The sequence below is a fragment of the Sinohyriopsis cumingii genome, chromosome 14 (assembly GCF_028554795.1).
Source record: "Sinohyriopsis cumingii isolate HCF-2022 chromosome 14, ASM2855479v2, whole genome shotgun sequence".
Taxonomy (NCBI): domain Eukaryota; kingdom Metazoa; phylum Mollusca; class Bivalvia; order Unionida; family Unionidae; genus Sinohyriopsis; species Sinohyriopsis cumingii.
The window spans coordinates 123,060,607-123,132,695 of record NC_142974.1 but is presented as its reverse complement, the minus strand read 5'-3'; the positions used below and the strand labels follow the sequence as shown (position 1 = coordinate 123,132,695).

Genomic DNA, 72,089 nt, shown 5'->3' with positions numbered 1-72,089 from the left:
TTAAACTAAATGGATCTGTTCATGAATGACAAGCTGCAAATATTACAAACTTCACCGACCATATAGTAAACATATTTTTTTTTTTACTTTTCCGTGGACATGGTATATACAAATGTCGAAAGTTGTCATGATGGCAGTAGTAACAGTTGCCCCTATAGGACTGCTTTTAATGTAAATGTTAAAATGGGTCAAATCAAAACAACTGCAGTTTGAAACACTTCTCGTTTGTCTTTATCTTCCATCAGTGTGGCTGTTTTTCGTCTTGGTGAATGTGCGTTCCCTTTTTTGATCGTCTTGAAATGTCTCTGAATAGGTTGACCTTTCTCCTCTGAATCTGTTCCTCCTTACTGCATTTACTGTGTCCGTCCGTTAATTTCCTTTACTGTCACCGTCCGTTAATTTCCTTTACTGTGACCGTCCGTTAATTTTCTTTACTGTATCCGTCCGCTAATTTCGAATAAGCATATCATTTAGACAAGTTTCCTGCTAGATGTTTGCTACAATTTCATGCAAATCAGAAGTAGTTGTGATGTAATTTTGTGAAGTATCGCAAACTTTGGGCTTATCAAATATTTTCATTTTTGCCATTATCACCTCTTTTATGGCGAAATACTAAAAAGTGCGCACGCGACTAGAAAAGACAAAAAGGTAAACCTACACTCTTAAGAACCTCTAGAAAGCATAAAAGTACTTTATTTTGTGGACAACAAACTTTAAAGATAAATATAATCACTTTAATAATTACTTTACAAATAGTTTCCTCCAGATTAAAAACAATAATGTAAAGAGACATTTCATCCAAACTTGGCTTAATTCGGTCTACTTCTTTTTCAAGCATTGTCCTTTTGATCTGCTGACTACATTAGATAGTTCATAATGACTAGAACTACCGTATTTAACGATATTTTTTCCAAACAGTCTGTAGGTCAAATGTCAATTTGCAGTTAAAAGATCCAAGCTGATTGAACTGAAACTATGGTCTAAGCTTTAATGACCCGCTGAAGATACGTTTGTTGTGTATGGTCTAACATATTAAACACAACTCTGTAGAACAGAATAAATACGGCAGTCTTCTAAAGTTTCCATTCAAATGATACACCTTCTGGTAGATATATAGATGGATAATAAACTAAACCAGTAGACACAAAGATGTTATGATGAGTTGATGCCTATCTACCTGCATACATACATACATACATACATACATACATACATACATACATACATACATGCATACATACATACATACATACATGCATACATGCATGCATACATACATACATACATACATACATACAAACATACATATGTGTGTGTGTTATATTAATATACACTAAAACTTTTAGCCTTAAGAATGTACAAATTTAGACACAGCTGAATGGATGTATAATTATAGTTTGCATTATTTCATAGAGCACATTCTGTGTACACCGTTTCTTTGTGGATTCCAAAAATATTCAAAATAAATCTTGTCACTGCTTTTAAATTACTGTGTTCATTTTCATTTGATACATATGAGTGGTTCTTGAATTAAAATTATTTGTATAGTCTTTTTGATTTTTCTGTTGGCGACTTGATTGGCAATTTTGTTTTATTTCTAGATACACGTACATTGTACGAAACATACATTTTAGCGACATTGAAATAGCCGTGTGTGTGTGTGATTTGGATTTTTAAATGTAGCTTTAATAATTGTTTTAGTGATATCGCTCAAATATCTCCAATGTGGCAGTTTATAGTCATGTCGAGTACAAGGTGATTCCTGCCGGAGGCTTGTAGCATTTTGTCCATTGCAGTCACATGATCCTGACACAAGTCGTAACACTAACCTGTTAATGATGAGCGCCTATAGAAGCAGCTATTAGAACCAGTTTTGAAAGTCTTTTGTATGTCTCGACCTGAGTTCGAAACCGCGACCTGGTAATCCTAATCGGACGCTCTAACTACATAGGCCACCGGAGCGGTCCCCATATAGGTATGTATTCCCCATAACAGTTGGATATAACGGACGTAGTACTGTAGTAGAAGCAGTCGTATTAGTTGCAATATAAATATTGGAATACAGTAATGTGCACGTAGAAAATTATTAGCTATACTGTAATCATACGCGTATTATATTATATAAATTATGAGTATTATTGAAGTTTTGTCTGCATATCTACTGCATACAGGATACTTTTAAAAATCGACTATATGTAATTTACGTAGTGACTCTAAAATTCGCAATCAACCTAGTTAAATCATCCGGTGTGTCTTTAAAAATTGCATATCTGGCACTGTGGTATGTTGTGCATGCGTGATTTAAGGTGATATTATATCAACTAGGAATCTGAAGAAGTCGGATTTCATTCCTCAACACCATTGGGCTAATACTGAATGGTTACTGTAATTTATGCAAAAAACAACGAGGTTTTAACATTTTATTTGTCTTAAGCAAATTACTCCATCGTTTGAAGGCCTATTTGTTCATACGTGCATTCATGTACAAACCTGAACTCCTTACAGTATATATGTCTTAAAAGCACTCTGAAACTGGAGCCTAAGGAAAGAACTTGAGAGTGCACTGGTCATTAATTTCTTTCGGTTTTGGCACTTCATCAGCATGTAATTTACAACCCAATTACTGGTTAATACTTAAACATTGGTCGTTCTTTTGTTTGATTGCACCAATTTATATTCAATCTTTAGTGAATCCCATATTTAGATGAATTTGACAGACAATCAAGTGTGACTACAGTTTTTTTAACTATGGCCTATATTTATCTAAAATTAGAAAATCGAACAAATGTTTCATCTTTACAAGATAGTAGGTTCAGTCCTTGGCATGTAGTAGTTTGATATGTTTCAGTAGTTTTCATCTCGTATTATTTTACGACCAAACAACATTCTAAATGTGAAACTTTGAACCTTTTTTTTTTTAAATTAATCAATTTACCTGTCAAGCTCCTTCTCACAACGATTGGAAATAAAATCGAGCTTATCGTGCTAATTTAAGTAACGGGTCACGATCGACGTCTATAAGGCTTATGCATAAATTACTCCGGTACTATTGTCTTTGATTATAAGGCTAAAACAAATGTGATGGATTCAATGATAGGATGTCCGATAATGCGTTTATCGAACAATTTATTTTAAAAAATACATTTTTAATATTTCCAAATAAATTTACAGCGACTTTGTAATTTAGCATAATATTCGATAAATTGCTAGATGAAGTATGATTTTGACAGAATTTGCCGTATTACTTCCAGTTCGTGCTTTAGCACAACCAGATGATGCAAGCAGGTAAGAAATTGATCTAAAGATCACCATCCATATACGATAATGATTTAATGGTTACTTGCTAAGTTAACTTGTAGATAGAGATACTACTAAAATGATTCAAGCAATCTCTCAAATGCCGATTGAAATGTAAAATATGAACGCATTCTAGTAGTTTGTACGTGGAACTAAGGGTTTCTTTACATATTTCCTTAATTTTGTTTGACTTTTTGACTGTGTCCTGGTATTCTAGTATAATCCAATTTGTTGCACTGTATCTATGTCTTAATCTTGGCATCAAAAATAAGGCTGTTCAATAACTCAGATGTTATTCATCATATATCAATATTTTTAAATTATAAGGTCCTTTTTTCATGCAGTATGTTTTTAGAAAGACAAACGTTTTTAGATACACTTGTCTGCTTTTACCAGATGTAATGATCAATATCTTGTTACATCGAATCAAATCTTAAGGTTGCAGTTTAATTTCCTGTTTGAGTCGGTTTCGTGAATAAAAGCATGTCATTTCGAGTGTAAGACCATTTATCCTAGGAATGATTTCTGTTTAGATAACGAAACCGTATGTCGCCTCATGGAGCATGAAACTTGCACACAAATACATTACTGACTATCAATAACTCTCTCTTTAGCCCTGGCATAATTTACTCCAATCTAGTACCCAGAGTAACTCAATGATTCAGTCATCTGCAAGTCTCATTTTCTCCCATCAATGGCCAGATCTCAGGATGCATATACCTCAGAAGGTCTTGGTAAGGCGTACAGTAGGAGAGTACGTGTTTAACATTGCCCGTCGTAAGAAGATTCATACCAAAAAATTTACCATATTCATAAAACTGATTTTAAAACTATTGTGCGTGCTTTTTCTTTTGTGAAATAATGTGTGTTTGTGCGTATTTGTTTATGTGTGTCTGTGCGTTTCCTTGAGTCTTTTCACCGAACTATTAAAATAAATGTCTAAACCTCTGAAGGTCCTGGTGCATGTTGGACAATTAATTATATATTATACATGTTGTGGAACATAGGCAAGATTAGCAACAAACCAGTGGGTCTACGCTATTGCAGGAGCATTGAGAACGATACCGTGATTGGCTATATTTGTAATGATGTATTTCATAATAAGTTATCTTATGTCAATGTGAACACTCAAAGATAAAATAAAAATCAAATTTATTAGTTAAAGCAAATTTTGCAAGTTTTATTGACTTTGTTCTCTAATTTGGGGAGATTAGTGATTTATCAGCTATCAAGATAATTGTTGTACTGTTCGGTCTATTAAAATATTAAATAAAAGATCACATTAAATACTAACTTCAGTTAATTGTTGTAATTTGGATATTTTATTTCATCGCTTGGGCGGCGTAAGTGGTTAAAGCGTCCGCCTCGAAAAGAGGAGGTCGCAGGTTCGAAGCCCGGCAGACTCATGCCAAATACTTTTGTAAAAATGGTACTATCATCTGTCCCGTTTTGCGCTCAGCATTAGGAAGTTAATGCAAGGACTGGTCGGCCCGGAGTCAGGATAATGTGGTTGGGTGGGACATAAAGCCACTTGTCTGCGGCATCTGTATGATGCCCCAGTGTTAATCATAAAAAACTGCCACATTGCAGACATCGTAGCGATATCACTTGAAATTTTTAAAGCTACACTAAAAGTAAACAATCACACATACACACAAACACACTCGTACTAAATTAAAGCTTTGAATTTTAAAAAAAATATTCATATGTTTTCCCTTTTTGTATATTTAGTGATTAATTGTGGAAATTGCCACACTTGTCAACAAGACAATTTTTCCAAAGGGCACATGTAAACATTAAGTTTTTAACAGACCTAGATAAGTCATTTAAGGACAAAATTCAATAAAGACATACACTTCCAGACAAGCATGCAGATAAATACATATATCATATTAATAACGAAAATATATTTTCCTTCAAAACTTAATTTTTCGAATGCATGTTTTGTCAAGTAAACTAATTATGCTTGAAGCTTGATTTATAATACAATGTCTTCTAAACATTACGCGTGTCTGGCCCTCGTTTGTGCTTCTCCATCCTGAGCTAAGTGTAGCGGTCATTAAAATAATGTTTTTGGTTTATTTATTTTCATATTTTCCACTGTTCGTCCTTGCTTGTTCAAACTACTCCATCCTTTCGAACTCCCATTCGTTCAGACGTCCGTTCATGAACAAACCTGAACTCCCTACAGGGTCCGAAAAGTATGTTTGTTCTATTTGTCAAAACGCCTGTATAGCTGCAGCCCAAGGTAGGAAATAGGGTGCACTGACCTTTCATTTCTTAAAATTATGGCTTTTCAACAATATCAAATCGACAATAAATTGTTTTGTGAAGTTTTAAACATTGGCTGCTATTTTATTGTTTGATTGCAGCCAAATCGATCATGGCTTAAGCGGATCATATAATTGGATAAATTCGATAATCAATCATGACCATGTTTTTGCAATAATACCCATTATTTCTCTAAAATCAGGCAATCGAACGGCGTGTTTGCAATCAGGCATTCTGATGCTGCTTCCTCCAGAGTTTCATCTTTTCAATATGGTAGATTCACTCATTGGCATAGCATGACCATTTTCGAGTTTGCATCCTCGAATTTCATGCAACCTAACATATTTCAGACGCTGTAAGTTCTAACCTTTTCTCATTTTAAATTTAATCAAATTATCTGTAAATCTCCTTGTTGAAAATAAATTCGAGTTTAGCGTGCTTTCTTAAGTAAATTATCTGGATCGATGTATAACGGGCTTATGCATAAATTATTTTGGCCGTACCATTTTTATTATAATAGTAAAATATCATGATGATTCAGTAAAAGGATGTAGAATAAATGTGATTATTGTCAATTTTTGTCATTTTATACAAATATATTGACTATAATAGATCTAAGATACGCCAATGGCTTCTGGATATTTAAAAAAAAATATTTGCAAACAAATTTACATTAAATATGCAATGTAAATACATAATGGCTACATTTCTAGATGAAGTACGATTTTGACATATTTCGCCGAGTTACTGCCAGCTGTTGTCTTCGCACACCCAGATGATGTAAGCTGTTAACATATTAACCTAGATGGCACCATCTAAATAGTCCGATGCTTTAAAGACTGGTAACTAATTTAACGTTTAGATGAAGATACAACATATACAGTTAGGCTACTGGCGTTTTCATATCAACAATGGGAAAATATTCAAGCAATCTCGCAAATGTTAAGTGAAATTTAAAATATGAATTTATCCTAGTAGTTTGTACTTCGACTGTATCATTTATTTATTTATGTTGTTTATTTTGTTTGACTGTCATTGTGTTCTAGTACAATCGAACTATTGTACTGCATTATCACTTAATCTCAGCCTGTTCGATGAACGCACAGAAAATGCTGCTCTTCAATAACAAATTCATTTAACATATTTCCCGCTTTTTAAGTTACACGGTTTTGTTTTGTCTCTACATTATGCTTTTATAATCAAATTTGTGTAGAGACACTTGTATGCTACTACCAAATGACCGGCACTGGTCAACATCTTATCACATCGAATCAAATCTTAAGGTCTGCAGTTTTCTTTCCTGTTTGAGAAGGTTTCGTGAATAAACTTATGGCAAGTCGAGTGTAAGACAATATGTTAAACGGATGCTGGCTGTTTAGATAACGAAACAGTGTTTTTCCTCACTGTGCAGGAAACTTGGATACACAAAATATATCACGGACAAAACTATGACATTCTGTGTAGCCCATACAAGTTATAATACCAATGCCATATATTGTCATTAACTGTATTTCACCACAGTCAAGATGAGTGCAATAATACTGTACAAGCAGTGACAGACAGATAGACACAGACAGACACACAGACAGGCATATAGCAAAAAATCAAACTATTATATTCATTATATTACTTGTAAAATAAAGATTGTTAGGTAAAAAAAGAAGTACCTCGGCTCGAAAGAAAAGTTCCCCCCCCCCCTCCCGCGCGTAAATTGAACAGTCGATCACCGTTTTTAACTAGAGAGCAAAGTCGCAAAATATTTCTCTATCTTTCTGAATCAGTTTAGGCTTAAGTCGGGCATTGCTTTTTCAAAACACAGTGTTTGCTAAATGTAACTTATGAACAGTTTATGACATAGACATTTTAAAACTATTACGCGTACTTTAACGTATGTGAAATAAATAGGTTGTATGTGTCTGTGTGTCCTTGAGTCATTTTTCTGAACTATTAAAATCAGTGTCAAAACCCCAGAAGGCCGTTCTGCATATTTCCAATGAATTATAGATATTGTATGTTATCGAAACTCATATGAACACATTTGGAATAATAACAAACCAATAGGTCTGCATACACTGTTTCATGAGCATTGAGAAAAATAAGGTGATAGGTTATACTTCCTGTTTATTTTTGCATAACTGTAAGATTTACTATATGCCAGATTTGATCCTTGTGGTAAATTCCAGACCATTTCATACTATTGTCTTTATTCTCATTAGTTATCATTATTATTGACTTCCACTCATCATGTCTTTTATTCATAGCACGGCATACATGCTCCAATAAATGAACATCATTTTGCTATAAAAATTTGTTTGAATGCTTTACATATTAATACCTGAGTTTGACCTGTTTGCCATTTAATTTGCTTCCTCATTTAATTTGTTATTTTGTCCGCAGAAGCACGACGACTTTATTAGCTACTTCATGCTGACAAAACAAATTTAAATTTGCAAAGTGACTGATCTCCAAAATGTACTAATGTTGACTAAAACCATTAAATAGATCGATTTCGTTAAAAATAAACATATCCCATACTAAACCACATAGGCTCTAACAAAGAAAAAGGCTGTCACGGCTCCTGAAAACGTCCCTAAACGCTTAACCTGGAATTCATTAACTCGGGATAATTGTCTCCGAAAATACCGCATTGTCAGTTTGAAAACATTACCCACAAGACATTGTGTGCTTCAATACTGCTTTCGCACAAACACAAGAAGACTGTAGTGTACACAATGTGATACTCGTGCTAAACTGTGCCTTACACTATGTGATCTACATTGTTCTTTTCATGTCAATGTTTAAAAAAAAAGCACTCAAAGATAACATATCAACGAGATTTAGTAGTTAACACAAATCAATGGTTGTTTTATAGACTTTGTCCTCTAACCTGCGAAGAAAAGTGATTACTCAACGATGAAGATAATTGCTTCATTTGTCGCGCTAAATTGTAACATGCTCTCTGTGACCTACTTTGCCTCGCTCAGATCAATTGGCACAAAAATATACTCAAAGATACAAATAAACCAGATTTATTAATTCTCGCAACTATGGACTTATTTTATATACCTTCAATCTTTTAACGATGAATGATTTAATGGTCATGAAGGTAATTGTTTTCTTGTTCGGTCTAGTAAAAATAGTTAATCAAAGTCCACATTAAACTGTAACCTTATTTCATTGTTGAAATTTACATATTTAATTTACATTTTCTGGTTTCAGTAAAAGTATAATATCCACTTTGTGAAATGGCACAGTATGGTCCATTTGCAACCTCATTTGTATTCTCATTCGTGTGTAATTTCATATATTTCGCAATTCTTCTATTTAATCTATCTTTTGTTACATGCATTATAAATGCACCTACCTCTATTTGTTCATCCGTTTAATTGCGCATTGTAATCAATTTATTTTAAAATGGGCCAATGGAATTGCAAACTAAATAATTTATATTTTTAATGGCAGTCTTAATAATAATGAATTTGAAGAAATAAGTCTTCAGGAAAATCATAAGGCTCATAGTTTGATATAAATATATACAATTCTTAGGATATTTGGTACATTATTTTTTCTTTCTAAAAATCAATAAGTGCGATTAAATTCTTGTCCCGCATTGACTTTTTCAGACATCAAAAAGATTGTATACGTCAAAGTTGGTGTGAAAAAAGTCCAATCAGTCAACAAAATGTGTAACTTCAGTTCTGGCAATAACGAACTATTAGTTCATGACAAACACTAATCATTTTTGAAAACAATTTAACAAGATATTATAGAAAATCAGTGATAAGATTAACGTCGGTGTGCCATTCCATCTTAATAATATTCAATAACTTTAATTCATCTTAGATTCCTCAGTTTACTAGATAAAAACTGAACATAAGAGGAATAGTACGAGACGTGCATTGGACTCCAGTGTATAGCATTGGACTCCACTTTAGTGAACTTTTCTGCAAGTATTTTAGGACGGTAGCCTAAATCACTGAAATAAAGAAGATACATTTGCTTCCATTTCCACTAGTAGGGAAGTGTCACTTTAATTACCCTTTATGTTACATAACTGAGTGACTTTCTCTAAGGCTGAATGGTAATGTCGCACCGGGAACATTGTCTTCTACGGAAGCCCGTTAGCGACAGGTGAAAACAAAAATAAAATTTGCGTTTTCATGAGACTGTATTGCGTTATATCGCGATAATATTTCTTTTCATGAGGCGTTAAGAAGCATCCGTAGTCTTCAGTTAACTGTCACTATTTAAATTTAGTGTCCATGTTACGAAGTTCGTATGCATGGTTTAAAACAAAGGCCACCCTTGTGAGGGTCTACTATGTTCGACCTGAAGTCATTACGAGTGGCGTCCCATCCGCCATAACTTAACATTGTAAGTTGTGATGAGTCAATACGTAACCTGCCTTTTGGATGTCAAGGTGGATTTGTTAGTAGTGTTGTTGTTGTTGATATTGTTGCGCAATGAAAAGACCTTTCTCTGTGCAAGACACCAAGTTAGAGAAAGATTGCTATACATTTGGCCTAAAGCGTCATTATACATTCACTGGTCTCCTTTTGAAACTGTCTCTGTGAAAATAAAACCAAGCAAAACTTATTGTTTCACCTGAATACAAGGCCAAACGTTTGGTCTTCAATACAGGACTGGGTTAATGGTAGTGACAATATTCACAGACGTTTCATTTTCAACAAGAGTTCTCTCTCTCTCTACTTTTTCTTCCTATTGCTGAGATTGCAACCGCTGCGGGAACCACTCCGGAATCTTAGTGGTTAGAGCGTCAGATGAAGGAGGTCACAGGTCCGAACACCAGCCGAGTCATACCAGAAATGTATTTGAACTCACAAAAAATGCCTGCTCTGATTGGACACTTTCATTTCCCCGAGATAAACAAAGATAAGCATACGTTTTATTCAACATTTTATATCTTCGGTTATTAATTCATTGCACTTTCAGAAGTTGGCATTGTCTAATCTTGCATACTTTGTTTTCCCCATTTTAATAACTTCTAAAGTTTGTAAACTTGAGACTAATTTTGAGCACAATGGAACAACATTTTGGTCAGCTGTTTTGTTAAATGATGCATAATTTCCAAAAGTTCAATATCCAAAGGCAATGCAGCCACAGTCTGTGAATGTAACATATAGGTGTGACAACGTTCTATCTATTGTGCATGGTGCGATGGTAACCAGTTTCACATTACACGTGTCGCTTTCTCAGAATCTCATATTATATGAAAAGCGCCTCCATAAACAACACATAGGCATTATTATCGCATGAATTAAATCTGGTTGCATAGATGAAACAATAAAGTTGCAATCCTTAAAACAGTCTCTTGAATAATTCCTTCGTTTTTCGTACAAGACAGTATTTATCAACAGCAATGATGCTCACAATAAACCTCTTCCACCGCCTCCACCCCCATGATGAAAAGTGAGCTATTTGAAACAAAATGCCCATTATATTCTCTCAACATAGCAACCATTGTTACGCTAAAAGACAGGAACATGAAACTTGAAACAATTATTACTGAGATATCACTAATAAATCCTACAGTTTGGAAAGGGATAGAACAGATGAGGTTTATGAAGGTTTAAGATCAAAGATTAAAATATTTGCTAATTTTTCTAACACTAAATAATGGAAGATGTGCCCTTTATTTCTACTTTAATTAATAATGAATGAAAAGAACATTTTCACTATATATTTCCTTTCACTTAATGCAGAAATTTGAAATATAAGCTGATTTTATTGCTGTGTTCTAAATCATCTACGTTTCCCATTATTAAAGTCTTATCAAACACAATACTTCTGCGATGCCACTCAAAGTTAATATCCTGTGTACTCGTGTCACTTAATGCTAATTTCATCTGTTCTCCAGAATCCTGACTGTGTCCTTATATTCCTGGTTTATACAAAGAATAACTGAATTAATTGGAGTTAAAAAAAAAGAAAAAATGCTTCCATTTATCTGAATATTATAATTAATTGTTCTTCCCAAAGTTATTTATAACTGTATAAAAGGAGTACTGATAAACATACATGTTACATGTGTAATTGGTGCCATTTTCGTTTAAGAGCAGAAAGGCAATGTGGTGAATGTGAGTGTAATGTTTGACGGCCATGCATGCACCAACAAGACCATGGGGAAATGCGTGTGTTTCAGGTTTCATTGGCAATTACTAGACCATCAAGACCAAGGAGTAAATGTGTGTGTGTGTGTGTGTGTGTGTGTGTGTGTGTGTGTGCATGTGTGTGAAAGTTCATGTCAATTCGTATACCAATAAGATCATGGGGTGACTATTTGCATGTAAACTTTTCATTGCAACCTTTAAACCAAAACGACGGATTACTTATATCTTTTATAACGTATTAGTAAATAAAGATATAATTTTATATAAAAGTAATCATTAATTTTCATTCTATTCAAATCTCTCTGCAATTATTTTCAAACAGGCGAATGTTATTTTTAATATGTTCATTTGCAATTTAAAGAAAGACGAAATCAAGTGAAACATTGTAATATAGAATTAAAAAATAATACATTTTAGCATTTATCCAATCACAGATCTAACATATTGAGAAGAATGTTACTGTAGTTTTCAAACGGAAACTCATATCACAAATATTAAAATATCGAAATTGACAAATCTTCTTCATTTAGACCGTGTTACTAACTAGGGAATTAAATCCTTTCTGTGCAGACATCGTGCAAAATAACATGATTTCGATTTGAAAAAATGAGCCGTTCCTGCAGACACTACATGTTTGTATGCATGCATGTATGTATGTGTGTGTGTGTCTATGCATGCATGTATGAATGTATGTGTGTGTATGTATGTATGTATGTATGTATGTATGTATGTTCGTATGTATGTATGTATGTATGTATGTATGCATGTATATATGTATGTATGTATGATGTATGTATGTATGTATGTATGTATGTATGTATGCATGTATGTATGTATGTATGTATGCATGTATGTATGTATGTATGTATGTATGTATGTATGTATGTATGCATGTATGTATGTATGTACGTATGCATGTATGTACGTAGGTGTGTGTGTGTGTGTGCGTGTCTGTATGCATGTATGTATGTATGTATGCATGCATGCATGCATGCATTCATGCATGTATGTATGTATGTATGTATGTATGTATGTATGTGTGTGTGTATGCATGTATGTATGTATGTACGTATGTATGTGTGTGTGTGTGTGCGTGTCTGTATGTATGTATGTACAGTAAACGTGAGATACTTAGTATTCAAAATACCTTTATTATCATTTTAGACCGTTATTAGGATTTTTTTACAATTGTTCGTCAATGGAATTGTTCAGACTATGACCAGTGATCTCTTGGTTTTATACCAAATATCATAGAGAGGCATACTCATGGCAAGGGCTATCGCATATCTATCAGATACGTACCATTTTATACGTGAAAATACTCATTTAGAATGAAAACTGCAACTGAAGGTCTTGGTATAAAGGTAAGGGCCCCAGATCAACTCAAGGGTTCATGTATAAAGAGTGTACGTAATGGCCCAAAACGTAAACGTACGATATAATTTTACGGCATGGGTTCTGCTCGACTACCTTTATTTAGTCGCGAGTTCCTCGAAATCGGCTCCATCAAATTTCTTTAATCGTTTTCTTCTGTTAGAAATGGACCTTATTTCGATACTTTATAAGAGGTGTTGAATGGTTACATAATGGTTAGATGAGTGCAAACTATTGATTCAATTTATTAACATTTGCGTGTTTGACGTAGCCTGTACCTCCTAAGGCGCCCCTGATTTCATTGTTTCGTCTCTACGAACGTCATCAGGATATCCTTCGTAGGTGGACTCTGCCTCATAGAGATCAATTATCAATGAAGGGTTCATGTATAAAGATTGGAAGTAATGGCCCAAATATAAGTGTACGATATAATCTTACGGAACGTCTTATGTTCGCCTTCCTTTATTTAGTCGCGAGTTTCTAGAAATGATCCGACGAATCTTCTTTAGATTAGAAAGGGTCTTTATTTCCATAAAACATCTAAGTAACGGTTCCGTGAGAACAAACTATATACAGTTTACTAAGATTTGCGTGTTTTTCATATCCGGTACCCCATAAGGCGCACCTTATTTCGCTGTTTCGTCTCCACGAAATTCGTCAGAAGTTCTTTCGCAGCTGCACTCTTATCTCCTAAAGATAATATATCATAATGTTCCGAAGTGTGTTTTGCTCGACTTGCCTTGTTTAGTTTCTCGAAATCGGCTCCAAGAATTTTCTTCAACCTTTTCTGCTGTTGGAAACGGGCTTTTTCAATACTGTATAAGAGGCGCTGAAATCTAGATATAAGTAACGGTTCCATCAGTACAAGCTATTGATACAGTTTATCAAGATATGCGTGTTTTTCATAGCCGGCAACCCCTAAGGCGCCCCTTATTTCGCTGTTTCTTCCCCACGAAATTCTCCAGGACTTTATTTGTAGTTGCACTCTATATATTAGAGGTAAAATATCAATCAAGTGTTAATGTATAAAGAGTAGACGTAATGGCCCAAATGTATACGTACAATATATTCTTAGGACATTGAAATCAAAATCGTTTAAGTAATGGTTCCATGTGTATCACATTTTGACACATCTTATTCACATTTGTGTGTTTGTGTGTTTCTCATAGCCGGTACCAACTAAGGCTCATCACTTGTTTCGTTTTTTCGTTTCCACGAAATTCGTCAGGACTTCCTTCGTATATGCACTCTATCTCCTAGAGATAAGATATCAATCAACGGTTCATGTATAAAAAGTGGTCGCAATGGCCCAAATATAAGCATATGATCTAATATTACCGCACGTGTTCTGTTCGACTTCTTTTATTTAGTCGCGAGTATCTCATATTTTGGTACACCAATTTCCTATAAACTTTTTCTGCTGTTAAAAAGGGTCCATTTTTCGATACTGTATAAGAGGCGTGGAAATCAAAATCACCGTAGTAGGGGTTACATTAGTACTAAATATTGATACAGTTTATTAACATTTGCGTATTTTTCATAGCCGGTAACATCTTAAGCGCCCCTTATTTCCCAGTTTCGTCTCAACAAAATTAGTCAGGACTTCCTTTGGAGGTGGACTCTATCTCCTAGAGATAAAATATATATCAATGGTTCATGTATATAGAGTGGACGTAACGGCCCAAATGTAAACGTACGATATGATCTTACGGCATGTATTCTGTTCGACTTTATTAAGTCGCGAGTTTCTCGAAATCGGCTCAACGAATTTTCTTGAAGCTTGTTATGGTGTTAGAAAGGGGCCTCATTCTGATACTGTATAAGATGCGTTAAAATCAATGCCCTCTAAGTAAGCGTTCCATGAGTACAAACTATTGATACAGTTTATTAATATTTGCGTGTTTTCATAGCCGGTACCCCCTAAGACGCCCATTGTTTCGCAGTTTACACCAACACTTCACAAGGACATGATTTCTCCTTGTATCATTTCCCTAACGTAGCGGTAGTATTTCAAGCCTTGAAAATATACAACTCAAACACGAAATGCAGGGAACTATTTTACCTGTGCTACCTCAGGCCAGTCAAATTATGCTTTTATACCTAATTTCGCCTGTAACCTTGAACCATATATATCATCATGGAAATAACACAAGCCATCTCTGGACAACGGAACCATCCCTTCTTAATTACTATGTTGTACAATTTACCAGTAACCAATCACGAATACTGTAAATGGACTCAAATAATCGTTCCATAATGTTTGTTTTTAATAGAGACTACTCAGCTCAGGTACGCGGATGGGATTCTGACCTGAACTCAATGTAAAATTAAACCATGGCATCCTGGAATCTCAACAACACTGCAATCTGTGATGTTTGCTCCTAGCAATTATTTAAATAGTATGTCGGAAGACACCGACTTCCCAATATGAAACAAGTGATCACAAAAATCTATGAAATCTTGATAATAGAGAGCTATGTGCAAATGGCGGATACTTGAAACTTTATTACAATACCAAAGATGGGTCTATTAAAAACTGTACACAAATGTAAACGTAATATAAAGTCTTACGTCGTGTGTTGTGCTCTCCTAACTTTATCTGGCCGAGAATTTCTCGAAATTGGTTCGAAGTGTTAGCTTCCCCTTTTTCCTACTGTTATTTAGGTAATATCCAAGAGGTATTGTAATCGAAATCCTTTTAGTAGAGGTTCAATTACAGCACAATTTTGATAGAATCCATCAACATTTTAGTGTTGTTTATACCCGGTACCCATCGTTATACTTATCGACGATGTTCGTCAGGACTTCCTTCGTGGTTGGACTCTATCACACAGAGATAAAATATCAGAGAAGGTCCATTATCATGACTCTTTACAAAGCATAGAAACCCATTTATATACGGAAGGTGTAATCTTTTGATCATATGTGTTGTACCCGACCTCTTTCATCTAACCGCGAATTCGTCTAAATCGTCTCGACGAATATTCTTATAAGGTTTTCTACTGTTGGGATCAGTCACTCATTTAGGACTTTCAAACATGGGATGAAATCAAAATTCTCTGAGTTAGGTTTCAGACATGGCAAAGTGGCTGCAATCTGTTTTCCACATGCATTAGACAAACACCATCAGAAATGATTTTGGGAGTCAAATACATCACTGTTTAGAAGATCTTGTACACTAACCAATGTCAAAATCATTTTAGGGGTGAACTGTAAGGATCCAGATGTGGACTGAAGATGTAATCTGCTAATGGACTTTGTTACAACTATCATATATTAATCTCCGGATTCCAAATAATCTGGTCTACTGATATTCTTTAAACTTTTCCTACAGTTTAAAGACATTCCTAACTAGATATTATCCAAGAGGCCTTGCAATCACCATCGTCTGGTTAAGGGCTCAATAATTACAATCTTTTCAATCGGTCCAAATTGTGCATCTTTTTCATACCCGGTGCTGGTAGTTCGCCCCTTTTCTCTCTGATTCCTCTCGATGAGATTCGTCAGAACTTCCTTCATGGCTAGACACTATCCCCTAGAGATAAAATGTCAGAGAAAGATCCATGTCAAAACTGGTTAAAAAGGGGAAGCATTGGGCCACCAGTATAAGTAAGATATAATCTTAGTGCGATAGGTGTTGTACTCTCACCTCCTCCCTTTATGTATCCCCAATTTCCGGAAATCGGTTAAACGAATTGTTTTGATGACTTTGGCTTCTCTTGGAACAGATTCCTGAATAGAATCTGTCCGTCAGACGTTGCAATCAACATATTTTAAGTACGAGTTTAATTCGTACTAACTTTTGCTAGATTTGATCCACACTGAGTGTGCTTCATGCACATACCCGTATGCTTGTTTATCCAGTTCCAAGGACTTCAAGACAACAATGTCAACTGAAGGCTTCTTAAACCCGTAGATACATGAAATACTTGAAGTAATTCTTCTTTGAGCACATTATGACCACAAAAGAGAAATCTCCAGTTTCACACTTGTATGTTTTTGTGGTTTCACTTCACGTTTACTTGAGTCATAAGTAAGCTATACAAATCAGAATATAAATAGTTCGCGCCATGCAGAGTAGGACACGACCCAAACACATAGCACAACTAATTAATCCTGTCTCAAATTACGAATTATATATACCCACCAATATCCTTACCCCTTCCTACACCTAATCCAGGAGTTTTCTCTAATCAGCTTTATATAGCTGGCACCAAGGAAGACTCTTATTTCTCTAACTGGCTTGTTATAACACTAATGCATGCCCAGAAGGGCTTTTAATCTTCGATAAGTAAGTCATACCCAATTACTTATTGAACTATTAATAAAGAATGAATAGCCAACTGGATGCTAATAAGGAATATCCTAACCCCTTCCTACACATAGTCCTGGATTTGCCTCTAGTCAGTTTTATATAGTTAGCACCAAAGAACAATTGTATTTGTTTAGCTGACTTAAAATAACACCAATACATGGAGTATACTGTACTTACAGATCTTATAGGTCATATTCATGAGGTAATGATTTCCCATATTAAAGTAAGTAGGGAAGTATTCAAGAGCCCTTTTTATCTAATTTGGTTGGCTGAAATGCGGTTGTAGCCGATGAGTACCCGGATCGGTTAACACGGGATAAGTTTCTTTTTAACTAAACTAATCTGTCTAATACCATTTCTAAACAATAGTATATCCCGCAAACCAGACACCATGCACATTTAAATGTGTCTAGTTATCATGAAGTAACTAATACATTAGTTGTGGTTCAATGGACACAATAAAATGAAAGGGTCGTTTACGGAGGAAATGAGAAAACAAAAAACAAAAAAAATCAAGCAATACAATATCAAGCATTCAAACACAATTGTTATAGCAAAATAAAAGAAAGTCAATAGAGCATGCATATATTGTTGGAAAAAATAAGAAATGATAAATAAAAGTCAATGAAAATATAACGAATTAGAATAAAGTAAATTTTATGACCGGGTCTAGAATTTTGTTAAAAGGATCACATCTGGCTTATAGTAAATTGTACAATTATGAATACATCAGTTGCAGCTATTTCCATATCTTTATCAATGTTCCTGCAACAGTGTAGACCCATTGGTTTGCTGTTTTTCCAGCCAATGTTTATACGTTTCGATCGCATGCATGATATGTAATTCATTCGCACAACGTCCTGGGATTCTGACGCTGATTGTAATAGTTTGGATGAATAACTCAAGGCCACACATATTTATTTTGCACGTGAATAAGCACGTACAATAGATTCAGAACTCTTGAAAGCATGGCACTATTCATACTTTACATTAGCAAATACAGTGTTTTGAAAAACTAATGCCGGATCTACACTGATTCATAAAGATAGAGTGAATACAGTTTGCGACTTTGAGCTCTAGTGAACATAGGGAATTGACTGCTTAATTAACGCATCGAGTGGAGTTTGAACTTTTCGTTTGAGCCGAGATATTTATTTATTTTATCGTACAGTCTTTATTTTACCACCAAAATAAGGGATATATCTAGCTTTTGTCCTTTGAATCATTTTACGACAAGCAACTTACTGTACACCTAGTGGATATCTTCGGAGGTATATGCGGCCTGGGAATAAGAATCCTCTGACCATTAATAAGGGAAATGGAAACATGCATACAACAGCACCACTGAGCTAATATGGGCACCAGAATGGCGTGAATGGAATCGGGTTTTAAGGATAGAAGGTCTTTAATCTCAACTGGTCTTCCAATATATGTCTGTCTATATGTCTGTATGTTCGTCTATATGTCTGCTGTCCTTCAGTCTGTCTGTCTAGCTCTTCTTATGCAACATTCTGACAATGCTCTTGAATGTCGTGATATACAGTTAATGACACTATATAAAATTGGTAACAAAACTTGTATGGGATAAAGAGAAAGTCATAGATAAGACAGCAGTGTGTGTGTGTGTGTGTGTGTGTGTGTGTCTGCGTGTGTGTGTGAGTGAGTGCACGTTTTGTGCTCCATGAGGCGACATGCTGTTTTGTTATGTTAATAGCCAGCATCCGTTTAACTAATTGTGCTACACTCGAGTTTCCATACTTATATTCACGAAACCCACTCAAACAGGATACGAAATTGCAACCCATAAGATTTGATTATATGCGATAAGATGTTGATCATTACAGATCATCGGGTTGTAGCAGATAAGAGTCTATACAAAAGTTTGTTTTTAAAGGCATAATACATGGAAAAAACAAAACCTTATAACTTAAAAGGAGCGTAGTATATTGAATAAATCTGAGTTATTGAAAAGCAGCATTTTTTTGCGCTCATCGAAAATGCTAATATTAGGATATAAAATAGTAAAACAAATTTCGATTACACTAGAAGGCGATGACACGGTTCAATAAAAAACCATGAACAAATGTATAACTAAACTCAACATACATTCGAATTAGGAACTAGTAGGATGTGTACATATTTTAAATTTTACTCAGCATTTGACAGATTGCTTGAATATTTTACCATCGTTGATATGAAAATGGCATCAGCCTAACTTTGTGTTGTATCTTCATCTGCAAGTTAAGTTAGCAATAATAATCCCATCGACTTAGCTATCGGCCAATCTCCTTGCTTTCAGTCTGTTTTAAGTACGTGAGCGCCTCATCCTCCAACGAACTGATCCAGATGTAGCCAATATCATAACTGTCTGGCAAGCAGGCTTCAGTCATTGCCGTAGCAATAGCGTTCATGTCCTTGCCCTGACTACGTTTGTTGGAAACGGTTTTCAGATGAACCAAAAAAACTGGATTTGTTTATCTTGATTTAACAGCGGCTTATGACAAGTTCTTGCATGCAAGGCTATTGTTAAAACTGTCAATAGTATCGCCGCGCTGGATACTTTAGGCTATCGAACTGTTATTTCGAGACAGGCCCTTGAGAAGGCAGATCCGACAGAGAGTTTAGCTCGTGGAAGCGTCAGACTAATGGACTCCCACAAATGTCTGGTCTTTTGCCAAGTTTGTTCAATGTCTTTATCAACGACTTACCTCTAACATAGTCCCCCAAGCTAAAGTCTGCAAATGATATTGCTCTCGGAACCCAAAGTCGCTCATTTGCTGGGGTTCAGGAGGTAATAAGCAAGGACCTATAATAAATGACGGGCTTCTTCGAGAAATGGTGTCTTCAGCCAAGCGCAACAAAAACCGTCTCCAGTTTCTTCCACCTTAGCAATGGAAACGCGAACCTTGAGCTTTGCATCCTCCTCAATGGGCAGCAAATAAAACACGACCCGACAAGAACATACCTTGGTGTGACTCTGAACAGATCACTGACATTCTACAACAAGCTGAAGAAAAGTGCAGCAAAACCTAGCTCTCAAAACAACATACTCCGCAAACCGGCTGGCTAAATCTGGGACGCTAGTTCTCAAAAATCCAGAATAGTACTGGCCCTATGTCATTCGACAGCCTATTATTGCTCTCCCGTCTGGGTTCGATCTTCCCACACCAAGCCAATTGATGTCCATCTCAACACAACAATGCGCATACTCTCTGGAACAGTACGTCCTACCCGTTTACGTCTTACCCGTTTGCCACGGCTGCCAGTAATCAGCGACATTCCTCCTCCACATCTGCGTCGCTAGAACGCAAACACAAACGTGTTGGCTAACTTATATGCAAGTGAGAAACTTCCAATGTACATGGACAACACCTCACATCCAGCAGTCCGCTTGACTTCGAGACGCCCGATTTAGTTAGGTTCGTTGCCGGCGGATATGAAATCGATTTCAGCATGGATTGTCGAGCGGTCTTCAGTAGATGTTGTAAACCACTCCGTCGTAGCTGAGCAATCTATCTATCCTCCTGGCTTCAACCTTCCATGTCATATGTGGACTACACTGAACCACATGCGGACATGACAGGGTACTTGTGCAGTCAACCCTGTCCGACGGAGCTAGGCCGCTGATTATTCATATTGCTGTGGAGCTCTACAGACCATGTCACACATTGTGAACAACTCTCCACTGACATAGTTCCCTGGCGGACTGCAGGCTCGGCACCTTGCTGATGATGACATTGTTAAATGGTTTAGCACCCACTGTACACGATAAATAAAAATAGTTAAGTTAACAATCAATCTATAATTTTATCAGATTATTTATATCGTTCTTTTCCTTTGTTTCCAAAAAATGCCTGTAAACAAACCTTAATAAGTTTAGTATCGTATCCTCGTACCAATCAAATCTATTGTGAGTCGAATGGTCTACTGATTGTATGCTGCCATGATTGTGTAATTTAGGTTTAATAAAACTAATTTCAAGAAATGTCGCATCTAGATTTTTGTTTTATCATTTAAAATGGAATGAAAATAACCAGATCATTAATTAAATCATTAAGAATTTCAATACCGGCATCATTTAAGGATTTGTATTGAACTTCCGTGGAACAAAATTTTAAATACTCAGGGATAACAAGTCATGTGGACCTTTGGGATCCTCTTTCCAATTAGATACTGCCAACTTACAAAATACTCCTAATTTCCTCCTCCCACATTTCCAAGTATCATTTATACTGATTAGGTTCAGCCACACCCAATCATCGTTTCCAGGAATCTGTTAACCCATCTTATCTTAGTATATCTAATGAATGAATACATTTGCATCCTATTTAATCCAGCCTCATTCTCCGGGTAAGCAAGCGTATCACGTTTAGTGCTCTATACTTGTACACCTAATACAAACTAATAAGATTTAGTTCTGCTTCACTTGTAGCTGATATACCTGGAAATTCTCACGTGCCTTTGATGAATTCAATAGGTTTTCCAAATACATACTAAACCCGTCCAATATTTTCAATTTATTTAAATTTGTGGAAAAAGAAACAACAAATATAGTATTCGGTTATTTATTGGTTGTTGACACCTGAACATCAATAGTTCTTGCCATAGACGGATACCCTATGAAATGCCAACTGATATCGTGGGGAATGTAATCTGTGTAGTTAAGCTGTTAATTATCGTATGTAGTAAGTGTTGCAAAATATAGTATTCAATCCATTATTAAAATACAATTATCAAAAGATTTTGAAACGTATTATAAGTTTGTTTGGAAATTAGCAAAATTTTAAAAGCAATACAATTAATTACTGTTTTCGTAACGTCAGATTACAGTTTATTGCAACTTAAAGCATTGCAAGTAAAGCAATGGTTTTATTGGTAGTTTTTTCCATGTGACATGCATTTATGTAAAAATATGTTGCTGAGGGTCACAATATGACAAGCAAATATATTTTAATTATTTTCTCATAGAGTTTCGAGAATCACCCTGACTTCACTAATGCTGTCGTAGAACTTGTCTGCTGCTGGTTTGAATGTGTCAACAGCTTCCTTATATTCGCGCAGTGCTGCGTCTAGCTGATCCCTCTCAATCGCTCCAGTGATGGCTCCAATGATCATATCAATACCAAGAAATATGACGGTTACGACGACTGTTGTAATGGCGCATGCGCCCAATGTTCCAACCGAAGCAGCCAATGATGTCAAGACTAGCCCCGTTCTGATGGCCCCCATGAGAAATAGAGCACTAGCTGTATATCCAACGCTCATGGAACCTGTCGTCACCTTTGTAACTATGTCAAGTTTGTCTAAGAAACTAAGGTCGATTGAATGTAATTTCTCGAAAAGTTCCGGACTCATACGACATTTTACTTCCAACCGATGCTGTTCCAGATATTCTTCAATTTCGTGAAGCCGTTGTTTGATGACGTCGCAATTGGTTTTGATTGTCTTGTCGTTGTCAATAGATACTTTTGTGAAATTCCTTCCAGGAAGATGTCGTTCTACAGCCTCGATGAGGAGGTTAGTTGCGTCACAACATCGTTGCAAAAGACTGAAGAGCTCACCAGCAAGTCGATGAATCTCTTCCCTCTTTTTCTCATTTTCCGGGTAAAATATTTCTGACCAGTTTATTCCCATCGTAGTAGATCTGATATAAAGAAATTTTTATGAGTATTTCTATCACAAGTAGGAAACGTTACTCATGTCACTTTAATATAATTTCCCAATCAAAAAATCTTGGAGCAAGGGAAGTTGACTTTGTCATGACAAAGGCATGTCAACACAACGCTAATCAGAGGATGCCGATTTCGTATTAAATTATAAAATATAATAACAAACAAAAATATATATATGCTTGGTCGCTGTGAAGAGAGAACAAAAGTAAGATGTGTTCAACAGACTCTTTAAAAAAACAACTTATTTACGTTTTAAAAATAGTAACTAGATCATTTTCTGCATTTCGTCAATATTCTGTCGCTTTCTCTGTAATGATAAGGCTGATTTGGCTGCTTTCTCCTGTTAGGTATGTAATGATTCTTCCAAACTGGCTACTCTCTGCTGGCAACTGTGGAATCATACTGTTTCACTAGTCACTAGCTATTGTTGCCTTTTTTAGAATGCTACTACTACTAGAGTTGTACGATATTACGTCCGTTACCAGGACAAATAATATCCGGCTAATATACCAATATGGGGACTGCTCCATTGGCATAAGTGGTTAGAGCGTCCGCCTCAGATGCGGAAGGTCGCGGGTTTGAACCCAGTCGAGTCATACCAAAGACTTATACAAATGGCAGCTGCTTCACCTGGCACTAGCATTGACAGCTTAGTGTTAGGACTGGCCGGATAGGTGTCCGAATAATGTGACTGGGTGGAACATGGTGCTTCATGTCAGTGTTAGGGTAGATTAATATAACACACACACACACACACACACACACACACACACACACACACACACACATATATATATATATATATATATATATATATATATATATATATATATATATATATATATATATATATATATATATATATATATATATATAACATTTCTGAAGAACAGTAAAACATTATATCATATTGTATCATAGTTGCTTCTTTAATGAGGTAAAATTAGATATAAAAGCTTAACATTTTCATGGCAGACTTATATCGAGTTACATTACCACTTCGAAGGTGGATGCTTGCACACATATATAAGCAGAGTAGTTGTAGATTCATCCCATCTCAAATAGTGTGTAAAACTCACTTACTTGAAAGGTCGTTTCCTGGTCTTGAGCAAAAGAGCCAGTTGTCTTGCACTTTGCGAAAATGTCTGTACTCCTGTTTAATAACTAATGTCTACCCACGCTAACATTTGTATTAAAGTGTCAGTTTATAAAGTACTGGGACTTACCTACTTTGGCCCACCTCCAGTAGATAACAGGAAAAGTACACGTGTCAGTTCTGCGAATGTCATCTGTAATGGTTACTAATGTCTCCATTTATCTTTCATAAATATATATATATATATATATATATATATATATATATATATATATATATATATATATATACAGAGAGAGACAGACAGACAGACAGACAGACAGACTGACAGACAGACAGAGACAGAGAGAGAGACAGAGAGAGAGATACTAATAGTTATATAGATAATGCAGTTATCGGAAGGCTTTTTCAGGCACATGTTAATTTATCTAAGTAAAATTGCCCGTCAGACTGTGAAGGAAACATACATGGATGCATAAACAAATTCAGATATTGACTTAAATTATTAATATGTATGTATGTATGTATGTGAATGCAAAAAGATATCCATCCGTAAAACAAACATGTGTCTGTTTATTTTATGTATTAACTCTCTCTCTCTCTCTCTCTCTCTCTCATTTGAATCGAAACGGTAGAAGGCTGCCATCGCGTATTTTGTTCTATTGAGTTTGCGTTTAATATTGTCAGATAACAAAACACGCATGTCAGATGCGGTATAAGAGTTTAAACTTTAACCTTAGTTCGATCATTTAGGTTCTTGCAGCTGAAAATCGATACTTGAACTCGAGACTGCGGACAAATATTGCTACATGCCTTAGTTGTAGTCATTATGCACTTTCTATAGTAGACAGCAGATCAATATGATTCAGCAAGATAAAAGAAGTAGTCCAAAGTAACTAAAGCTAAATTTAGCATTCATTAAACTCGTTATAATGCATTTAGACAGAGTAGATTATACCCACTTTTGAATGTGCAAAATGTGAATGATGGCACATATAAGTGGTACAAAATAAAATAAAAAAGACTTTATATGATCTTTCGTTCTCTAATTTTCCTTTGAAAATGACCAAGTGACTTAGCAGTCGTTAAAGTGGTGCACAAACAAAGTAAGGCGAAACTGTACATTCCATGCCCCAAGATACACCGACTATTCATCCATAACAATAAAGGAAATAAAAAGTTTTTTTATTATAAAAAAAGACAATTTCTAAGATAAAGCAATCTTATTTGAATAACCTGGATAAACAGTGAGGAGAAATGGGATGTTCCCGTTCAATACAATCCAAACCCAGTACACATTGCGATACTGTAGGACACACGGTACTAATGGTATGGAAAAATGGGAATCAAGCTGGAAATGGGTGAACCTGAAATAGAGTATATATGGGTTAGGCTGACTAGGATTGGGTAATAATATAAGTTATGTTGCAGGAAAAAGAATCTTTTCAGAGCGTATCCTACCTGTAAGTGAAAAAATAGAGACATTGTCTTATTGATGGAATTACAGTCCTTTAACGGTCTTGCGTTTGGAACACTCATTTTTAAAATTAGCACCTGACTCTTTGGTGCGGAATTGAAAGCACATCTTTCAAACACATGCAGGTCCAGAAAATGCCGCGGCTCATATACTTTCCTCTACACAGAAGCTGACATGCAGGTTTCATCTATACTTATAAATATAGGTTTGATCATGAGCACTCAAACAGTTTAAGATATTGAGATTTTAATATCATGGTGTTTGCATATGTTTACTATGGGGACTGAATTAGTACCGTGAGTCCTGTAGACCGGATTCAAACTTACAATAATAGCGTACGTAAGAGATCCAGATTATACACTTTATTGTTCATTGGTCAGGTATGTCGTATAACTATTATTTTAGACGTATGTCATACAGAATGCTAGGCCAGGAATGATCGCGTGTCTTCATTCACACACACACACACACACACACACACACACACACACACACACACTAAAATACCATATGTAAGCTATGAATAAGTTATTCAAAAAATAATAAACACAATCACTAAACCCCATACCGGAAAACAAAACTTTGCATTACTGGTTAATGAAGGCAATTCAAAACGAAATATGGAACGTGAAAAAAATCCAGTCAGTGCTTTATTGAATGATCAAACAAAGTAGTTATTTTACACAAATTGTGAGATGGACCTGTAGTGGCAGATTGACCATTGATTTGAATGTTAACTTTAAGAATAACAAAATAAACATGGAGAGGCGTGTTTTATACCTGGATCTCTAAAACGTTTTTCAAAGGTGGTCAAATACACAGCTACAAAGTGATATATACATTTTGTCGGTCGAAACAGTTTCCTAAGACTGGAGCACCGACAACGTTTATGTACATTTAAATCCTTCGCCGATTTTGAAATGTGAAGTCACATGGTACGTATAAGCTGTTGATTGAGAAGGACGATACGTATGCTGTCATTCTACTCCTAATGCATGTATTGAAATAAACATCGTTTATAAGCGCTTTTATTACGATAGGAACAAAATATCCCGCATTCATATATTATCGTTATTATTATTATTATTATTATTATTATTCTGTTTATGAAGGTAATAAATTTCCATGTCAATGAAGAATTAGAGCTCTAAAATTGAGAGTCCCGAGTGCTTCGAAAATGCAGCTTTTTAGGCGCTTTATGTTTCTGATTCTTTTGTGTCTTAGGCGGCATAAGCAAAAGTCAGTTAAAATTAATAAATTATAAATAAATATAAGACTCAGTCTGGGCTATCATGAAGTATGTATCTACAAGTCTGTACAGTAGCTTATTGTGTAAAGTACGCGCCGAATATGAACTTAAGATACATAACCTGTGGGAGGACAGTATAGACAATAATATCCGGATGTGTCATTTTATGTACGCGATTCTGTACATGGAGCGATCTGTCATAAAGCATTATTTCATTTGTGGAATTTTGGGAAGGGCTATGAGCGTTTACACATTATCGGTGTTATCTGAGTGAAGTACACTCGACTAGAAACCTAAATTAGTGAGTGGGATGACAATATCCGCAACGGTTCCTCGTATCTAATTGCATGAAAGGCTATAAAAGTCTGAATGTTAATCTGAGCATTGTCAGTTCAGCCGAAAGCGCCCTAGAAGGTACACTATTCGAGTTTTTACCTCGGACCTGAGGCTTGCTTTGATCCAAGTTACAAGTAAGTATATCATTCTGTCGTAAATCAATACAACTGATTTCGTGATGTTGCATCGTGTTGTATACAATTGTAAAATATTCAGTTAACCAAGATTGCTCCTAAACTGATATACTTACAGATGTAAATATACAGCCAAGAGAACTTACAACGAACTTTATTTTAAAAAAAGTTCATCATAAAATGAATTCATCTTAATCTATAAATTTTTCTTCGGTTACGGTTAATCTTGACACAACATAAAACAACTTGACTTCTGAAGTGATAGTAATTAGTCTGACTACAATGCAAAACAATTTCCCGCATGGAGGTCAAGAGTTCACCCCAAATTTTGTAACAAAAGCTGTTAACTACAACTGTCATGAATTACACTGTCACGAATTAGGTCAGCATTAAATACAATGTCTCAATAAAGATGGTATCGTAAAAAATAAAAAGAAAGTCGGAAATGAACAATATCAAATCCAGTAAATAAAGTTACATTACATTAGCATGCAATAGAATAATAAAAAATGTAAAACTTACAACCAAAGAGTTAAATTAAATTAAATGAAAATTGGTTTATTATGTAGACAAACATAAATGGAGCCCTAAGTAAATATATGAAGATAAACATTTAGTTTACACAAGATAATCCATTTGGCCAATTGTATAATTTCCAGCCTGTTACATATGCAAAAAGAATACATCTGTAATTGCGTACGAGGTCACATCGTCTTTACTAAAGAAAATGTGATGTCAATTAACAAACAGAAGATCGGATGGATACGCAAATAGATAACTAGGCAGTTATTTAAGGAGACGTACGCAGAGGAATATATAGCTGGATGCGAATGTATATATATATGTGTGTGTGTGTGTGTATATTATCCATGTTAAGATATTTAATAAATTCAGAAATTTCGATTTTTAATATTATGTGTATTATCCCCTTTAAGACTGCAAACAAAAAGTAAACGATGCTTAAGCAGGCAATAATTCTCAAAGTACATTCAATTAAGCATGCGCTGTTAGTGCAGGATATAAATAACTGTGTGATTATTAGGCATTCTACACTGTTCAGGTGCATATGTACCTTTCTGTCCTCTATGTAATTGTCTAATTTATTTCTGCTTCAGATTCTACAAAATGTCTTGGGCTGATATTTTCTACCCTGGGAATTCGGAGATGAAAACGAGGTTGGCACAATTATGTGGTCAGTTGAATACTCTTTTGGACAGCTGCTTTACAGCTGTAAACCATCTAATTGACTGTGTTGAAGAGTATCTTCCAGGACAGAAGTTCGAGAAGATAACCATGCGAATATCGGAAAGTCTACGGGACAACTGTAACCTAATAATAGGGCGAGTAAACGAAATAAAGGAGTACTTAGAAACGAAGGAATATGAGGTGGAAAAACTTATGGGTACGGAACTGTTCAATCGACTTATGAATCTTGACACAAAGTTCCAGGAAAAAATTGATATTGCTAAGAAGGCTCTGATTGGAATCGAAGGGATTTCGTTGACTGCCGGAGGCGTAGCTTTGGTAGCAGCGATCTCGACCGGAAAGATGTTAACCAAAGTTGTTGCAAGATTGGGAGTAATCGCTACCTCTACCCTGGCTACAATTGGACTCGTCGTGTTTGGTTTAGCGATCGACATGATTGTATCGGCAATTATTGGGGCAGTTGAAAAGGCTAAGCTTGAGAAGGCTGTAGAAGAATATGCGAATGCCGTAGAAGCATTCAAACCTGCCGCTGATGAATTTTATGACAACATCAGCATGGTAAGGGCCATGATTAAGTTGCATATCAAAGGGTAGAGACAAATTTACTTGCTTATACTTTTTCCGGCTGAATGCTATTCAAGCCATGCAAATATCAAATCGTTATTTTTTTTATCTTCTTCAAAATTAATTAATGATGTAAAGGACCATTATATAGTCAATAACAAAATGAATTACCTGTACTATATCTACAATCTAGTAATCTTTGTTACACAGGACAATAGAACACGACAATAGAAGAATACATGTTCGTAAAAGAGACTGTTTCAAATGGTATGATATATATATATAGTCATCATTCGCTATTAATAAATTAAAAAAATAAAACTCTTTCACATTCTATCTATATTTTGCTATATCTTCACAATCTCTGCACTCAGTGGCCGCAACTCTCATAATATTTTGATAGATTAGTTTCAGAGAAAAGAGACGGATGTATTTTACACTATGCTCTACACAATATTGCACAGGGATTCACATACACACTTTTACATGATGGAAAGATATCATAAAAATACGGGATAAAATATTCCTAATACTAAAGCATTGATAGTGGTAAATACCGAATAAGACTCTCGAGGATCTTAAACTATGAACTCACAAGGTACATAGGAGCTACTAACTTTGTGTGCAGTATTGATTAAGACAGGCGTTGCGAAAGGTGTCTGTACTATATTTATCAGAACGGATAGTTATTAACTATTTAGACAAATGTAATATAGCAGGAGCATATATATTTTTGTGTATTCATGTGTTAATTAGGCAGAAGTGGACATTTTATATTTTTATGTAATTAATGTTTATTGATGAGTGAAATAAAGTCTTCAGTTACAATTATTGTGTTATTTTCATTTTACAAATATTTAGCCGTTTAGGCAACCTTGAACCAAGATTACGAGTTTTGTTCACTGAGCAATGATAAGGGTGTAATCAAACTCAAACAGGTTATGGCATTGTCCAGAATTCCTTCGAATAATTTAGAACAATTCTAGGATAATATTATAATCCATGTAATGAGCACATTTTGTGCCCAATGAATAATACAAAAATGTGTTTTTTCTTATAATAATATCTCTTAAGAAAATAAAACACGACTGCAGACTTACAACAGGTACTCAAGAAACATGATAGATTTAAAATTGGAATGAATATGATTGCCTAGTTCTCTAATTATATTTATATACACCGTATATTGCGAAAGTATTTCGCAAAAGACCCCATATGACATAATACACTACTCGTTTTGTCTCGATTTCACCTATAATTGTGACCTAGCCCAACCAATGTGAAGTTACAGAATTATTTTAGAAACGTCAAAACCCCATCAGCCACTGAGAAATTAAGCCAAAGACGCCATGTATGTCTTACTATTAAGATTAGCATTAATAATTGTCAACACTTATGTAAACATCATTTTATAGGCAAAATGAAATAAACATATTCTGTACACGTTACAGCCATAAATACAAATTATAAAATTAGATAATATTTTGTACCTAGCGCTACAAAGAAACACACACACACACACACACACACATATATATACATATATATATATATATATATATATATATATATATATATATATATATATATATATATATATATATATATATATATATATATATATATATATATATATATCACAGTATAATAATATCATCAGCGTATTGCCCTAATTTGAATTTATATTGTTATAGAAAATGCCTGTACTATTTGTATTCTTTTTTTAGTTCTATGAAATTCATACTATAAATACGCAGGGCGCTAAAGTGTCTCCCTGGCGACAACCTTTCTCCTTATTGGAACATGGGGATAAATGTGCATTATTAATGACACAAATGTTTTGTCTATTGCAGATTTCTCTAAACCACTGAATAATATATTTTTCAAAGTTAAAAGGTTTCAGGGCATTCACCAGAATGTCCCATTTAACGGTGTTGAAAGCATTCTCGAAGTATATCTGAGCAGCAGGGTAATCAGACCTAGGGTTCCCGACAGAAAATAAATCCTCCAGAGAAAACTTTCCCGTAGAAGGATTCTATTTACCAAATAGAGGCTTCCTGGGGGAGGTTACTCGTTACTGAACCCTGTTCCATTAACGAAACCCTAGTTTGAAGCTTTAGCTGAAAAAAGTACTCTACGTTTTTTTAATTTTTTGGGATTCTATGTATACGACCGACTCTGGGTAGGTACCCTCCCTGCTGCTATTATCTAATTGAGTAGAGTTGTAATTAGAAGATTATGGAGAAGATTATGATCAGAAAGTTACGTAATTAAAATTAATACTGTTTTAATAAATTATGGATGTTGGAGAATCACTAAGATCAAGAATAGCACTAGAAAGACGGGAAGCTATAAGAAAATATTTACCAACACGAGAATTAGTTAAGAGAAAAATACATGAAGTTGAGGATGCGAAGGCGGGATTTGCTGAATCAACTGAATTATTATTTGAACCAATAACTAAAGCTACTAAAAAAGCATCGGAGACAACCGAAAGGATTCTTCTGGGAGATATTAAGGATCCTCAGAAAAAAAAGAGGGCATTCTTCCTGTGCTAAAAAAAAACAGCATCACGAGCTAAAAAAAAGAAGATTTTACAGGATCTTCCAGCCGGTATAGCTGCTGCTATTCCTCAGCCTCAATCTCAGCCTCAGCCTCAACCTCAAGATCAATCTGATGAGGTATTTATAGATGATGATGATGATGTATTAGAGCGATTTATAGAGAGAGCTGATGTAACAGAAAAATTTACACAATCTGCTATTAGTGAAATAAAACCAATTAGAAAATTAGACGATCTAGTTGAGTTTACAAACAAAATACTTAAAACCACAATATAACATATATATTTCTCCTGAGAACTGGAATAAATGGGTATTTCGTATTCATTCTGGTAAAAGTCAGGCTAGGGGACCTGAATATGAATTATTTAAGGACGCAATGGATAAATCAGTTCGTCCGTCAAAGCGAACTATACAGTCACCATTGCTATCTCTCTCCCCTGTTAGTACTCCACCTCCTAGTCCAATTCCTCCAGAATTTTTATCCCAACAACAACAACCTGTTGCAATATTTAATGATCGCGCTCTTGATAATTTTAGAGATGAAGATAAAATGATTGATATTGCTGCATTTGAATATGACAAAATAGATCAGTATATAAAGCCAGAATTTGCTGATTATATAATACCTAGGTATTTTTTGCCATGCGAGGCTTTTATTGAGGTTATTGGTGAAATTGAGAGAGCTATTCCTGTTCCTGGTCCTCCTATCGTCACGACGTTTGCAGACAATTTTAAAATTGGTTTGGTCAACAACGGTATCATTACATTATTCAAGAGCGCCGTTTACATGGTTGATGGAAAAGAAATTGAGTCAATTAATGATAACGTTGATGTCGCCACGACAATTATTGGCCTAGCAAGATACTCAGATGACTTTATCAGATCGGCCGGTCCCAGCATGATGTTTGCAAAAGATAATTACGATGAGGCTGACCATGAGCAATTTATTATAAGACAACCAGTAGATCGTGCTGCTCCTCGGGTTCTTGCTCCTAACCTGAGGATATGATCATAAATTATAATACCAATTATAATCTCGGATTTGCTACACGTAAAAGTATGTTATCAGATGATGAGAGAAGATTTTCGTGCGTGATTCCATTATCGCATGTCTTTGGATTTTGTAGAGATTTTAGAAAAGTTATTTTTGGAGCTAAACACACTATTGTCTTTTATCGAAAACCTGACAGCAACGATGCTCTCTGGAGACAGCGAGGTGATGGTGATGATGGTAAAGTAATATTAAGAAAACTAACGCTGTGGATGCCATCAATGACTCCATCACTACTCGAAGAAGATAAATTAATTTCTTGTATGGACCAGGATGGTAAATCAGTAGTATCCTGGTTAACAACTGTTACTGATGTTTCTTCTCCTACTAATGTCAGAGGTAATTATACTTGGCATATAGCATCACAGCAGGGTGTTTCTGCACCCAGGCATATCTTTATTGCTCTTCAAAATACTGCTCGGTTAGGTAATCAAAGTAGAAGCTATATGATATTTGATGATATTGGAGTCAGCGAGGTATCACTGAGAATAAATGGACATCAGGAACCAACTGAGGATATTCACTTGGATTTTGAAAATAACTCAATAGCACGCTGCTAGCACAGGTTATGGAGTTATTTGGGACGAGATCAAAATATTGATGCCGGATTACAGATCTCTCAGATGGATTTTCAAAATGTCTATCCTATCTATTATTTTTGGCTGGAACATCTTGATCTGATGAAGCAATCTGTTGTTGATATACACTTTAGGGCCAGAATAGGTAACCCATTAAATAAGAATTACAGAGCTATCGCTGTCATACTCAGCGATAGGACTATGATTCTCGAGGGTATTAGCGGTCGTATGAGAATAGTTGACGCCCCCGTTGAGAAAATGTAATTTAAATCAACCGTTTTATTTATAAAAATGCCATACGAACACGTTAGCGTGACTCTGACTCCGGGTCAGATAAAAAAATTACAATCGAGTATAACAAAAACCTACGTGACAAAATTAACGTTGAAACATGATCAAATTCAGGGTGGACCAAATAAACTATCTCTAACCAAAACGCAGCTAGCACGTTTCAGCAAAGCTAAATCGGGTAACAAAGGAATACAAGTTAATTTATCTGCTAGTGCCATCAAAGATATGATAAAAAACAGGTGGATTTTTCCCGATGTTAGCTGCGATACCAGCGCTAATCGCAGCAAAAGCCGCCGCGTTACCCGCGATAGCCGCCGCAGCTGCACCAGCTATAGCAAAAGCCGTTGCATTGGGCGCTGTTGGATCACTAGGAGGATTAGCCGTAAATAAGATAGTCGGTGGAAGATACGGCAAAAAAAGGTCGAGGACTTTATTTACGAAGATACCCGTACGGAGCGGGTCTCCGACTGGCAAGACCCTCATGGTAAAGCCAATGTCAAATTTAGATCTAATTAACGCTGTTAAAAAACAAAAAATAAAATTCTTCAGGGGTGTATTTATGCGAGATCAATTACCAGCTCGCCCCAGTAAATATGAAACAGGAATTATAGATCTCGATAAAAACACCGGACCGGGTACTCACTGGGTTGCTTACGCGATAAATCCACACGAGATTATCTACGCCGACTCATATGGATTAGCTCCTCCTCGTGAGTTTCTTAATTACATATCTCAATTAAATATACCATCATGGTATTCTACGCTACCAACACAAGCACTAACTGATCCTCCGATCTGCGGCGATGAGGCGATTAATATACTCGATGTGATATCTAAATCTAACAAACCATACCATAAAACAATCCACGAGTACACTTCAGGTAAATTAAATCCATCAGATTATAAATGATGGTTGATATTTGTGGTAGATCTCTGATATCACGCATGAGAAAAAAATCTGTTGATGTTGATTTATCTAAATACGTAACAATATATTACATAAATAATCTTTTATCGATAGCGGAGGTAGGACCCGACGAGGTTGTTGTTTTTCAGGATCAGCACGGGAAATTAAAAACCAGTAACGTTAAGATAGGCGATATAATCAAACGAGACGAATACGATACTCACCTACGTGATTTTAGTACTATCAGTGATAATACTAAAAAAATGATGATGCTATCAAAAAAGTAAATGAAGACATTGGAATCACAAATAATTTAGCGCTTCAAAAAATCGATGCATCAGTATATGTTGGAGAAGTTAGCGATATTAATACAAAAATTAATAATCGTGTAAAAATTACTGGCGATACAATGTCAGGAGAGCTCAATATGGGCAAAAATAAAATATCTTCACTGGGAGATCCAACAACAGATGAAGATGCCGTAACAAAAAAATACGTGGACCAAATAGATCTTAGATTACGTGGTCTACAAGAAGAACATAATCAACACTTAAGTGCATTCGCAGCTTTTACAAGTTTTAGAAGAAATACATTAGAACTAAACAAAATTACTCTCGAATTTTTTGGTAGATCACCTGCAATCACTATAAAATACTCAGAAAATGAAAAAATTATTCGATGAAGTGTTTCGTGTGGTATCATCATCTACATCTGTAACGTGGACGAGAACAGATAATAAAATAAAATATAATCCAGCTGTTACCGGCATATACAGAGTATCAGTGATTAGTCCAATGAAATTTAGAGTAGTTATAGCTGAACTATCAATTGAATCGCCTCACCCGGTAACAGTTGAATTACAGAAAGATACTGAAGCAGTATTTGAATTACAGCCAATTGATAATGTTTTATTTGCAGCAACCTACTCATACGCGCTTGAGTTTGTATTAAAAACATCTTAATTAGTATAAAATGAGCGCGTCCAGATACCGATACGATCAGGCTCGTGCGTGGCAGGATTCTCTAAAAAATATAATCGATATTTATCAAACAAAAATAAAAAATATCAGCACCGATTAGTCGTAATCGATGTTACTGTTTATTCTGTATCTGCCGTTGTTGTCGGTACCGGAATAATATTATCCGCGTTAACAATGATAGCACCGGCAGCGATAAATATTGTTGTTTCTGTGACCACTGCGCTATCCGGTGTATTCGGTATAATAACAAAAAAATATCTTCATGTACCAGCGCAAAATTAACCGAGTGCAAAGATAAATTAAAGACAACGATGGCGGCGTATTCAAAATTATCCTCGATGTTATCAGAAAGTCTCAATGACGGTATTGCATCTGATACAGAGTTCGCACTGATGACTAAGATTTACAATCAAACGATTAAAGATGTCAATATAAATAATGACAGAATTACTGACGCAGATAGCGACAAACACAAATCCGCAAAAGACAACGATGATCTCGGCGAGCTCGACTAAGCCCGACTTCAGTATTAATTTTCCAACACCTATTTCTATTAGTGAAATAGCACTAGCGCAGTTGAGAGTTCATTACAGCTGGCCTAATATCAGATCCAAATCATTTGGAAATTTACAATCAAATAATTATATTGTTTTTACTAATAAAAACAAACCTGGTACCGATGGTACTCCTGGAACACCTGATTGGACTATAGTTGGATTACCAACAGGTAGTTATGAAACCGATCAGATCAGCAGCGAGCTGACATGGAGAATAAAAAATATAACCGGAGAGGATCCCGGAATAAAAATATCTGTGCACAAGCCAACGTTATCATCGATCATCGAAGTGAGTTCAAATTATATGGTTGATATTTATTCGAGTTCAATAAGAACCATACTGAGTTGGCCTAAGGTTATGCCAGAACAACAACCAGCACCACCAGAACCCAAGAGAGAGGATCTCGATGTTAAAAAATCGTGGTTGCCTTCTGTTACAAGATTTGATAAACATGAATTTATGCGATTTGATGTGTCAACTTTTATCATCAGAAAAAAAGATGATATGTTATGGATATACTATAATGGTACTAATATTGAATTTAGCGACGCTATCATAATATTTAATGAATGCGTGCAATTACATGATGAATATTTACAGCAATTGCGAAATTATTTTCAGGATTGTATTTTTGATATAACAAGCTCATGTGATAAAATTATTAGACAAATACAAAATTTAGCAGCTATTGAAAGAACTATAAAAATATTTAATTATAAATTAATATCAGCAGTAGAAAAATCTCATGCAGATAATAAGCAACAATTTTTAACCGCGTATTCGATAACTGAGGATCAGTTAGAAAATTTTAAGATGCCAGGATACAACGCAGATAAATTAGGAGCATCTCGTACTAAAATTATTGATGAAATGTTTCCCAAACTACACGCTGCGTGGAGAACAAAAACTACCACCAGCATCTATTCTTAAGCGCGATAACGCACCAGATGGTACCAGACGGCATATTTCACCTAATGTAGTGAATATAACTAACGTTGTCGCAGTTAATCTTAATTGTGATATCGTCGAGAACAGCTACAGCGCAGATGCTTCTGTGTCAAATCAGGCTAAGCAAGGGTTTGTTTTGTATTCGTTTTCACCAAAAGAATCACCGGGATATTTAATTATACAGGAGCCGATGAATCCGATTTATCTTCGGTGTCATAATAATTTATTATCGCAGGTAAATTTTTCACTAACTGACCAATCTGGGAATTTGTTAGATATACGTGGGGAAACTCTAAACATAAATCTGCTAATAAAATCTTAATCCTGTCATTATGGCAACGACAAAAAAAAATAATTTTATTTTTTATGGCTAATTAATTTCACTAAAACTCTATTAGCTTTCTCAGCTGCCTCGCACGAGTATCAATCATTTTTTTGGACTCATACTCGTCAGATAGCGCTGATCGAATCTTCTCAACAGCACGAGCTAACAGGGTAAAATCTGATATCTGCGTGTCATCGATGTTAATGAGTGATTTGTACATCTCAGATTGTATTTTCTTTATGAATCTGTATTCGGACGTCAGGGTATATCTACCCTCCTGTTTGTTCTGCATCAGCGTTTCAAACTCCATGGTGATTTTATCAGCATCTAGCTCATCTGATAGTGGTATCTCTTTGATCTTCAACGCCTCAATAGATTTGATCATTTCTTTAATATTTTCTTGGTTCATTTATTTATATTAGCTTAATTCTAAATAATTTTATTCATCTAATATGAGGGGAAAATAACTAAATTTGACCCATGCTCCAAATTTATATTAGAAGGTTGATTTATATATTCCATTTGCAACTCTGTATATTAAAGCTCGACTAATACAAAATATTTGCCAGCTGAATATGTAGATTGAAAATATAATTCTTTGTTGGTTTCCATATCAACTTATTTAACTGCTCTGGAGACTTTTCTTCCATAACGAGCATTACCCTTTGCAATATTTTCACTAATTGTTATAGCCTGAAGATTATCAGTAGAATTATTGAGTATGTTTCCATCAACATGATCAACTACTAAACCATCTCTTATTGGTCCATGAAAGCATTCATAAATAAATCTGTGGTTAAGATAGTGTTTTCTTGGACTTCCAGTCACAAAATGAAGATAACCATGATCATTAATATTACCTAGTGGTTTTTCAGTTTAGTATGTCTGACTGTTCCATCGCTCGATGCCTCATAGTTATCATAGATAGGATGTCTTCTGAATATAAGGTTCATTATACAATATCCATTTGTTTAAATCGAAGTTTGTCTGAAAATCTATTTATATAATCCTCCTCGCATTTGATGCGAGAAATAATTCCAAAAACATCCATGGAAGATTTCTGATCAACGTGGACTCCAAATGATTTGATTGTGGCTAGCAGAAAAATAATACGTGACGTGCTTCAGCAGAGATTATTTAAGTTACATCAAGAAAAATTTCCTCATATACCTGTGCCGTTATGTTACAGGCTAGCTGATACCAGATTGCAAAATATTGACGTTGATATACCAGGACAAGGAAAGCAGAATCTTGTGTTGAATGATATTGTCACTGTTGATATCGACGCTGTCAGTGATATGTTGAGTGCAGAAAAATCTCCGTGGACGTTAGGATATGCTATGACAATCCATTCTTCACAGGGATTAACCATAACCGATATTCGAGTTTGGATTGTAGATGACTACATAGAGTGGTCTAATCTAGTATATTTAGCTGTATCTAGAGTAAGAAAAATAAATCAGCTAGGACGGATTGTATTAGACAGAATAAATATTAACGATGAAATTAACGAGTATGTGATTAAAAAATAAATGATCAGCTATAAACAAACCGATAAAAAAATAGTCGTGAATTCGATTTAGATGTCGAATTTATTTTATTGCTGAAAGAGAAACAAGGTAACCACTGTGCCGGTTGTAATTGCATAATGACATGGAGTTATCAAAAAAATGATTACAGACAGTTCACCGTGGATAGAATAAATAATAATTTAGGTCACAATCGCGATAATGTTACTCTGACGTGTTTAGAGTGTAAGCGGCGCGGAATTGATTATCTAAGTGACTGAGGCGGTAATTGAGTATCAGCTGGTATTACCTGTAATTGCTCGCGAGTAAATCCTCGCTGAGGCGCTAACGAATCGAGCATGTAAATTGCTGGTCTACCCGATGATTTTGTCACTGATACTATCTTATGTGTCGTCGTGCTCCAGATTGGATCTGTTGCTCTTTTTCTGCCACCCTCAGACTCACCTGGTTTGTATAGATATCTGACGATGACACTACCAAGAACAGGTCGAGCTGAAAAATCACGTCGTTTTATCGGTATAAAATCTTTCTGTATGGCAATTGCTGGTTTCATTGATATAGCTCTCGTTGTCTCGTTATTTATCGCAGATATAACACTGGGTAACCTGACAACCCAGTCATTAGATCTTTTGTTCTGAATAAATTCCATAGCATACTGATAACCAAATAACCGCTCAGCTAATGTTTTATTGAATCTCTCCACAATTGAGTGATCATTGTGAATATTAACATTGCCTCGTCTTATTTTTGTGGTTTTTTTTGTTTCATTAATGAGGTCACCGCGCCAAGAAATTCCCGTACAGGATCAACCTGAAGTAAAATTGGCCAGGTTAGTGGTCCCCGCTGATATATTCGCTCAAATGCATCAGCTACCTCAGCGGCTGTTTTCTTGGTTAATGGCTCAGCTTCTTTGTATCTGCTAGCGATATCTACTACGGTTACGACGTATTTGTAGATTTTACCGTCAACAGTATCGTGTGGTAAAAACATTATATCAGCCTGATGGACCTCATTTGGTACGCTAACATCAAAATGCGCGTATTCAGTTCGTTTTGGTGGTGGTAGGTAAATCTGCCATATAGCCTGTTTAGATAGCCAAGCAGCAGCTGTTGACGGTTTTACTCGAGCAGCTTTTGCGAGATTTTGATAACTGCCTTGCCCCGCCAAAATCCTGTTGGAAAATAATAAATCGCTTCCATATTAATTACCGGCACCGAAAACTAATTTACCTTTCATCGCAATTTTAATTAACCACGAGTCTAACCTCTCTTTGATAGATTTATTTTTTATGGAATTTATTGCGTGAATTAAATTTATATCAGCAAGATGTCGTTGTTGAATATCTTTATTTCGATATGCTATGTCATGAATCAAACAGGCCTGATCAATCGCATTATTTGGATCCTCACCTGAATTTGGTTGATCCTGATTATTTAATCTGATGTCGAGTCTGGTACCTGGTCCGCAGTAGCTGTATCCTGGTAGGTGTTTTTCTCCTGAGTATTTAGCCCAGGGGAATCCTGGTAGCGAGTATAACTTTGAAGTGATATCACCTCCGTGGAATCTTTTTTTTAGTTGATGAGATAAATCTAAACTTTCTTGTACCGCATTTTTCACATCTACCGGTAGCTGCTGATCTATTATTGCGAGTAACAACTGTAGTCAGATCTGCAGTTGGTGTACGTGTTTTACACTTAACACAATATAAATCCATTTTATAATTATATTATGAATGTAATTGATTTTTCAGCTACCAAAAAATCTGTCCCTGTTAAACACCACTCAGCGTTACCTAATTCGATCAGAATGATAATAATAGGTCCATCTGGTAGTGGAAAAACACAATTGTTGTTGAATCTGATAATGAGATGGTTAAAATGGGATAAATTGTATTTGGTTGCACCATCTGTGGATGATCAACGTTGTTATCAGGTATTGAAAGAGTTAGATGACAACGCAGCTTTGCTAAATGATGGTAACGATATTATTGATTTTATAACAGATATTGAGGAGGCTCCCTCAGTTGATGATCTAGATGATCGATTAATAATTTAGCTGTATATGACGACGTAATGTTAGATAAACAAAATAATCCTGCTAGAATATTTTCCCGTGGCAGGCATAAAAACACAGATGTTATTTATGTGACTCAAAGGTATACTCAGATACCTAAGGTGATCAGAGATAACTGTAATATTTTAGTTGTTTTTAACGGTGTTGATTCTCATACGCTATGAAATATTCATCAAACTTGGTGTGGCGGTGATATGGATATAAATAAATTCAGAAACTTTTTTCACGAGCTCAAACTACTCCATATGGATTTGTAACGGTAAATCTATATGATCCCAGGTCAAGATGTCGAATAGGTTTGGATAAAATCTTTTAATGCTGATATTAATCTCTGATTATAATCTCCTGCATAATCTTCTAATTACAACTCTACTCAGTTAGATAATAGCAGCAGGGAGGGCACCTACCCAGAGTCGGTCGTATACATAGAATCCAAAAAAATTAAAAATCACGTAGAGTACTTTTTTTTCAGCTAAATCTTCAAACTAGGGTTTCGTTAATGGAACAGGGTTCAGTAACGAGTAACCTCCCCCAGGAAGCCTCTATTCGGTAAATAGAATCCTTCTACGGGAAAGTTTTCTGTGGAGGATTTATTTTCTGTCGGGAACCCTAGGTCTGATTACCCTGCCTGCTGCTCTATCTGACTGAAGCAGTTTGTTTGCTAACCATTCTCGGACAAACATATTAGTGACCTTGCATGCAATGACTGTTTCCACCGCAGCTTAACTCCGGCAGCACCCACGCGGAATGTAGTATATCTTGGTTAATGTGCTGCTTTTTTGTACATTGTTTGCATTGGCAAGCATTTTACTTTTAAAGAACTGACTTTGTCCACCGCTTCCCAATGGATTTGGTTCCTATAGTGAGGATCCAACGTGCGATTTGTTCCCACATGTTGGATTAATTACATTTAATTCAAGAATCAGTTCCATATCGGCACGTTGATGTCCACGGATATAAGTGGATGCTTTATAAGCAAGTTGATGTCGCTAACATGCAGCGTGAACACCATTGATGGGTGCTCGCTGGGCTTCGGTTGGTTGTGAGCATCGAGTAGCAGATCAAGGTGAACAGTAATTGTATTCAGGAAAATGCTTTTCTCCAGGATATTTACTCCACATCGTCCCTGGCAACTTTGTTGAAACAGCCGTGGCACAAACGTACACTTCTTTGCTCCACATCGAGCAGATGTTCCTGTAACCTACGTTTGTCTATTAATTGTGTGAACTCGTGTTGGTTTTCTGGTACTCGTTTTAGCGCAACATCAATCGGTGGATCATTTATCCACTGAGATAAAGCATACATGTAAATCAGGCCCAAAACTTGGTTTGATCGTTGTGAAGATTTATTTCAATTTAAGATTTCCTACTTTTAAAATAATTGTACTTCTAAATGTTCAATATATTTTTAGGTACACCAGTTTTTTGCCATAAAACATGTTTCTTCAGGATAAAGCGATTAATCCAGGAAAATTTTGTACAAGATATAAATGAATGAAAGTGAATCATATTTGGTCGCCCATCCTTACGGTGAGCTCGAAGGGTATCTCGTGTTACTCCTTCGGTTTTGCCACCTCATGTTAACCTGAAATTATAATGTATGTCATGGAATTGTATAAATACTGTTTATTTATTAAATACATATACAAGGGTTTTGTTTTTTGTGTATAACGATACCCGAGAGTGATTGGTGTATATTGTAGAATATTTCAGAATGGTGAGTTAGGTTCATCCTATGTCGCACGTGCGAAGTGATTTCAATTGGAAAAACCGAATGATTCCAACGCACAGACAATGGATGAGGACTTTATTTATAAATGCCTCACCGTAAGATTAAATCTTCACATTACAGAACGGCTTGTCAGTGAGCGGTCTACTTTAAAGACTTGCACATCTTCAACTGTAGAGCTGACTCGAGTGACCGGAGTGATCAGCCGTGGAGCTGACTTGAGTTCTTGGGACGGACATGTTAAGGTATTATGGGATCTGTTCGATGGACTTCACACTGCCAATCTTACAGCTAGGCCCACCAAATGTAGTATATTATATTTTAAACTAGAATGTTTGTGGCATCTTGTAAGTAGATTACGCCTGTTGAACCCTCACCAGATAAAATAGGAGCAATCAGAAATGCACCTAGACCAGAAACTAAGAAACAAGTAAGATCTTTCCTAGGTTTGATTGAGATTTACAGGAAATGTGTCCCCATTTTAGCGTATAATGCCATCACATGAACAGATCTGACTAGGAAAGAGCAGCCGAATAAAGTTTCCTGGTGTGTGTGCCAGGAAAAAGCGTTTAATTTTTAAAACAGAAACTGGTAAGTGCACCAATGTTAAAGTTGCCAGAATTGAATAACACTTTTGTGCTGAGGATTGATGTGTCCTATACGGTTCTTTGGGCTGTTTTGCTACAGGAGCAAGAGGTGATTAAATTACCCATTGATTATGCAAGTAGTCGATTGCTCTATACGGAGCAAAACTAATTCGTGATTGAGAAGGAGTGCCTAGCCTTAGTATGGGTGATAGGCAAATTTCAGACGTACCTTTTGTGGAAGGAGTTTACCTTACAGGCGGATCATCAGCAGTTCTTATACTTGAACAAGGCAAAGGTCACAATGCAAGATTTAATTCCATACATGTACTCTTTTAGCTGTGGGCTGGTTTTTGTGGTTGGTAAAACCCAGTGTGTTTTTTGGGACTGTAAATATAATTTGTATATCTGTCACTTTTTGTTTACATACTTGGTTCATTTTCCATATAGGCTGGAAATGTATAAAGTGTTGCAAAATCAAAGTTCTAACCAAAGTAATTTCTCCAATAAGGGACAAATTTCTTCTGCTACACGAACCGAGCAATTGCTGTATTTCCTTCAACTTTGTCAAACAATTAATTTCAACCATATCCTCCAAATTCAAAAGTAAACTTCTTTGTTCCACTCCGAGCACAAGCTCTTGTAACCTATGTTTTTTGTGTATTACTTGTGTGAACTCGTGTTGGATTTATGGTACATGTTTTAGCACGACATCTCAGGCGATATAAGGTCATGATCGTATTATACTGACATATGACTATTCAATGGCATCATCGAAAAGAAGAGTTGCATATATCTTTCAAATGTAAAGAGAGCAGCCAAAAATTGAAAATCTCATCTTTCTACGATATTGATTCATGTGCACAAGCAGCGCCTAGCCTGCCAGCATGGTGATGAAACCGTGTTTCCAATTTCAGTTATGGTACTCATCATTGGCCCCGCTGGATCCGGTAAAATACAACTGTTGTTTATATGGGTTTACGACAATCACCTTGGCATCTTGATAGCATCATTGGCTGATGATCAGCTGTGTTATCATGTGGACAATTTTGTTCAAAAACGTTAAGAAGTGGCACAAATGCTTGCAACGATTTATTTTCCACTATCGACAAAGCCCCTACCATTGACGATTTGGATGTCAACAAAAGCAATCAGGTGGTTTACGACGATATGATGATCAACAGGCAAGTCAATCCCGCAAAAATATTTTCATGAGACTAGCACAAAACAGGGACGTAATTTGGTTTCCTCAACTATATCCCATATGTTGAAGCGGATTTAGGACAACTGTAATATGTTGATGATATTTCGTTGTATTGACGTGCATGGTCTTGGAAACATTCATTGGACTTGGAGTGCTGCTGACAAGATGTGGAGTGAATTTCGTGACATGTTTGGGTGGATCTCGTTGGATCCGTTTACTTTTTATGACGATTGATTTGACTGGTAAGCCAGACAAGTATTGTTCCGGTCTGGACACGAACGTGTCCCACGCGGATGTGTCTAGCAAGGATGCATCAGTTTAACAAACATCATGTAACAAATAAATTATGTCCAGCACCGATATCAGAGAAACGTACTTTAGAAAAATGTTGTGAAGCCGCTTGTGAACAGCAATAACTAATTCAAACGATATACTGCAGGAGAGGACCTCACAGCGGGATGTGAAGAAATATTCACGCCACTGGTGAAGCCGACAAAGAAATTGCAGAAGGTGCCTAGGATATTAGAAAGGCCACAAAGCCACATCGGCAAAAGTCGCAGAGCTCAGAGATTATTACATGTTTCCCAGAAATGCCGGCTGAAGTAAAAGACGTTGGAGAACCTAAAGAGTCACCAGCTATGCACCGCGCAATACGGGAAACACCAGCACATACTTGAAGAACTCATTCTAGCGTTTTGGATTCTATACCCCATCTGGAGCGATATGTTGGTGGAATAACCACCTTAAAACATAACAAGTTATGGGTCAGGTGACTATACCGGGAGATTTGTGGGTTTAAACGCGCCTCTGATGAACCGTTTTGGGTATTATAATGGCGTATTTAATTTGGCTAAAAATGGTTAAGTGCCTGAAGTAAATAAAGAAATGCAACAGTGTCTGAAATCCATGCACGTGCATTGCAACCAATCTCTGGAAATGAGACAAAAGAATATTCGGATCAAGTAGCCGCATCTCAAGCAAAACGTGTTCCTACTCATGTAAAAATGAAAGGACAAAAGTAAAAATAACCTCCAGCTTGACTGGAAAAAATATCAGAATGGATAGACGAACAGAAACCATGGTTCGCAACCAATACAAATACCCCACCCCCCGCAAAACAAGGAGAGGGTCATGGGCGCTTGCACCCCGTAGACTTTGTGACCCTCAGGACCTTGCTGACCGATTTGAAATACTTGTAGGATCCGTTCGTCCAGGCAACAACGTATCCCCAAGTTTTTAATTAGGCTACATCGATTTGTCAGCGGCTGCTCACCAATGAGAGAGATACATCGTGCATTGATGCATTATGTTGTTGAACATATTCATTCGGTGTACACCGATGATGAGTTCTGAAACGATCGAGTGCACTTCGTTTCTTGAGTGAAATTGTTGTTTCAATGCAATATGTGGATGAACATACATCTCCAAGCGTGACCTCGATTATTACCGTTTCATCCACCAAATCAGAATTCAGTTTGATCGTTTTTGCACATTTGACCGCCGGGGACTCACGCATGCTTGCGACTGCGTTAGCCTCGCTGTGAGTGTATTATAGTTGCCCAATATCCGATCCCAACAGTTTGGTGGCCTTCCCGCTAACAATTCATTTTTGTTTTTGGTAGACAGTAAGGCGAACTGGCCTACTATTGAACCTACCTCGGGTACGTACGACACAGAATCAATCAATAAGAAAATTCGATGAAAAATACCGGTAGTGACTGACAAAGACTCTAAAGTCTCTAAACGTACTCATGATGCCACACTCAGCTCTGGCATTGCCATTGTTGTTGTTGTTGTTGTTGTGGGGTTTAACGCCATTTTTCAGCACACGATAGGCTATACATGGCGGCCAGTATTAATGGTGGAGGAAGAAACGGTGAAAATCCCGGGAAAGATTCACCGACCCACGAGAAGCTACTGGCAAGCTTTCTCACATAGCCACATTGGCTGAATCCGAGACTCGAACCGGCGCAGAAAGAGGTGAGATGTCAGTGATCCGTATCGGATAGCGCTATAGACCACTCGGCCACTCGGGGCCGCGGCATTGCCATTGAATTTAAAACATCAGAGATGGACATGATGAATACTGCACGGTTGCACATAAGGTCAGGATTAGGGTGGCCTGGTCACATTTCAAATGATAAATGATTTTTGAGTGTGGGATATCATATCGTCACACCTGACATTGTGAGTATCATTTCAACGACACAAGTTAATTGAACATGCGACGCCGTCAGAGTCACTTACGAAAACAGGTCCGAAGGGACAAGCGTAGTTTTTCATTGCAATACTGTTTTGGGGTTTCATCCACCGTGGAGCCTGGATATTTGATCTTAGTTCCACCAGAAGCACCATAGCATCTTCCTTGCTATAATAATCGACTGATCCATATTCGTTTTTATCTGGTGGTTCAAGTCGGGTACGTGGCTGATTTGCGAGGTGAAACATTGACGATACTACTGTACATTAGAGATCCACCTTACATTTAATAACAACAACAAAGACAGTTGTACTCGGACGTGTGAAACCGATTGGCATAGTTAACGCGAAGAAACCCGTATACACGTCATATTACGAACTGGGTTCATGGTGTTGTTCGTGGATTATTTTTTGGTGACCCAAAATCACTCAAAGCCTTATTATCGCGCCCTACTCACATTTCTAAACAGGCTGCAGTGCAAGTTGTGGGTAGTGTTAAAAGTGTTGATGTGGATCCGTTAAAAGAGCCGGTCCCGCTGACAGCTTAGACGCTTCGAGATCGAATACTGCGATTCATAACAAGCAAGAGAGACTATCGATACTACTCATGTCTAGCCAGGGATACCAGTAAGCTAAAAATTAGAACTGCAAGAGCAAGACACGTTCTAGCTTTTTGTTTCATTCCATTTTTAGCAGTCTTGGAAGTTGAGGAAAACTGCTACTTGAGAACAATGCCAATTATGAAGCCAATACCCTAGTCCGATTAGTTAGGGACGTTATCATAGCGTTACTTAACAGAGAACATTATTCCATCAATGGAATATAAATCAAATACATTCTGGACAATGTTGACCTGGTCACAACGATTGCATTTCTTGCCATGTACAGCGGTTAGTACACCAGAACAGCTAGCCCAACAATGATGCTTGTCAAAGATGCAGTTGGAGTTGTTCAGAGAGTCAGTCGTTGACATGTATTTTCATGCACGCGTGGTTACCATGGTCGTTGCTAACGACGCTATGCTGTGATACACTCTGATAAGTGGGGCCGAGTGGTCTAACGCGTTCTCCGTCACGGATCACTGCCATCTCACCTCTGTCTGCGTGGGTTCGAGTCTTGGATTCAGCCAATTTTGTTATGTGAGAAAGCTTGCCAGTAGCTTCTCATGGGTCGGTGGTTCTTTCTTGGGTTTTCCCAGGTTCTTCCTTCACCATTAATACTGGCCGCCATGTATAGCCTATTGTGTGCTGAACAATGGCGTTAAAGCCAACAACAACAACACTCTGATAAGATTATATTGTTATAGGGTGCTGGTCGGAGAATGAGAGTGGTTCATGCACCTGTGGAAAATTCATAATTAAACCCTTTACTTACTTTTATTAATAATGTTATATCACGAACTGACGGTCTGCCTCACTGAAAATCAACACGAGAAGATACAGGATGCAATCAAACAACAATTGTGGTGTCAACACGAGCCTTTCTTTGGCAAAGTTAATTGGAAATGTCCCCGTGTGGTTAACCCAAACACATCTGGTTTATTGTAACGTCACCAAACACAAAACACCTCAGTAATTTAAAATTATCCAAGTCAGAGTTGACACAAATAACTGGATAAATATTTCTAGTCCTTGCAACGATTTCAACATTGCTAGGAACAGAGGCTCCAGCTATTGCCAAAGCTGCAGCATTGCGAACTGCTTGAACTGCATCAGGAATGCCACTAACGATGCGGGTGATGACCATATATATAGGACAAGGCCTTCGATTGCCAGGCAAGACCGTCGAATGCTCTCTGACAAAGGTTTTTGATTGCCCGGTTGCTGAAGATCGCGTCATTGACAGAAACTAAGTTTCTCAAGCGTTTATTGACCAATCTTGATTTACTTGCGATGGCAAAATCAGTCAAATATTTTCTTGGCGTTTTCACTTGCATTGGTTGTTCCAAACATATGAGAAACTGGCAAAGCCAATCAAGATTCACAACAGGCCCTGGTAGTCACTGGGTAGCATGCGTGTATTACACCTCTGCATAGTTTGTATGTTTGGGTAGCATGCGTGTGTAACACCTCTACATAGTTTGTATTTTCACTCGCACGGACTTAAGCATTACATTCGTCTATTCTCTTGCCGGCACGGTTGGGTGACTATATGCAGTTGTTTTGTCATTGAAGCGTAGCGTGCGCTGGGGCGTTCTTATACCACAAAAACCGATACTGATTTCACATTAACTACATGTGCTATTACACAATAATGACCATTAAAATTTAAGGACGCTACTCAGCTCGACGACACGGTGGTGATGTAGATTTGAGCCGAAATGCCACTAAACTGGATTTGTCTTAGTATACTAGTCGTGTTGTTGTTGGTTTCTATCCAGGTATTTATATTCAAAATATTATTAAGATGAATGGAGAATTTGCAGTAAAACTCAGAGTTCACTAACAACATTGGACTCAGACACAGTGGCTAGTCGATTTTAATTTATCAAACATTATGTTGATACAGATAATATTGCAATAATTGAATACATGCAAGAAGAAATCGCCCGAACCACCCGGTCTAGTAACATCATGGACACTTGTTTCCAAAATAGAGAGGGGTAAACTGAGTTTTCAGTCTTAGGAAGTGGCCGACTTATTTTAAATTTAATTGATGATAAACCTAAAAATCAGATATTAAAGGTGCGCGAGTTTGGATCATACTTGCTTATAATAGCTTTAAATAGCAGTTCATACAGTCGAATGGCGATTCTTATAAACGATAAGCGACATGGTGGTTTGAATTATTTATCATCAATCTCACGTATCCAAAAAGAAACTCATGGCAAATTTTATGCATTTTCTTTGTAAACATTAATTTCCAGAGTGGTAATTCAGCACTTACTGTTTATCCAGACGAAAACTTAACCATCTTTAGTTTTTGTGTTTAAGATCAGATGTTGTCATCATACATCAGTGATGAAATCTGGCCGATGCGGTGGAGTTGCGTAATTTATCGATAGGGTGTTGAAACAAATGATAGCGGATTTTAACATTGATAGCAATCTCGTTCCAGTTGTAGATTAACACCTGCGTCAAAGTTGTTTTACGAAACCCTCCTATGAACTATCATATAATTTTATTAAGGGTCAAGTAGAAATTGCCATTTGAATCACTCTGATGTACCACGGCCAACTCGAGGAAAACAGAGTCAACGCCCAAGCAAACAACCAAATGATGAATACAGCAGAAAATGTCAAGCTTCTTCGAGATTATATCAGCAATGGCGATGTAGCATTCACCTATGTATCCAACCCAGTTGTGCATATCGAAGTATGTTTTACAGCTACATTGACCCAACTGAGACAAAAACGATTTTGACCTTTATTCGTGTAACAGGTACTGGGCAAAGACGATCGTTAGATGTGAAAGGTGCTAGCATAATGAGTGTGGTTTAGCATGAGAGGTGCCAAGCCACTAGAAGGCACAATCTCCGGAGATGTAATCAAGCAAGAGACAGAGGTGATTTATAGCCACATGACACGTGTACCAGTAAAATTAAGAAATTGGTCAGAAGTACCTATGCATAGAGTGTTTGATGATGAGACTGTACAAAATCTGCTGTTATAAAATTAAAGAACGCGATTGTATTATGAGTAGATCATCCATGACTGGCTCTCAGTCTTATCGACGTGAAAAAATGATCGAAGAGAAGCATCTGCAAAACGAAATCGCTAAGAGAAGCGTGCTGATCAAAGAATATAAACACGCGTGGTTGCTCATATATGCTATTTTTGGTCTTGCTGCGAGAGCAAGAGTCCGTAATGGTGTGACTGGAATCACAAAAACAACCATTGTAGGTGCAACAATCAGAATTGTTCGATAGTTACCGGAGTCTTTGGTGGTGCAATTAGTTTACTTTCAGTGTCACTACAATGTCTTGTACAATCCTATTCCCAATTACTTGAAGCTGTACAGATCAGTCTCTACACAAACGGTACATTATATTCGATAGCAACGGATGATACAATAATCTCTACGGCTGAGTCTGAAACTATAATGGCGGAAACTGAAAATCACAGACACGAGCAAAAATAAGAAACAGCGCCTTTACACATTTACGGATATTACAAAGTCGAGCATAAAAAAATTCATTCAGAGACCTGGTTTCGATCAAAACCACACTAGCTTGCAGTTTGTACAATACCAGAATTGCTATCAGCAAAATACATATCCTACAAGCGATGTTGCCCAATTGAATTGATAGTATCAAACTGACTTTTTATTTATCTCTAAACGTATGTGGTTATCATGACGTCTTTGCTAATTGTGCATATGGATATGTTTCGAAGATCATGCAATATTTGTATGTCTTTTCAAGATTAGGTTATATCATGGATTTGCGGATTAAGTACTCATTATGTTTGATTTAGCAAACTTTGCATCGCCGTATTTTCAAAATTTGTTTTCATCATTTGATTTTTCTTTACAGCATACCACACATAAAGCCTCTTTTTCATTAGGAAGGTTTTCGTTGTTAATCAGCGAATGTTATACACCTGCGGCCTCAGTTTAAGAATATCAGCCAATTTTCACTTGGTACATCACAAAGGTCAAACATGTTATGCCACATTGGTTACCTTCTTATATCAGCCTAACCCTCATCATACACAACATATTAACCCTACCATTAGCTCCACCCACCTCATTACCACTCTGAACATAATCATATCGAAGATTAAAGGACAAATTTGTAAAACCAATCTCGTTCTAACGGATGCAGTTTTGTTACTGGCTGAATCATATTCGTCCAGGCAACTTTCGTATATATAGGAGGAGACTTCATCCTGGCGGATATTGACTAGGGAAAAGAGTTACCACTACCAAGAGCAACAAGCAACGTCACTGCCAACAGCTGATAAATATGATAAAGGACTCATCCCAGGGAATGAGTTGTAGATGCGGAAACATGGGTAACTGAATTTTCCTTAAATGTGCTTGATCAGTCTTTCCTTCACAAGCATCAAAACAGTAATCATTCCTTCAAATTTTTTGTTTACAGAAGGCAGTTAGCGGCCAGAAACGTGAAGAATGAACAGTCATAAGAGTAATTTATACAAGAACATGTTACCTTTACGGTAAATGACAAATATAAACTATTTTATCAGATGGTAATTGGATAAACCTGTACCATCCAGGAAAATATGATGCAATAATACGAACAAGTTTTGGATATATAGATCCAATAAAGCTCAACACAAACAAGGGAATAAATTGTTTCAAGAGAGGAAACAAGATGAAACGCAAGATATAGGAAAATTCGTCAATTAGCAAAACCAAGATCTAACCGCTTTGTAGAGAAGGCCTACTTGAGATTAATGAAATCCTGAGATAAGTGGTAAACTTCTATCACAAACGCCAGCCTAACAAACATAATAGATGTTGGTATTATATTAAGACTGTATATATAGTCTGATGGGCGCTACCCCTCAATTAACACGGGAAATTACATTCAAAGGCATCCGAAAAAGCCAACATACTGAACTGACAATAATAGGCAGTCTTCACACAAAAATGGAAGAGTTACATGTCCAGACCACACGGATATCGTTATCCAACAATGCCTGACATCCAAGTTATCCAAGAAGGTGGGCATAACATATTGCGAAACATTAAGCTACATAAAGCCACCTGACCAGACATGATTTCAGCAACGTTCCTGAAATATCTAGCATAAGAGTGTAATTGTGCCATCTCGATAGGTTCGGTTCTTGAGTTGTAGAAAACAGCAAATGTTACGGCTAAGTATAAAAACAGAGAAATATTGAACGCCAGAATCCTCTGACGAATCTACCATACATTTATCTGCTGCAACAAGATTGAACCCATCACAGAAAGATTATGCATCATCTAAAATACTTCATCATCCAAACAGATTGATTTTGGTGTCAGATGAAAGCTGTGAAATACAGCTCAAAACCCCTGTGGATGAGCTCGCCAAATACTTAGACAAAGTAAATCAATACGACCTTACATTCTTTGACTCTATTAAAACTTACGATCGTGTCTTCACGGAAACCTCAATAATAATTGTTGCCATATATGATGTCAGGAGTCATGCGCTGAAATTGTTTAGATATTTTCTAACAGACTGTCGGCAGATGATTATGGTAGATAGAGCAACGTCAGACCCAGCACCGGTTGCTAACGGAGTACCTCAAAGGAGTGTTTTGGATAACTTCCTCTTCCTGGTGTTCATCAATTAACTTAATAAAAAGAGTCAAATCCACGGAAAGATTTTCTGAAGACGACTGTATTGTCCACCGGAAAATCGACGCATCCGAGGACTGTGATATCGTACAAGAAGTGCTCTCTGGGAAATAACTTGGAGCACGTCCTTCTACCCAGACAAATGCAGTATCGCAAGAGTCTACAGAAAAAAATCTCCGATCATGTCCAACTACACTATTAAGGGGCACAGGCAAGCTACTGTGCAGATACCACTATCTTAGGGTGAAATTCTTTAAAGACCTCTCTTGGAAATGCGAAATAGACAAGATGGTGAGGAAATGGAAGAACCATCTTGGTTTCTTTTGCCCCAAGCTTTGAATAAGAAACAGTGAAGTACAAAGTGCTACATATTTCTCTGTTGTAACAACTGGTTTTGAATACTGCTCAACCACGTAGATTCCACACAGAAAAGAACACATAAATAAGATAGACATGGTCAGAGGAGAGCCGTTAGATTTCACCGCAAACAGATATATAAATATTAGCGTCCGTGTCTATGATGAATCATCTCCAGTGGAAATCGTTTGAGTCCAGGTGAACCTAATGCCTGGGTGATCATGTTAAAGACGATAGCGAACGACATAGCGGGCATACCCGCTGACCAATATTTGACCATAGCGTACAATCAAATAAAGAGAAATGACACAAAGAAGTCAGCATCAAAAAAGTTTAAAGTTCAGCTTTCTCGCACGAACAATAGAGACTTCAAACAAATTGCCATCAATAATTGCAGAAGCTGTAGACTTGGTATCTTGCAGGAAGGAGCTTTCAAACATTGCAAGTTAATGCAATAGTCAGTTGTAAGTATGACCTAGCAATTATCAGGGCTGTGCTGCTTGAGATTCATATATCTAGTGGCCGTCACGGTGGCCAGATGGGTCTAAGACTGATGGGACGAAACATAACTGACACTATTTCATTTACTTCTACTTTTTATTATTACTCTTCTATCTGTCCTACCTCAACCTTTGTTCTCACTAGTCTCCATTCCTTAATAGGCAAGTGTGGGTACGTCAACTTATTTCTAGAAAGATAGATTCGTGTGCACCCAGCTATATTAAATTAAAATTTCAGTAAAAGTATTTGTCATAAGTGCATTTCTACATTCCAAGATAAGATACATGTTGCTTACATTTTATAATACCATCAATGTGTAAACAGTATTATCATGTTTTTTTTAAGTCTGTGGAAATGTTTTATCATTAAACTATTGAGTCATGAATTATATATAATGATTACAGTTGTATTCTGTGAAAATGTTACTCTTTGTAGTGTCAAATAGAAAATGCCTGTGTATTACCTGTCACAAGTGTCCTATTAAATATACGAATCATAGTAGAAAGACATTGTTAATTTAATACTCCATTTCAGAAGATTTTTATTAAATTATATTTTGTTGCAATTAATTTTTATATTGATCACGTCAATTGTCCGAAACTATATCGCCCTAGCAGGGGAAGAATTATTGAAACAAGGTTTATATTTCACATAAATAAATCAATATTGGACGACCAGTTGGTGGAGTGCCTGAAAATTAAGGTTTATTATTCCTACACATTTCAATTATTTTCTTTCCTTGAAGTAAAAAACTACTTAATTCCTTACCAATAATACCTATTTTTCATTCGAATAAGTTAACAAATCATGTTCAACAAGATTGTTTGGGTTGGGGTCCTGCGTTTACGAATGTAATACATTCATAACGACCTTTTTGATTTTGTTTTCTTTTCAATTTTATGACAAAAGTTGATTCATTGTTCCAAGAACTTATGAAACTGTTTGATGTCATCGGTGTTTTGCCGTTGATGCCATTTCTCATCCTAGAGAAATTTAAAGTATAAAATAAAACATGAAACATACATATTTTGTAAACAAATAACAAAAGCTTGTACATCTTTTGAAGACAACATAAAAAAATGAAAGGGATGAATGATTCTTTTGTTGTGCTTACTGAGAAAATTAATCAAACACGGCAGTTTATTTTACTTGTACATTACAATTTCAACCTGTGGACTGTCTAAGCCCTTATATACATTGCGTTTAAAATTATGTGAGATATTTACCGTCGCATTCGGGTCATAGCGTTAGAAGTACATGCAACATTTTGATAAGAAAGGTTTCTCGCGACCGACTGCGTATATAACAAATTTTGATGTTGGCATGGGAAAAGTCAACATGCATTGATTTCTTCAGTTCTTTAATTTTAATACGAATTTAAACAATATCCGGTGGATGAGACGTACTAAACAAAATTGTGATATTTGCTGTCGTTTTCAAGATCAATTAGTTGGTAAAATCAGGAGTACATGCAACATCTAGATAAGAAAATGATATGTTTGACCCATCTAATTTCACAATTAAATTTGTGTCGGTATGAAAACGTTCACCAGTATATGAATATCAATAAAGCATACAAAGTATAACTAGATCCCATAATGAGACGTACATAAATTAAATTAGATTTTTTTTATAGAAATGTCGAATAAGTATTAGATCCGTTAGGTATTACAAACAAATTTGAAAAAACAGTCTCCCATAATGGATAGTCGTATATAATCTTATTTCAAAATGACTTTATTAGTATAAAATGGAGCTTTTTGACCGGCTGAAAGATCTATGGTCAATGATTTCAGTACAACATGACTTTATAAATTTGTATCCTAGCGTTAAAAGCCGGCGGATTATTCACGTGTGATGTGGGACTAAATATTCGGCAGCAAACATAATGCAATAACGAACTTAAAACAATGTGCGTAGAAGAATTGGTTAGCATATATATAAAGTTAATGTAAATATACACCGTCAAAGCAAGCTATACCAATTTGCAGTGACAGCGACAGATAATTTGATCCTTATATATGCTCCCGACAGCAATGTGATTCAGTAAACACAATATATATTATTTGCAAACGTGAACGATTATGTGGGTATTGGAAGCGATTACACTTCGGGATCGTAAATCATTTTGCAAACTAAATCTGCTAACATAATCGGCGATCCTCGCCCAAAACAAGCCCATCCACAGGCACCCCAAGCGAAGTTGATACGAGGTGTCCGAGTCAAACCTATACGCCATTACAGCCAGCAAGCAGACTGGTATCTGCCAATAAGCATGTACTGCCTGTAGATCATTTGCTTAATTTGGTTTGCAAACGCCTCGGTTCCTAGACTGTGTTCAAAGTCGTCAGCGATTTTACATTTCGTCCACCACCGTTTCGAACTCACCCACGCTACTTACGATATCATCGATAGTCATCGAGCACGGATTGACAATTATGTTGAGATAGTTTGTTACATGCAGAGATGTATTCGTAATTTCAATTGTAACAACATTATTTGCAAGCTCATCCAGTCCTACCGGTTTATATTTAAATGGCAAAAAAAAGGCTGCCGATTAGCGTGCCCATAATAGTCACGTTTCACACCACAAAAATATCAACAAGTATTTGCCGTGACGATTCCAAAAATGTCATCCGCGATAACGCACGCAAGTTAATATTTCGTGAGTGTTGTGTTTCACTTAGCAACTTCACCTAGCAGCACGTTCCCGCCTCGAGTATTTTGTAGCGTCGGGAACATTGAAAATAAATCATATTTTTATGTTAATATTGTGATTGTAAAGTATAACTGGTTTACAATCGTGCATTATCCAGGTTCAGCTTGCGTCCTCCATATTCTGCGTTTATTTAAAGCCTGTTGTGAAATCTACTTGCCCAGTCTACCGTGACTGTAAAATTCATTTGACACATTTGCATGCGTCTATCTGATTACGGCTTTATCCCAGGTTACAGTCAAAACCAACAGAATGCTGGAACATTGACATTTCTACAAATACATGTACTCGTTACTCAGCTGAAACGAAACACCCCACATAAGTCTACATAAACCCATCCATCATCCTATACATACATACATACATACATACATACATACATACATACATACATACAAGTTGCTAAGGGAAACACATGCGATGGGTACGATTTACCAGCGGACCTGGTTTTGAATCCCCATAGAGTACGAATTACAATTCTCTAATTTATCAGGCATACTAGTTTAGAATCCCAAGATAACACTTTCCTTTAAGTTCGGTATATTATTGTGTGAGTCTTCGAATTTGAATTATAAGTATCTACAAATCACACATTTAAGTCACCACTGTATTACAAACATATGCTTCTTTTCAAGACCCCGTTAGGATTAAAGCAAGGTGTTTCCATATTGATATACGCGATGTTTATCGATAATTAAAATTAGCATATGATGATGAAATTAAGGAATTGTTTTAATGACACTTCTTGATTTCGTTTTGGTGGCCAAGATTTTCAAAATGCCAATAATTATATACTTTATACAACAATGAAAGAAACATGACGATTAACTTGGTTTCTATTCAAAATTTTTTTATTTTTGAATTACAAGTCATTTTCTATGTTTCAATACCAATAATCACGTTGACTATGCCGTCAACTCTAGTGATGCCTTCACTAGGCTGATGTTGTCAAAGAATTGATCAAATGCTAGTTGAAACTCTTGCACGACAACACGGTAATCATTCAAAGAATCATCCTGTTGATCCCGTTCAGCTGCTCCTGTGAAGACAGACACAATCACATGCCACAAATAAGTCAAAAAACTAGCATAGCCTCCCGAAGAAACCAATGGTTCCACACAGGTCTTCAGGACACTTAGGGATCTAATGATATTTGCCAACTCATTTCCAGAATTTATCGCCCCACATAAAAAGACCCCTTCCACTGATCCAGCAATTCTAATAATAGTTGTGGAAGACATTTTAGCAATCTTCATTTTCTCCTTATGGCTAGTGTCAGTTGATACAAGAATGTTGAAGAGTTCAGGATCCATTTTCTTTTCAACATCTCTCTTTTTCTCCTCTAGGTAAGTCTCCAGCTCACCAAGCCTTTGAATGATCATGTCGCAGTTGTCTCGGATGCTTTTGGAGGCATTGCTTTCTAGATTCTCAAAGTTCCGTCCAGGTAGATACTTATGCATGCAATTTATCAACTTGTTTGTCGCCAAAAAACAATTGTCTACAAGGGAAAATAATTTGCCACTCAATCTAGCTATTTCGTCCTTTTTCGCTTGGTTACCCGAAAAGAATATGTCTGACCAAGACATGGCTTTAAAATCTGAAAACAAGGTATATATTAAAGAATGCATGCCTGAGAGTACCGAGTCAAATAATATCTCCACTGGTTACTTTATCTCCATGATAAGAATACGTATGGAATGTAATAGCGACAACAACATTCATGATATTTGCAATAGAATGTTTTCTTATTAATATCAACGATCATAAAAATAAAGACCAGTGCACGTTTTGTTTGTTATATATATATATATATATATATATATATATATATATATATATATATATATATATATATATATATATATATATATATATATATATGTATGTATATGTATAATTGGAGACTAACTTTAAAATTAGTTTGCGTTAGGCTTTACCAAAGCTAAATTGTTTTGGACCTTTAACAGTGAGTTTTACCAGCGTGTCTTAATTATGATTGAATTGCTCATGTTGAACTCGGATTACTACTGTTTTAGACAAAAACATATCATTGACGTATATTATAATGTGGATTAAGAATTTGTTAGCTCAATTTTGGGATGTGTTAGGCGCCTAAAGGGAAAAGAGCTGTTATGTGTGATATGCACTTTATTGTTGAATGGAATTAATTGTCACTTGGTTGTGTTCAAAATCCTAACTTGCGTGGAAGTTGACATCAGTTTTGTACTGATGGGTTGGATGGTAGTTTTTGCTTGGATAGAAAATCCAATGATATTGTTCAATGTGTCTAGAGTTAGTGATCATAATCCAGAGTTTCTGGATTTCAAAAGGTAGATGTACTTCTGGGAAAATACGCACTTTAGACTTCCTTCGTTACAGCAGGGTGGACCCGGTGTTTCCCTTAGGCTGATGTTACATTTGAACTGTTTTGATCTAAATGTGGTTTTCTGGGAAGCAATACATATAACATGTTAAGCATTATATTAAATTGAAATAACTTTATATGGTATCACTGACAATAGCATTAAAGCATATCTCTTCAAACTCTTCATTTAAATTTTGCAGGAAATGTATGCTATTTGTTTTATTTCTTCTTCAGAAACATGATTAACATTGTAGAGAATTATGTGTTCATACGTAAACATGGACGGTTACTTAGCAACAGAAACCTTTCCATACTCTTGTGATATTTTATACATGTTTATATACTGTGATAATTTTACAATCGAAAGAGCAATATTGTATACACTAACTTGCCAGTTTTAGTACATTAGTAAATATGTTAAAGTACATCACATGTACAGATGAAGTGCTAATAGGTACCTCGTTTGCATTCGACAATAATGTAGCGGGATATGAGCTTTGCCTTAGTATATTTTGTACAATGGTGATATTCTGTTCTTTTGATTGGTTTTACTTTCCCTTTCATTTGTTATCTAATGTCAACATAAGCATCAAAATGCCAGTGTAAACAATATATCGTTCCTTTGTCTACATTATCATCTGAATTTAATTAATTGTGTTACAAGTCTGCAAAGCATATATATATATATGTGTGTGTGTGTGTGTGTGTGTGTTTTCAATACATTTGCAGAAATTGGAATGAAATATTTTGCAAAATCTATACAAATTATAATCCATTCAAGTTTTAGTTTTCTTGTTTCCTTTTTATTTATGTTTATTAAAATAATCAAAACTATTTTAAAATTTACTTTTAATCGTGTTCTTAATCTTCCAACTTCTCGAGTAGTGTGTCGTATGATATACTTAGATATACAAGGTATGATATCTTGGCTTTGAATAATTGATACATCAATATTGGTTTTACCCAAATATTAACAATTCTTAATCTTCCTATCTTTGTTTGAAGCTCTACGGGATATCAGTGAATCAATCAATCACTTTCAACCTTTTAAATTTTTAAAGAATGCTTACGTTGTTCACAGTGCAATTTTTGTCCTAATTGATTGTCGTAATTTTTTATCAATAACCATTTTCTTATACATCTTTCTGGAATACAATATCTGTTGTTCCAAAGCACAGTAAATAATACAGCTCCATGTGCATACGATAATAATCGTTACTGCATTTGTATGGGAAAATATGAACGAGTTTTCGGAATGAATAGTGCAGGAACTTGTGAGTGCAGTATATCCTTCCGACAAAACGAGTTCATATTTTCCCATGCAAATGCCGTAACCTTTTTATTATATCCTCATTTTTTTAATTCTACCTAAGGTTTAATTATATAAACAAACTACACTACAAGAAACAACGTAAATCAATGAATGCTGTCTTCTAAACTAAATACACAAGCGCAGATTTGACATTACAAAATGACATCATTATTAATGTGCACATAGCTCCGCCCAGATAAATTTGAACTTAGTCGCGCGCTCGACATAACTTTCGAAAGAAAATGGCGTGTCTAGTTAAAATTGAAATTTGCAGTCATATGAGTGAATATATTTTGGTATTTTGTTTCGATTCAACGAAAGTTTGTGATTTTGGACTGGATTCATCTGTGCAATTATACACGAAATACATCGGATTGAAGTGACGCGGGAGAAGCTTGTTTACGTCTGCACATGTGTTTCCGTTTCTGTCATTGAATGTTTAAAATCATAACGTGGGAAAAATTAGAAGTCTTTCAATTGCAATTTTCAAAAAGGCTCTATGGAATTGAATGTGTATTTCATTTAGAGTGCAGTAAAGAGGATGCAATTGCACTTATCATCGACATTACAGCACACTTTTGGAATGTGTAATCCAGATTGAAAACCAATAACATGGCTCATGTAATTCGGATTTGCAGAATTAAGAAAAAGCATTTTGAGGAAATTCAGGATGTAAAACTGTAACTATATTTTATTTTGCCATTCTTATCACCAGCTAAAGAAAACAGGTAAATGCCTTGTTATTTGTAAGGACCTAATCTGTCATTTATATAAGGTAGCTAGCCTAAATCCGACACATTGTATCAACGCAAAATGTCAAGACAGCTTTAGTTTTTTTGCAGTCCACGAAACATGTTTTAGTTCATTCAGAAACAAATTTAAACAACCACAACGTAAAGAGCCTCTTACGCGAGTGTACATGATTTGTTTACAAATCAAAAGTACATTGTTTATTTACAAAAGAAAGTAGTTCCTTTATTCACGTGAATGCTATATGTGTATTGTCGCGCTCGTTCAGTATCGGGGAATATTGAACGACTACGACAATGTAAAGTTAACGGGAAAAGAAATTGAGCATATAATAATATCAGATTGTGTTATTTACATTGTTTTGATCTTGCAAACTAAAAGCTATTTGTTATGCTTTTATGTGAGATCCCAATGCATTTATTTAGTTTTCGAGAATCATTTCATATTTATAATTGATCATTTTGGAAATTGATTTTTCTATAATTCCATTAAGATTTATATTTCTTAGGACTGTCTATTTACCAGATATTGTACTTTATTCAAGTTTCGGTCATCTTTTTCCGAGAATTCCTTTCCTTTATGTCCAATTGTATTTCTCTTATGTGTTAATGGTCATGACTCCACATACATTTAATCTAGTACACTAATTCTGAGATTCTCTCGTTTACTGTCTTTTACATTTAATGCTCACATTACAAAGTAACATGTTTTTCCCGGTTATTGGAATATTCTATCATTTTACTATAATACTTTTTCCTTAAAATATATATGCATCCGACTTATGTCTTGAAGTGTCCTTTCTTAATAGTCCCTGCATGTTCTAATCTATACCCCAGAATGATGCAAACATGTATACCCTCATGGAATAAATATCCTGGTGTCTCAGTTCAAAATGAATAAAAAATATTTCAAGGCAAGTAAAACTTCTTTCTTTTGTTTTCGTTGAGACTTCGCTACACATCTAAGGTACAGGCTGTTAATAATATCTACAACCTTTCGTTGCATTTGGCTTATCAACAGTCATGTAGTTTTCCCAAACCAGTCCTGGGTTTTGTACAAAATCACCACACTAATATGATATAGAATGGCATAACTTTATGTTATTCAACACATTTTATGTGCTATCCATTTGTCCCATTTTTCTTCATTTACCCATCATTTGTGTTGGCATTTTCATTAGGCAAGAGGGTGAAACCAGTCCAATGTATCACATTTAATTACTATTATTCAGTACAAGCGTTATAGTGCGTATCGTAGTTAAGTGAATCAAAAGAACATGCGCGATCACATTTGCATAGTATGTGTTGAAATAAAAGAATTTGCTAAAACTCAAACGTCTAATGTTTTTCTTAATGGCTGGGGTAGTGGGATCATACATGATCATCGTCGTGTCTAGTGGCAATGAACGTTCTGAGTATGATTCAGCTCGTATTTTGGCATTGTCCTTTACACTAGATAGGATTGAGTAGTTGCATCAATTAATATATAAAATGAAGAGATAGCACGCAGGTAAAAGATAATACGAAGAATTTAAAAAACAAATAAAATTTAAAATATATTTTTATTATGGTATATTTACCAACTAGTTTCCTATTGAGTATACATACAATGATTTTCAAAATGAAAGATAGTTGTTTAGATTTAAACAACGCTATATTTTCATTATTAGCTCCACACATGTTTATTACTGACTCTCAGTAATATTTCCTGTGAAGATAACATTTTGAAAGAAAATTAATGTTTTTTTTTGGTTAAACATTCTCCCTAAAGCAACTTTCATAAATAGCCAGCATATCATGATTTTTTCTCTCCAAATTTTCATCTTAACCATGTTTACGTATTAAAAGAACCCTCATATTGTATTGGTATTATCTTAATGGAAAAGCTTTCATAATGTTATAACGTGCATTTACTAAAGAGAGGTGGTTTTAGTTACAGTAAACAATTTGTATACAGTATTGTACTAAACAATCGTGAAGTTAATGGACTGTCCTTCACAGAGACTCTTGATTTGATGTCAGTTCATCATGGGACTAAAATCAAACAAAGAAACCGTACATACCTGTGCGTCCCACTGTAAGCTGGATAATATAACATTTCATCTGATAACGTCCTCCAACGTGGTACACAAACTTGACTCAAGAATTTTAACGACATCCGGGTTCTAGACAAATATCCTGATAAGATAAAAATAAACGCCGCATTGCAGGAAAGAGTATCAAAGTCGGTATTGAAAATGAATGAACTGTAGACGCTACATCAGTTGTCAACCATCCCTGTCTGTTTCTTAACTCGTTAGTAGTACATTACGGTTCACGGGGCGTTTAACTTCATTCATACGCTTGACCTTCACTTAGGTAGTCTGCGTTGTCTTACCTTTTATAGATTAAAGGGAGACAACTTTTAAAGGAGTTTTACAGCAGCATAATAAAGAGCACTGCCTGAGTTGCGTCAGGGCATTGCTTCATATATATATATATATATATATATATATATATATATATTAGATGTCTCTCTCTATCACTCCTCCAATACACAATAGTATATGAGAAGTACTCGATAAATATTGATCCATCTTAAAAGAGTGATCTCATTTGATCGTACCAATTTCTGTCTCCATTCCTCTATCGTTCCAGAAAGTGATGCATCTAGTACTTTAAATACAAATAATGAACTTTGTAACGGAATTGTGTACATTTATTGTTTACATATTATTTCGAATATAATGTCCTCTGATTTCGGTTCCTTTTTCATCGTTACCTGCGGGTGTGGCCCTTTCGGTGGCCTAGTACTAGAGCGTCCGCCTTGGATGCGGGATGTCGTGGGTTCGATCCCCGACCAAGTCATGCCAAAGACGTTAATGTTAGGACTGGTCAGCCTGGTGTCAGGATATTGTGACTGGATGGGACATCATACTACATGTCTGTGGCATGATGCCTATGTGCTAGACATCACTATAAACTGCCACACTGCAGACATAGTAGAGATATGGTGAAAATTTTATCAAAGCTAGGTTAAAAATCCAAATCATACACACACACACACGGACACACTCACACAAACACACACACGTACACACACACACACGGACACACGCAGACACTCACACATACACCTTTGGGTATTTTAGTTATATCATACGTTATTTCGATGTAGTGAGTTTGGTTCACTCCAGTAGCGAAGTGTAGCGGCAGAGGTGGTCATTTTTGGAAAAATAAAGCTTCTTATGGTTGTCATTAGTGTTTTTTGTTTCTTAAAGTATGCGCGCGTGTTTACCAGCCGGACGTCACATTGAGGTCGCACCCCCTCTGTTGCTATAAGTATCAGTCTCTCATCCAAAGATTTTATCAAACCCTACACGATATCGTGATCGAGGATCATGTAAATTTATTGTTATAAATCCGTGTGAGGTAGATTGTGCTCACGAGATGAATTTATTTGAAATTTAATTATATCCATATCTCCGCTACACCAAGTTTGATGAATATTTCGCAGAATATGTGTATCAACTAAATTACATACAACTAAAGTATTACAGTTATCTCTAATCACTTTAGGTATTTATGTAAATTGCTGTGTATATCGCTGAGTAACTTAAATCACGTCTGTGTTTTTGTCCGTCTGTAGAAAATGTTGAAGCTGGATTTGATTGTTTGTCCAGCATTATGTCGTCATATACCATAAAAATATTAATAAATCCATTTAGATCATCTACAGATGGGGTTTCTTCAACAATTGCAGGTTGATCCTGGCAAGGAATTTCTTGGTGCATTATTGTCGTTGATGAAAAAAACATCAAGACAAAATCAGACGAGAACATACCACAATTCGTCTTGATCAGACACTTATTGAACGATTTAATTGAACACTTGCCGAGTGATTATTTGGATATCAATATGCAAAGGATATAATTCAGAAAAACAATAGATCTCGTGAATGAGTTTCAAGATTACCAAGTGTTAAATAACGAAATTAATCGCACAACTGCTATGAAATTCACCAGGGGAATCATACAAAACACACAGCAAAACTACGACGCAACTTTTCAAAACAACCAGTACTAGGTAATATGACTGTAAGATATATATCTACGAACCTGGTGAACTTGAAGATGGTAAAAAGGAGCGACTGGTCCTATTTGGATTATTACAACACATACAATTTCTAGCGTTGTAACAGCTACGGGTAGACCTGCAATCTACATATTAGATTAAACATTTCCTGAACTTGGATTTGTACGCTAGGAATTACAAGTAATTCCCGAAGACAAACAATTATCACCGCGATCACTTTTGTAAAGAACCAGGGGTGCTGGCCCCCTTACGTCGATTAAACTCAAGAAAGGTCAGCATCGTATTTTCTCATGTATAACCAAGACTATTTTTAATTCTGTCTGCAGTAATTTGTCTTGGGTTATTATTATAATATTGCCACAACATTACAGTGTTACAGCTTGGACAATGATTATTCTGTTGTTGTTTCAATGTCGTGAGATCAAAGTCGCGTTTATTTTTTTTTCACAGTTTATAACTATCTTTTTCTTACTATATCGTTGTTAGTTTCCTGGCTTTGATTATTTTTGTAAAGTCTAGGAGACTTCTCCGCAGCTGACTTGAGACACTGCGAGATAAACTAAATCTGACCATTCGATACGATCATGACGACCCAAACTTGCGTTTCAGAAATACTTAATCCTTGTGATGAATGAATCGATATTGCGTATCCAAGTGTCCATGGAGTTTTGTCCATAGATAACGCGCTCTCAACAACACTGACAGGAACTAACACAATATCATTTGACGCAAGATTCTGTTTCTCTGACGATTCTGTTATATTCGACCACACATCCTTTTAACTAGTCCAAACTACACTCACACTGGAGCAAAGGTCAGTCCATTTTTTCTGCCTATACCGCCACCTCCTAGTAGAAAAAACAATCTCGCTGACTCTCTCTTTGTGGAGCAGTTTCCGAATCTCCTGGACTATGAAATTCGATAGGTGGCAACCTGATTATTCTTGGAGATTTCAAATTTCATTTTGACTGTCCAGGAAACCCAAATACATCAAAACTCATAGATTCCATTAATGTTTTCAACCTCAAACCAACCCACCCATAAACATGGTCACATTTTAGACTGGATTCTTCATAGACCTGATGATAACATTATACGGTCCTCCCTTGTATCCCACGACCTTGCATCAGATCACCTCTGCATTATATGCCATCTTGACATATCAGTCCCTAACCCTCCACCTTTATCTGTTACTAAGAGAAACCTCCGTATGATAAATAGAACCAAACTAATGCATGACATCCAAGCTAACCTAGCAACCTGCTTACCTCCTACCGCAGAACATCTCGATAACTGCCTGCGTTCATTGCTTGACAAACATGCACCAGCTACCAAGTGCAGAGTATCAATTAAAAAGTGTTCTCCATGGTGTAGCAGTGTTAGGGACCAGCTTCGCACTGCTAAAAGAGACCGCCGTAAAGCTGAGAGGCTTATGTTTTCCACCAGACACACTATTCATAAGCAAATCTATAAAGCCACTAAGAAGAATGTCACAAATATAGTCCATGCAGCGGAAACAGCCCACTACTCTACTAAGATCATGGAAAGTTCCAGCTGCAAAGAGATCTTCGAGATTCCTAACAAGCTAAGGTCAAGGAACACATCTACACCACTTCCAACTACCTTCTCTCCAGTCGACCTTCCGGATATGTTTATAAATGTATTCCGTGGCAAAGTACAAATCATTAGAGATAAGCTTGACACCACAATTTCAATTGATTCTTCGTCACCATACAGTTGGGATACAGAATTTGAGCGGCAACCATTAGCAGCATTTGAAACTGTCTCTATGGATTTCGTTCGTAAAATCCTGATGAAGAGTGCACCAAAAGTCCTTTGAACGTCCATCCAATTCCAACTTCACTGCTGCTTGAGTGCTTAGATCCAGTATTGCCTTCACTAACTGATGTTATTAATACCTCTCTCTCATCTGGGGAATTCCCATCATTTTTCAAAACTGCCATTCTTAAGCTTCTGCTGAAGAAATCAACACTAGACCATAACGATTTACCGCCCAGTTTCTATTATCCCATTCATATACAAAACCTTAAGAAAGGTTGTTCAATCTCAGTTTGTATCTCATCTAAATTCAAACAGCCTTTTTAGCAATGTACAATCTGCATATCGCCCTTGCCACAGTACTACAACTACTCTTCTAAAAGTAGTTAATGACATTCCCTCTGCGTTGGATAGCGGAAAGATTAGTCCTCACCCTCCTTTATTTCTCTGCAGCATTTGACACAATAGACCATGATATATTACTTCACCGTCTCCAGCATGTATTTGGCATTCATGGTACAGCCTTACTGTGGTTCAAGTCCTACTTGGTCAACAGGACACAAATTGTATCTGCAAATGGAATACACTCCAGCCCTGTTGATGTATGTTGTGTTGTTCCACAGCGGTCTGTTATTGGACCTGTTCTCTTCATTATGTACACTCAGTCGCTCTCAAGTGTCATGGATCATCATCCAGTGTCTCACCAATTGTATGCTGATGACACCCAAATATACAAATCTAGCCACCCAACTGAATTTGATGCTACCATCCAAGGTGTAGAGAGGTGCATTTCTGATGTGAAATCATGGATGACATTTTTTATTAGATGATTCCAGTATAAATGTTTGTTCGTCTCGTTTATTTAACACAATAGACACGGTTTCAGAACAATCATTGGTTGAATGACGCCAAGAATATGTAGTAAATCTACTAAATTTTACACCGCTGAACACCGACATCCATTAGACACCAGTGACATTTGCAGCATGTTTGATAGTGCTATTTTGATGTAACCATAGTGCTATTTTGATGTAACCATGATGAGAATCTTGATGACACTGTGTATACTATGTTGGTATTCTGCTAGGGATGAATTTTAATCAAATTAATTGTATAACGATATCAGGAATTCCATTTATAACATCTATTTTTTCTAATCTTTTCAATATCTGATATACCTGTTTTAATAAATCCGAGTTTTGTGTAAATTGCAGAGACTTTAACGTCAACAGTCGAAGTATTTTCGATGAAATCATCTGCGACTTCATAAAAATTTCGAAAGTTACTACGGTGAACGTCATATTCAGCTCGCAGCATGGTTAACTTAGTATCTACTGTATTTTAGTTATTGTCTACATATTTTTGTTACGGCAACTTCAGCAGACGTTGGAGTTATTACAACTACTATTTTATTTCGGTTCATGCTGACTTCACCAGTCACTGTATCATCGGTAGATCGCAAACGATTAGCAACAGTTTTTGCAATTTCATTTCTAACAGTTGCGATTATTATATTTGAGTCTCTGATTATACCGCCGTCTGTAAATACTGAAATATTATCCGTAGTAGCACCGAGAACTCTAGCAACTATGTCATTCCATTTGGTATTACTCATCTTTAAAACACCGTATTTATCTTGAAAAACAACTGTTTCATCTCGGTCAACTCCAGAGAGGTTCATAATATCGGCAAGTTCATTTTTAGTCTCGTAATTTGACAAATCAATATCATCTTTTTTTTACTGTCTTTGATAAAAGAAGATCTTCCGTAAATATATACTACCATACTTTAAGATCTATTTAAATCGTCTACTTGTGTAGTCATGCACGACTTTATGAGGTGGTAATGTTGATGAAGATATAGAGTTGAGTACAGAAATTACTTCACGGCCACATATTTGCGGATCGGTTATTGTTTATGTTGGTAATGTTGAATATCTTGTTTACGTAATTTAAAACTTCTTTTGGTGGTGCTATCCCATACGAATCAAAATAAACAATTCCACCTGGATCAATTGCGTATGCAACCCAATGAGTGCCAGAACAAGAACTATTATTGAAATTGATAATGCCTCTTTCAATATTGTTTGGTTTGAAAGGTAACTGATCACGCACAAACACTCTTCTAATTTTGTTATGTTTTTAGCAGCATCATGTAAATCAAAATTTGACATTAGAAAAACTAACGAACTGTTCCTGGAAGTCTCAGACCTTTTCCGTGTGGACAAGGCGTTCCTGGTTATCTTAGTTCACTCCCTCTTTTTTAGTCCTTGTCATGTTGCCTTTTTTAATGCCATTACGAGCGCGACTGATTTGGCAACAGCTGGAGTTTAAACAGCTATTAACGCTGGTATAGCTACAAGAAGTAGAAATATACCACTGGTTTTAATTGAGCCTTTAATAGCACCAGAAGAAAGATTGATTTTAACGTCTGATTATGATTGTTTGATGCTATTGAAATGTTTAAGTTGACGTTCCGACAATGATAGCTGATTTTGACCACCTGTGATCTGATCTTTTTTTAGTGATATTTTTATTCCAGAGTTATTTTCTGAATTCGATTGAAGCTTTTTAATCTGACCAGGAGTCAGATTGACACTGACATGATGATGTGACAATATAATATCATGAGCGATTTAATTACAAGTTTTCTACTGGCACGTCAGTAACTCTCATTCTTCCACCATCGCCTTGAAGTAACATTGATTTGTCACTGAGTATAACAGCAATTGCTCTATAGTCACCAGAGGAATTATACAAGCTAGGAAGTGTATATCAACGACATATTGCCTGAATAAATCTAAATGTTCCAACGAAATGCAATAGATCAGATACATCGTTGTGAAATCCCGCTGAGATATCTGCAAACCAGAATCAATATTCTGAACACGCCTCATGAATGTCATCAGACGAAGATATGCACGCGCTACATGATAGTGTTCAAAACTCATCAACACTTCTTCAGAAGGTCCAAGATGTCCGTTTATCCTCAACGCAACTTTAGAAACTCAAAGTACATCAAATACCATCGGATTTCTTTCCTGCAAGATCTAATCAGGCATTTTCCTGAAATGCGATGAATACATGTGGTACCGACACTCTATGATGTGATGTTATCTGCCATGTGAATAAACCAGTTGCATTATTTTGAACGTTATCTGTAGTCATTGTCAACCATGATAACAATGATTTACCACCTGAATTCATAAATGAAATTAATGTTTGTTCTTCAGCAAGCATTGGAGTCATTCCTGGCATCCACAGTGAAAGTTTTGTTAGTATTACTTTACCAGCAGAAACAGGGTTGGTTCGCCATACTGTATCATTGTCAGTTTGTTTTTCTAAGAAGTACCATGGTGCGTTTAGCGCCAGGTATATCTTTTCTAACATTTCTGCAAAATCCTAAAAGATCAGACAGTGAATTACGCATGAATACTCTTCATCACCGTTCAAATTAATCGATGTGTGGCAAATCCTAAGTTGAAATTTTCATTCATTGATGCAACTTCGGTTCAAGCTGCATTTGGTGTTACGTTTCTGTTTTCTGCATGGTCAGTTGAGTCCTTGGTAAGCGTCATTGACGGTCCAGCAGATCTCGAGTAATAATCACTGTATCTTGCAAGGCCATGTATCGTCGTGGCAACGTCGACATTTTCAAGACAAGATTCAATAGTTTTCCCATCAATCTTATGTATGTTGCTGTTAAATAACGCCATAAAGCCATTGTTAACGAAACCAACATGATAACCAGTTCCATATGCTGCATCATCTGCTCTCAAATGTCTACCTTCGATCTCGATAAATGCCTTAGTTGGCAAAATATATCTCATTGTATTATGAACTTCAATTCGTCCACGCTGATTTGGTTGTCGAGCTTCATAAGAATATATACTAATAATCATGCACAGACTCATCTTTGAGAATTTGTGCGTCCATGTCAGATGCTGGATCAGATACACGTTTGAACATTTACTGTTTCTGATAGGGGCACTCCAGTCAGCTCTGCCAGTTTTTAAATTACGGCTTGATTTATTATTTTACTTACATTTTCCGGCATAACTTCAGTGTTTAAGTGGCTAGGTTTTCGTTGTATTATTCGTTTTAGACTACCCTTGATTGCCGAAAACGATTTACCGGCGACATTACCAACTGCGCTAGGAAATTTTTCACGAACAAAATCAATAGATTTCATTCCTCGTTGATTTGCAATCGGTATTTTTGGGGGCTATACTTCTAAATAGAGTCCATCGCCGTCAGTTGCTTTATAAACAGGTAATCGCGAATTCCTTACCCTAACCATTACAGGTCCTCGTTGTGCATTATGTATGATCATCTTATTTTTTTTAATCACTGTGATTATCATCGACTATTTCATTATATGATACACCGATAAACATTGACGTCCATGATACCGCCTGTAAATAATCTTTGACAAATATCAGCTGCTTCATTAATAATGTGTGGAGAATTATTTACAGCACGTGTCCCGCCAATCAGAATTTCTAGTTGTTCTACGTCAGAAAGAACAGTGTTAAGACAAGCAATAAAACCACTCCCGTTGTAGTTAGGAAAGAAAAACCACTTCCAGTAGCACCAAAAGAATCATCGCCAGGATCTCTTTCCTCACTTACTGTTTGTTCTGCTTTTTCCTTACTTAGTAAAGAACGCAATTTTTAAGTCCTCTAGTTTCTGTAAATCTCAGTTCTTATTATCTTTGTTTAGTTTCTTCTTCTCTTTGATTCATTTCTTTTCCTCTCTGTTTCCTTTCTTCTCTAGACTTTTCAAGTTTCAACATCATCTCTTGATGCGGTGAAGACGATTGTTGTCGTTCTATTTGTTACTGCCGTGGAGAAAGTTGATATGAAGGCTCATGCTGGGGTGGTTGTAGTCTTTGTTCTTGAAGTTGTTCTAAATGAAATATATTTATGCCGTTAACATATTCATTGTATACTTCATCATCACTTCTAGCCTGGAGTTTGTTATAATACTCACGATATAGCCATTTAAAATAACTATCAGCATTTAGGTCAACATACTCAGGTTTTAAAAATTTTGAGTTTTCAGAATGACTATCATATGCATCGCGAGAAAAATCCTTTTCTTTCATTTCTTTAAGCTCTTCAATAACACCTTTTCTAAATATTTTAGTTAATTCAGCATTTTCTTTTTCTTACTTTAGGTTCAGGTCCAAGATCTGTTTTACATCGGCTATTTAAGTACTAACGTGTTCAATACCTTCAAGTATTTCTTCATCTACAGCGGAAGGTTGTGCGGCAGCTATCTCAGATGGAAGATAAAGTAAAATAGTTTCTCTGCAACTCTTCCAGTAACTTTTGTAACAGGTC

General features: G+C 36.1%; 3 protein-coding genes across 3 annotated transcripts; 1 reads left to right on the top strand and 2 right to left on the bottom strand.

Annotated features, from left to right (window-relative positions):
- Positions 1–21,939: 21,939 nt before the first annotated feature.
- On the bottom strand, positions 21,940–24,299 carry LOC149784755 (single-pass membrane and coiled-coil domain-containing protein 3-like). Its single transcript, XM_089932778.1, has 2 exons — positions 24,144–24,299; positions 21,940–23,032 (listed from the first exon to the last, which is right to left on the bottom strand). The coding sequence occupies exon 2, from the start codon at positions 23,020–23,022 to the stop codon at positions 22,351–22,353; it is 672 nt and encodes a 223-aa protein (XP_089788904.1). The 5' UTR covers positions 23,023–23,032; positions 24,144–24,299; the 3' UTR covers positions 21,940–22,350.
- A 2,896-nt stretch (positions 24,300–27,195) lies between these two features.
- On the top strand, positions 27,196–29,950 carry LOC149784754 (single-pass membrane and coiled-coil domain-containing protein 3-like). Its single transcript, XM_089932777.1, has 2 exons — positions 27,196–27,352; positions 28,468–29,950. The coding sequence occupies exon 2, from the start codon at positions 28,478–28,480 to the stop codon at positions 29,150–29,152; it is 675 nt and encodes a 224-aa protein (XP_089788903.1). The 5' UTR covers positions 27,196–27,352; positions 28,468–28,477; the 3' UTR covers positions 29,153–29,950.
- Positions 29,951–57,295: 27,345 nt separating this feature from the next.
- LOC149784753 (single-pass membrane and coiled-coil domain-containing protein 3-like) lies at positions 57,296–63,267 on the bottom strand. The gene is made up of 2 exons (XM_089933315.1): positions 62,956–63,267; positions 57,296–58,063 (listed from the first exon to the last, which is right to left on the bottom strand). The coding sequence occupies exons 1-2, from the start codon at positions 62,993–62,995 to the stop codon at positions 57,372–57,374; spliced, it is 732 nt and encodes a 243-aa protein (XP_089789441.1). The 5' UTR covers positions 62,996–63,267; the 3' UTR covers positions 57,296–57,371.
- Positions 63,268–72,089: the final 8,822 nt, after the last annotated feature.

Bases quoted from the DNA above. Each gene is read 5' to 3' on its own strand.
- LOC149784754 (XM_089932777.1), top strand. From the start codon at position 28,478: ATGTCTTGGGCTGATATTTTCTACCCTGGGAATTCGGAGATGAAAACG.
- LOC149784753 (XM_089933315.1), bottom strand. From the start codon at position 62,995: ATGAAATGTTATATTATCCAGCTTACAGTGGGACGCACAG. The intron at 58,064-62,955 runs GTATGTACGGTT...CCTTGTTTTCAG, and splicing joins GCTTACAGTGGGACGCACAG to ATTTTAAAGCCATGTCTTGG.
- LOC149784755 (XM_089932778.1), bottom strand. From the start codon at position 23,022: ATGGGAATAAACTGGTCAGAAATATTTTACCCGGAAAATGAGAAAAAG.